We start from the raw sequence: 72,089 nt of genomic DNA, 5'->3' as shown, positions 1-72,089 counted from the left end.
AAGCATTTGCCGTGAAGAATATAAAAGACCAAAGTCTTCATTGCACCTTCCAGCTTTGCATGTGGAGAATGTCCTTTGATGGGCCAGAGAGTTCGCCTTATAATGTGATAGATAGTGCGTGGCAGATACTCAAGGTCTTCAACAAAGAACTCCTTAGGATATGCAGCATCTGGAGGCAAAGGCTTCATCATGCTAAGCATCTGACTCATGTTTGGTTCAGGCTTCTGAAAGATGCTCTCCATAGCTGCACTATGAAGCCGACAACCAGGTTTATAAAGATCTCCAGGAGTGGGCAGACCAGTGAGCTCAATGATATCAAAGGCTTTGGCTTCATGATGAACATTGCCGGTCATCCACTCAAGGACCCAAGTCTTTGGATCTCTGTTGTAGCCACGAATGTGAAGAGTGGCATAGAATTGGAGTAGCAATTCTTCGTTCCAGTGCTCTTTGTCGATGACGAACGGCAACAATCCAGACTCTTTGAAGCAATCCAGAGCTTCTTCCAAGCAAGGCAGACCAGTTATGGCTTCAGTGTCAAGACACATATGAGGGAAAATGCGACCTTGATTGTACAGAATGCATGAGTAATAACTTCGCTGCGGATAGCTCCAGAACCGATCAGAAGATATTCTTTCCCTTGAGTAGAGGTTCTTGGCGCTATTAAAGAAGGTGTTGTCTGCTTTGAAGCCGTTGACATTAAAAGATCCGGGTGCCGATGCAGGACCTGGAAACCTGGGCAACCTTGGCATTGGCTTATGTACCTAAGGCATGTGCTCAACGTGATAGTCAAACTGAGGACCAGCAACAGGTGCAGGAACAGGAGCAGTGGCAACAGAGGCGATAGGCTGCACAACAGAGGCTTCAGGAGCAGTTGCATCATTGGCTTCATTGACGTCTGACACATTGGTTGGTGCAGGCTCCACATTTGCTTCAGCCATGACTACGTCATTGGCTTCATTTGTGTTGGGGGTGGCAGCCTCAAGATTCTCAACCTCCACTTGATGAGCTGGAGGGTCGGGCACAGACACGTTCTCCTCGAGAACAGCTTCTTCAGTAATGGGGGGAGTAGGGACACGTTCTTCTTCTTGTGTGTCGTCGGCTGATGCAGCCGGAATGTCTTCAGCAGCTTTAGCCTCAGACTCGGAGACATTTACAGTAGGAGTGGCATCTGGAAACACTTGACGTGCAACAGATTGGTGGGGCACTTCTCCTTCTGGAACGCTCGAAAGAGGGACTTGAGACCTTGGTCCTTTGCGAAGCCTGCGTAACGCTGGCGACGCCTTTGGAGATGGAGTTGGCTGGGCCTCAAAGTCATCATCTTCTTCTTGCCGGGGTGGTGAGACTTGTTGTTGGGGAGTACTCGGGGTGTCTTGTTATTGTGGGTGATCAGCCCATGATGCATCCTGAGCAATTGGCGTCAGAGGACGACCAATGCTGATGAGTTCGCTGTGCGTAAGCACAGGCGATGATACCAGTTGGTGCTCGATCTGAGGAAGAACTACATCATCTTCCACATTGTCATGGTGACCAATGTCTTCAGCAGCGGTGGGATCAACTGCTGGAGTGTCTTCAGCATCATGAGCCTCTGTGGAAGCATGCTCATGGACAATCAGTTGGCGCTCTTGATGTTCAGATGCAGGGCGAACCATTGAGATAGGTTCAACAACTAAGGGCTCTGTGGGAGCAGCCCGATCCTTCTTGGTTTTGCGCTTCTTCTTGGAGGGAGCAGCATCAGAGGCTTTAGGATGTTTCCTCTTTCTCGCTTCAGCCTCAGCATTCCTCGTCTTCTTCAGTTCTGAAGCAGTTGACCTGACCTTTGGCTTCGAGCCAGTCATGCTGGCTGGGAAGACAATGGGATGTGCTTCCTGCCTTGGTGCTTCGGGTTCGGCCACAGCTGGCTTCTTCTTCTTCTTTGCAGCCATCCTGGGATCGATGCCAGGACGACCAAGAGCCTTGCGCTTATCAGCCTCATTGTAGGCTTGCACATACTTGTTAGCCAGGCTCTTCATGCGCTCACAAGAACCTTGAGCTTCTTCACGCTTCTTGAGAAAGGCTTCTTTGACCTTGTGCAGCATGATCTTGAAGTTTTTGACCTCTTGCACGCTGAGCTCTGCCATGTGCTTCTTGAACTGAGCTTTCTCATAGTCAATTTTGTGCTTCAGCTCAACCATGCACTGAGCTAGAGCTAGCTCAGAAGCAATGGCACCAGAGAAGGCGACGTTGAGGCCAATTGGAAGTTGCAGATCCTCAAAGCTGAGATTGGGGGTTTCAAACCACTCATCAATGAAGTTGTGGATAATTGCCACGTCAAAGAGAGGCAAATCATTGAAGATTACTGCTTCTTCTTTGCTCTTGATCAGTTGCTCAAGAGCGTCGTCTGCAAGATCTTCATCGTTGGACAGATCAATGGCGTCATTGCGCAGAATAGCAGCAACAGTCAGTTCTTGGTTGGTGTGTTGCAAAGGCATCTTTACTCTCGAGGGCTTGGAGATGCATGACAAATCTTCAGACTGCACACTGTCTTCAGGAGGTGCAGTAGCCAGTGGCTTCGCCCGTGAGATTTTTGGTGCTGAGGCAGGCTTTGAAGCTTTAGGCTTCTTTAGTTTCTTTGGCTTCGATGGTGCAGGCGCTTCATCAGATTCAGCGTCATCTGCAGGCTCATCCACGGTTGTCCCTTGAACCATGATATGAGTGATGAGACCTTCCAGGTTGTAGAAGGGCCCAACAAGATTGGGTTCAGCTTCGCGGGTGCCATCGGCACGGGGAGCAGAAGGACCAGGGTTGAAGTCTAGTCCCAATGACTTCTTGTTTTTCTTAGACGAATTCTTGGCAAACTGGAAGTTGCGTTTGAACAGATTGTCGTCACAACACCATAGCAATGACGACCGCAGGCTGTGGTCCACGGACCATGCAGGGATAGAAGCCTTGTTCAATGGCTTCATCTCTGGACCTGGGTTGAAGATTTCTGTATAGGATGTCTCCCCATGGTCGCTTGATGGCATTTTTCTCAGCATATTCCTGGGTCACAAACCGGTACTTGAACCATTGTTCTGCCAATATCTTCGAATCCATTGGATTCGGGTCTTGCGCTGATTGTAATCCTCTTCAGGATCTGTCTTGTAAAGCTCTGAGAGGTCATCAGGAAAATCTCTTGACGTTCCCCCACGACACTGTCTGCCACCCTTCCTTACTGATTTCTCTGCAGCCATGAACTTCAAACTGAATGGCTTCAACACGTTCAAAGGCTTCAAAGGCTTTCGCTTGCTGGACAAACAGGAACTGGCTTCGGGAGAATTTATATGATGCTGTAAGAATTCTGCAAATGAATGCAGGCTATGAGAACCAAGGGATTCTCCCACGGACATGTACCTGTGACAGCATTAAGGTGCGAGGGAAGGGGAAGGGGTCATATGCATTCTCAGAAGATTTTGAAGATAAATCAGTTTAGAGGACATTGACCTCATAGTGCGAAGACATTCACTCATAGATAGAGAGTTGGTTCCAGATTTGTACGAATCCACGAATAAGTACAAGTGAGGAATCTAACTACTTTGTGAAGCATAAGTGAACATACTACGCATATTATGAGATGCAGTATGAAATAGATCCAACTTGTGTTAACAGAAACTGCTTGTGGTAGAAAGTGATGAATCTATAGGATCAAAGGGGCCGTAAAAAGGAAGTTTATTTACCACACGAAGAGCTGCTAGACGGAGAGGGAGATGAGGCCGAGCAGTTCGATCGTCCGTGCCCTAACTTGGCGATGGAGGACACCTACGGCGACGGCGGAGAAGACGATGTCCGCGGCTGGCGTGAAGACGGCGTCGGAGAGGTCGCGGCAGCTAAGTGCTTCGTCGCCGGCGTTGTCGAGGGCTAGCGGTGGCGCTAGGGTTTGTGCGAGAGTGGAAGAAAGGATAATGACTGTGGTGAAGCATGTATTTATAGGTACAGGGACGGCACAGTGTTATTACACAGGTGCCCCTGGCGATTCACATCTGAAGGACACGTGGCCATCATGCAACATATCGGAGGTTGTTCCACGTTCCCACGCACGCCTGGATTGTCGGGTGGTCGTTCCCACTTCTCTGGGTTTCAGGTGAAGGAATTAGCATTGAAAGCGGACTTAATGTTTGTCTCTGTATCTTCTGCTGACAAGGACGCAGAGAAGACATTCGACAGTTTCAAGAGAATGCATATGATTTGGAGAGATAGAGTTTGAGATAGAAAGCATAGAGAGGTTAGGGTCCGATCACATTCACTTAGTTCAAAAGATTCAACAAGAAGACATAGCTATAAGTGAATGTTGTAGAGGACAGAACACTAGTATATATATATATGTGAGAAAGACAATCAAACCAACATAGTGAAGATAATCATGAAGACAAGTTGAGAATGAAGACAAACAAAATGTGAAGACATAGCAAATGTAACGCATGGGTGAAACACTTCAAACAGAAGAATTTGGTGGTGGCGTTACCCACCGTATAGGAAGTATTAGACCCAGACACGGCGCACAATTATCGTGGCGCTCTGAAGTCAAATTCCACATTAATGTATTCACACTTAGAATGTATGTCTTCATTGATTGAAGATATACTTTACTTCGTGTGTTGCACATCTAAGTCATCAATGTGCATAAGTGTTAGGATGTGTGCCTGATCACAGAACATTTGAGGATTCCAAGATATTTAGCTCACACCGTAACTTGCAAAATCTCTTCTCATCCAAGGGCTTGGTGAAGATATCTTCCAATTGCTCTTCAGTGTTGACATGTATGATATCAATATCTTCCTTCACAACATGATCTCTGAGAAAGTGATGATGAATTTCAATGTGCTTTGTCTTCGAGTGCTAAACTGAGTTGTTGGCAATCTTGATGGCGCTTTGATTGTCGCAGTAGAGTGGCACTTGCTTCAGATGAATGCCATAGTCTTTGAGTGTTTGCTTCATCCATAGAAGCTGAGCGCAGCAAGATCCAGCAGCAATGTATTCAGATTCAGTAGTGGAGAGAGATACACAGTTCTGCTTCTTTGAAGACCAACATACAAGTGATCGTCCCAGAAAATGACATGTGCCTGATGTAGACTTGCGATCCACCTTGTCACCAGCATAATCAGCATCCGAGAATCCAACCAGATCAAACTCTGAGCCCTTTGGATACCATAATCCTAGTGTTGGGGTGTAAGCCAAATATCGAAGAATTCGCTTCACAGCTAAGTGATGTGATTCCTTTGGTGCCGCTTGGAATCAAGCACACATGCAAACACTAAGCATAATATCTGGCCTAGATGCACATAGATAAAGTAAAGAACCAATCATGGAGCGGTATACCTTTTGATCGAACTCTTTACCATTGTTGTCGGGACCCAGATGATGTTTGGCTGGCATTGGCGTCGTGAAGCCTTTGCAGTCTTGCATACCAAATTTCTTCAGGCAATCTTTGAGGTACTTCTCTTGATATATAAAGATGTCGTTGCGTTGCTGACGTATTTGAAGACCAAGGAAGAACTTCAGCTTACCCATGATGGACATCTGATATTGCTCTTGCATCATATATCCAAACTCTTCACTGTATTTCTGATTGGTGCAGCCGAAGATAATGTCATCCACATATATTTGGCACACAAACAGTTCACCATCATATGTCTTCATGAAGAGAGTGGGGTCGAGGGAACCAGATTTGAAGCCTTTGCTCTTCAAGAAGTCTTTGAGTGTGTCATACCAAGCCCGAGGGGCTTGTTTGAGGCCATACAGTGCCTTGTTGAGCTTGTACACCATGTCAGGATGTTTTGAATCTTCAAAGCCAGGCGGTTGTGCAACATACACTTCTTCTTCAATCTTGCCATTGAGAAAAGTGCTCTTCACATCCACTTGATATAGAATTATGTTGTGATGATTTGCATAGGCCAGCAGTATGTGTATGGCTTCAAGTCTAGCCACAGGAGCAAATGTTTTATCGAAGTCAATCCCTTCAACTTGAGTGTACCCTTGAGCAACGAGACGAGCTTTGTTTCTAACAACTTGACCATGTTCATCTTGCTTGTTGCGATATATCCATTTGGTGCCTATTATATTGTGCTTGCAAGGATCAGGACACTTAACCAGTTCCCATACATTATTTAGCTCAAACTGTTGAAGCTCTTCTTGCATAGCTTGAATCCATTCAGGTTCCATGAAGGCTTCTTCAACTTTCTTGGGTTCAGATATTGAGACGAATGCAAAGTGCCCACAGAAATTTGCTAGCTGTGTTGCCCTTGAACGAGTGAGTGGACCTGGTGCATTGATGCTATCAATTATTCTCTCAATCTGTACTTCATTTGCAACACGAGGATGTACAGGACGAAGATTTTGCTCTTGCTGATCATTGTCATTGTTAGAAGGATTGTCTTCAGGCTGAGCATTGTCTTTAGTTTGATCAGGTGTGGAGATGATAAGTTCCTCTTCAGGCTAAGATTCAGATGGTATGATTTCTCCAGTTCCCATAAGTTTGATTGATTCACTAGATGGAACTTCATCTAGCACATTTGGCAGGTGCTCTCTTTGTGAGCCGTTAGTCTCATCGAACCGCAAATCCACTGTTTCAACCACTTTATAGTGAAAAAGGTTGAAGACTCTGTAGGAGTGCGAATCCTTTCCATATCCAAGCATAAAGCCTTCATGTGCTTTCGGTGCAAATTTTGAAGTGTGATGTGGATCCTTGATCCAGCACCTGGCGCCAAATACTCTGAAGTAACTGACATTTGGCTTCTTGCCAGTAAGGAGCTCATAGGATGTCTTGTTCAGAAGCTTGTGAAGATAAACACGGTTGATGATATGGCATGCAGTATCAATGGCTTCCGGCCAGAATTTTCTTGGAGTCTTGTATTCATCAAGCATCGTCCGGGCCATTTCAATAAGTGTTCTGTTCTTGCGTTCGACGACGCCATTCTGCGGTGGCATGTACGGAGCTGAGAATTCATGTGTGATGCCTAAGGTATCAAGATATGTATCTAGGCCAGTGTTCTTGAATTCAGTGCCATTGTCACTTCTGATGTGCTTTATCTTGGCGCCATAGTTGTTCGTTGCTCGATTGGCGAAGCGTCTGAAGACATCCTGCACTTCAGTCTTGTAGAGGATTATATGCACCCAAGTATATCTTGAATAATCATCAACAATGACAAAGCCATAGAGACAAGCAGTAGTAGTAAGAGTTGAGTAATGAGTGGGACCGAAAAGATCCATGTGGAGCAGTTCGAAGGGTTGAGTCGTTGTCATGATTGTCTTCGAGGGATGCTTGGCCCTCGTCATCTTTCCTGCTTCACAGGCACTGCATAAGTGATCCTTCTTGAACTTGATGCCCTCGATGCCTATGACATGCTTCTTCCTTGCAAGGGTGTGGAGGTTCCTCATGCCAGCATGCCCTAGCCTCCGATGCTAGAGCCAGCATTCAGAAGCTTTTGTTAGAAGACATACGGCAAGTTCTGGTCCTGCTGAGAAATCTACCACGTACAAATCATCTTTCCGATACCCTTCAAACACTAGAGACTTGTCAGATTCCATTAGAACAAGGCAACGATATTTTCCAAATATCACAATCATGTTTAAATCGCAAAGCATTGAGACAGACATTAAGTTGAAACCAAGGGATTCAACAAGCATGACTTTATCCATGTGTTGATCCTTTGAGATTGCAACTCTACCTAGACCCAATACCTTGCTTTTACCAGTGTCAGCAAATGTGATGTGACTTTTGTCAGATGGACGTAAGGTTGAGTCCATGAGAAGGCTTCGCTTGCCAGTCATGTGATTTGTACACCCACTATCAATAATCCATTCTGAAGCTGCTGGTGTCGTACCCTACAGTGCAGTTAGGGGGATAGGCTTCATGAAGAGAATTGTGAAGCAAAAACATTTGACGAACCAGTGGATTATTAAAGCTTAGATCGAGATTAGGACTGATAGGGCAAGTAGCAAGCGACTCAGGAACAGAGTACATAATAAGACCATTTGGGCATTTGATCTTGCGCCCTACAAGATGTGTAAGGTCCCCAGCAATAGCGTCAGACGATTTTGGTTTTCGTCTGGAGATCTTTCCCTACAAAAGAGAGTTAAGCTTTCTTAGCCACCCACATATTCAAGGGTGGCTTCAAAGCAATGAGTCTAAGTGCAGCATCTGAGAACTTTGGCTTTGGAGCCCTAGCAAAAAGTCTTGCAGGTGGACAATAGTACTCATAAGAATAAGCAGAATAGTTCTTGGTCTTATGAACATGGCGGTTTGATGAACCGCGCTCATATTCATAGGCCTGAGTATGGCTTCCCTGCAAAACATTTCCATTAGTGCGACTTAGGTGAGTCTTTTGTCTATATGAAGCCTTTGGGCTGTATGAAGCCTGTGGTCTGGGATTTGTCTTCTTCACTTGTGGTGTCATGACGACATTCACAGGAAGATTCTCCAAACACCTTTTCGGCACCCAGACCTTCTTCATAGGGGGCCCATTCCTGCAGTTAGTACCAATATACCTGGCAAACACTTCACCATTCTGATTCTTAAACAGTTTATAGTTTGCATCAAAGGATTCATCAATAACAATGGGATTAGCACAAGTGAATCCAGATAGGGTGCATGGATCCGCTGAAGGTTCCTTTGCAGCAACCCATGTGGTTTTGGGGTACTGCTCAGGTTTCCAGTAAGAACCATCAGCATTCATTTTCCTTTCAAACCCAACACCCTCTTTCCTAGGGTTTCGGTTCAGGATCTGCCTTTTGAGAACATCACATAGTGTCTGATGCCCTTTGAGACTTTTGAACATCCCTGTTTCAAGCAATGTCTTCAACCTAGCATTCTCATCAGCAATAGCAGTGGCATCCTCAGCAGAGGGGTTAGTTACCACATCAACAGTTGAAGATATTGCAACAGTAGCAGCAGTAGAACATTCAGCAACAGAAGTAGTGTTATCACGCTCAAGGCATTAAAGACATGGTGGTTCAAATCCTTCCTGAGCGGGACTGATCTGTTCAGCGCGAAGTGACTCGTTTTCCTTTTGAAGATATTCATGAGCCGCTCTCAATTTCTCGAGTTCTTGCTTCCTTTGAAGATAATCATAGGAAAGCTTTTCATAAGTTGTTGAGAGCGTTTCATGACGACTTTCAAGTTCCTCATACTTAACATGAAGATTTTTTATGTCTTCAATTAGGAACTGAGATCGAGTCATTTCAGCGTCCAACAGGTCATCGCTTTTGTCTAACAGTTTTTGAATATGTTCCATAGCTTTCTGTTGTTTAGTGGCAAGGGAAGCAAGTTTTGCATAGCTGGGTCCAAATTCATCACCAGATTCATCATCACTGGACTCAGATAGATAGCATTCAGTTACCTTAGCATCTTTTGCCATAAGGCATGATGCAGAAGATGATGATTCTGGTTCGAATGTCATCGCTTTGAGAGATTCCTTAAAGTCCTCAAACCAAGGATCATGACGAGTTCGATGACCTTCATAGACCTCAGAGAGACGGTCCCAGATAAGCTTCGCATGATCGAGATGCATGATATTCCTGAACTGATTTTGAGACAGACAGGAGCAGATGACGTCCTTCGTCGTGAGGTTGAGAAGAGTGTACTTGCGAATGTCATCAGCTTCTGCCATCTTGCACAGATCGGTCAGACCAATCTCAGTGACGGTCCATAGCTCGTTGTTCATCGCCATGAGGCGCTTCTTCATCATGGCCTTCCACTTGGGATACTCATGACCGTCAAAGATGGGGCATGACACAGTCTTCATTCCTGTGGTCGACATAACTAAAACTCCAGGCGGTTAAACCAAAATCACACAGAACAAGGGAGCACCTCGCTCTGATACCAATTGAAAGTGCGTTATATCGACTAGAGGGGGGTGAATAGGCGATTTTTATGAAAGTATTCAAAACATGGAAGTTTCGAAGACAAACGATAGAAATAAACCTATTACCATGCAGCGGAAGGTAGACTACACTAGGCAAACCATAGTCAAGTATTCAATGGAGTGAAAGCACAATGACTAATAGCAGCTAGGCAGTAAAGATCAGGTAGGAAGATATTGTGAAGCCAATCAGAACAAGCAGTCACTCAGTGAAGACAAAAGATAAAGCAATCATACAATGACTTCACAAGGACCAACTGTAAATAAAGAGATGGGAAGGATAGAACCAGTGAGCTTGGTGAAGACAAAGATTTGGTAGACCAGTTCCAACTGTTGTGACAGTTGTACGTCTGGTTAGGGAGGCTAGGTATTTAAACTGAGGACACACAGTCCCGGACACCCGGTCCTGAACACGCAGCTCAGGACACCCAGTCCTCACCGTATTCCCCTTGAGCTAAGGTCACACAGACCTCGCCCAATCACTCTGGTAAGTCTTCAAGGTAGACTTCCAAACCTTCACAGACTTCATTCACCGGCGATCCACAATGACTCTTGGATGCTCAGAACGCGACGCCTAACCGGCTGGAGGATTCACAGTCCTCAAGTGTAATAAGTCTTCAGATCACACAGAAAGACTTCAGTGATGCCTAACACTCTTTGGCTCTGGGTGGTTAGGGCTTTATCCTCGCAAGGAATTCTCCCTCAAAGGCTTCGAGGTGGGTTGCTCTCAAACGACAAAAGTCGTGCTTTAACTCTGAGCAGACAACCGTTTATGGTTGTAGGGGTGGACTATTTATAGCCACTAGGCAACCCGACCTGATTTGTCTGAAATGACCCTGGGTCACTAAGGAACTGACACGTGTTCCAATGGTCAGATTTCAAACACACATGGCAACTTTACTTGGGCTACAAGCAAGGCTGACTTATCCAACTCTGGACAAGATTTGCTCTCATAGTCTTCACTCGAAGACATAGGATTTTGGTTAAGCATCACTTCAGTCATTCTGACTGGTTCTCTTGGACCCCACTTAACAGTACGGTGGTTCCTATGACTCAACAAAGAAAAACACAGAACGATGAAACTTCTAAGTCTTTGCGCTCCATAGTCTTCACGCGATGTCTTCTCTTGTCATAGTCTTCAATGTTAATGTCTTCACATACCACCTTTGACTTCAATGTCTTCATACATTTTTAGGGGTCATCTCTGGTAGGAAAACCAAAGCAATGAGGGACTTCTACCTGTGTTATCCTGCAATTCTCACAAACACATTAGTCCCTCGACTAGGTTTGTCTTCAATACTCCAAAACCAACTAGGGGTGGCACTAGATGCACTTACAAACACGATGTTGGAGTAATGCTTGACGTAGGTTGTTCTAGGATCACTTCTTGATCATAGTTGTTCGACCGTGCTTTTGCCTTCTCTTCTCGCTCTCTTTTGCGATTATGTTAGCCACCATATATGCTAGTTGCTTGCTGCAGCTCCACCTCATACCTTTGCCTTACCTATAAGCTTAAATAGTCTTGATCGCGAGGGTGTGAGATTGCTGAGTCCCCGTGACTCACAGTTTACTTCCAAACCAGATGCAGGGACCGATGATACCGCATCAGACGATGCGCTTGAGCTTAAGTGGGAGTTTGATGAAGACTCTCGTCGTTACTATGTGTCTTTCCCAGATGATCAGTAGTGGTGCCCAGTTGGGGCGATCGGGGACTTTGTCGCATTTGGGGGTTGATCTTTGTTTTGGTACCGTAGTCAGACCCTGAGTGTATTGGATGAATGTAATGTTATTCATGTATTCCTAGAGAAGGAGTTTCTCTCGAAAGAAGTGAGTGGGAGGAAAGTAGAACTTGATGAGGTAACTGTACATGCTCCCTTATTGGAAAGTAGTTCATCACAGAAATCTATTCCTGTGACTACTACACCAATTAGTGAGGAAGCTAATGATGATGATCATGTAACTTCAGATGAAGTTACTACCGAACCTCATAGGTAAACCAGAGTGAAATCCACACCAGAGTGGTACGGTAATCCTGTTTTGGAGGTCATGTTACTTAACCATGACGAGCCTACGAACTATGAGGAAGCGATGATGAGCCCAGATTCCACGAAATGGCTTGAGGACATGAAATCTGAGATGAGATCCATGTATGAGAACAAAGTATGGACTTTGATTGAATTGCCCATTGATCGGCGAGCCATTGAGATTAAATGGATCTTTAAGAGGAAGACGGACGCTGATAGTAGTGTTACTATCTACAAAGCTAGAATTGTCGCAAAATGTTTTCGACGAGTTCAAGGTGTTGACTACGATGAGAGTTTCTCACTCGTATCTATTCTTAAGTCTATCCGAATCATGTTAGTAATTGCCACATTTTATGAAATCTGGCAAATGGATAAACAAAACTACATTCCTTAATGGATTTATTAAAGAAGAGTTGTATATGATGCAACAAGAAAGTTTTGTCAATCCTAAAGGTGCTAACAAAATATGCAAGCTCCAGCGATCCATCTATGGACTGGTGCAAGCATCTTGGAGTTGGAATATACACTTTGATAAGTTGATCAAAGCATATAGTTTTATACAGACTTGCAGCCTGTATTTACAAGAAAGTGAGTGGGAGCACTACATCATTTTTGATAAGTATATGTGAATGACATATTGTTGATCGGAGATAATGTAGAATTATTCTACAAAGCATAAAGGAGTGTTTGAAAGGAGTTTTTCAAAGAAAGACCTTGGTGAAACTGCTTACATATTGAGCATCAAGATCTATAGAGATAGATCAAGACGCTCGATAAGTTTTTCAATGAGTACATAGCTTGACAAGATTTTGAAGTAGTTCAAAATGGGACAGTCAAAGAAAGAGTTCTTTCCTGTGTTAAAAGGTGTGAAACTGAGTAAGACTCAAAGCCCGACCACGGTAGAAGATAGAAAGATAATGGAAGTCATTCCCTATGCCTTGGCCATAGGTTCTATAAAATATGCCATGCTGTGTACCAGATCTATTGTATACCCTACACTGTTTTTGGCAAGGGAGTACAATAGTGATCTAGGAGTAGATCACTGGACAACGGTCAAAATTATCCTTAGTGGAATAAGGATATGTTTCTCGATTATGGAGGTGACAAAAAGGTTTGTCGTAAAGGGTTACGTCGATGCAAATTTTGACACTAATCCAGATGACTCTAAATCTCAATCTGGATACACATTGAAAGTGGGAGCAATTAGCTAGAGTAGCTCCGTGTAGAGCATTGTTGACATAGAAATTTGCAAAATACTTACAGATCTGAATGTGGCAGACCCGTTGACTAAACTTCTCTCACAAGCAAAACATGATCACACCTTAGTACTCTTTGGGTGTTAATCACATAGCGATGTGAACTAGATTGTTGACTATAGTAAACCCTTTGGGTGTTGGTCACATGACGATGTGAACTATGAGTGTTAATCACATGGTGATGTGAACTATTGGTGTTAAATCACATGGAGATGTGAACTAGATTATTGACTCTAGTGCAAGTGGGAGACTGAAGGAAATATGCCCTAGAGGCAATAATAAAGTTATTATTTATTTCCTTATATCATGATAAATGTTAATTATTCATGCTAGAATTGTATTAATCAGAAACATGATACATCTGTGAATACATAGACAAACAGAGTGTCACTAGTATGCCTCTACTTGACTAGCTCGTTGATCAAAGATGGTTATGTTTCCTAGCCATAGACAAAGAGTTGTCATTTGATTAACGGGATCACATCATTAGGAGAATGATGTGATTGACTTGACCCATTCCGTTAGCTTAGCACTTGGTCGTTTAGTTTGTTTCTATTGCTTTCTTCATGACTTATACATGTTCCTATGACTATGAGATTATGCAACTCCCGTTTACCGGAGGAACACTTTGTGTGCTACCAAATGTCACAACGTAACTGGGTGATTATAAAGGTGCTCTACAGGTGTCTCCGAAGGTACATGTTGGGTTGGCATATTTTGAGATTAGGATTTGTCACTCCGATTGTCGGAGAGGTATCTCTGGGCCCTCTCGGTAATGCACATCACTCAAGCCTTGCAAGCATTGCAACTAATGAGTTAGTTGCGGGATGATGTATTACAGAACGAGTAAATAGACTTGCCGGTAACGAGACTGAACTAGGTATTGAGATACCGACGATCGAATCTCGGGCAAGTAACATACCGATGACAAAGGGAACAACGTATGTTGTTATGCGATCTGACCGATAAAGATCTTCGTAGAATAGGTGGAGCCAATATGAGCATCCAGGTTCCGCTATTGGTTATTGACCGGAGACATGTCTCGGTCATGTCTACATAGTTCTCGAACCCGTAGGGTCCGCACGCTTAACGTTTCGATGCCGGTTATATTTTGAGTTTATGAGTTTTGATGTACCGAAGGTTGTTCGGAGTCCCGGATGTGATCACGAACATGACGAGGAATCTCGAAATGGTCGAGACATGAAGATTGATATATTGGACGACTATATTCAGACACCGGAATTCCGGGGGTTATCGGATATATACCGGAGTACCGGGGGGTTACCAGAACCCCCCGGGGGTTATTGGGCCTCATGGGCCCAAAGTAGTGGAAGAGGAGAGGCAGCAGGAGGTGGCGCGCAGCCCCCCTTGCCCCAATCCGAATTGGGAAAGGGAAGGGGGCACGGCCCCCCTTCTCCTTCCTTCTCTCCACCTCCTCCTTCCCCCTTCTCCTAGTTGGAATAGGAAAGGGGGGCAAAACCTACTTGGAGTAGGATTGCCCCCCCTTGGGCGCGCCTCCTCCTCTTGGCCGGCCCCCTCCTCCTCCACTCCTTTATATACGTGGCCAGGGGGCACCCCATAGACACAACAATTGATCTCTTGATCTCTTAGCCGTGTGCGGTGCCCCCCTCCACCATAGTCCACCTCGATAATACTGTAGCGGTGCTTAGGCGAAGCCCTGCGTTGGTAGAACATCAACATCGTCACCATGCCGTCGTGCTGACGAAACTCTCCCTCAACACTCGGCTGGATCAGAGTTCGAGGGACGTCATCGGGCTAAACGTGTGCTGAACTCGGAGGTGCCATGCGTTCGGTACTTGATCGGTCGGATCGTGAAGATGTACGACTACATCAACCGCGTTGTGCTAACGCTTCCGCTTTCGGTCTACGAGGGTACATGGACACACTCTCCCCTCTCATTGCTATGCATCACCATGATCTTGCGTGTGCATAGGAATTTTTTCGAAATTACTATGTTCCCCAACAAAATAAGCCGCAGTAATACTACCTTCAAGGGAGTAATACCAGGCCAAGAGGCCCGCTGTACAGGCTCTCTATTGCTAGAGGTTGTATTCGGTTCTCCCGATAACTTCCAAAGCGAAAGGTTAACTTTCTACATTGCTCCATTCTAAAGTGGCTATCAAGCACAACTCGGAAGAACGGCTTTCGCTCGTTTTAATGCAATACCGCATTACGCTTCCCTCAAGCTTAAGATGCCTGGTCCACGTGGCACCATCACAGTTAGCGGAAATACTGAGCATTTTCTACGCGCGGAAGAGTGTGTGGCGGCTTTAACAGCCAAGCACTAGACGGCCTCACCAACCAGAAAAATGACAGGTCGTCAAGACCATGGGCACGGTTAGACGAGTCCGGTGCACCATTACATATAAATGAGATTGGTTTGATTATCAAACCCTCCTAGACGGTACCAGGGGCTTCCCGTGTGTAACCAGGGCTAGTCCAGCTCAACTCGACTTATCTTGAGTTTTAATAGTTTATTGATAATAACCAATTTTTTGGCACGACAACTTTCACCTAAGTTCTTCTCTTTTACAGATGACAATCGTGCTACACCCGTCCAGGACACGGCACAATGGAGACACAGGCGCAGATGTGCAGCAGGGACCCGCTCAAAGGTTTCTTTTCAGATTAAGACCCTGCGTAGACCTTTTTTACTGTCTCTTGTTGTTCACATCCTCCAGATACTCAACACAACCGAGAGGGATGTTGACGTTATTGGCATGTGGCCACGTCAGGATATTGCACGTACCTGGACACTCGGGGTTTATTATTAAGGGCATCGTTCAGGCCATCATATGTTATAAAGACCGAATACCTTAGGGAGTGTTCGGCGTCGCGAGTTTGGCCTTATATGCATCAGCTCCGAATCATGTCTTTGGTCAAATGTTGGGTTTGCCTGGCTCCCATGTTTTGGTACCTTACGTTCCGCTATATCTGCTAAGGTAGCACTGGGAGAACTACTGTGATTGTGCCCTGGTTCATCCGGATGAGCACCTCAGTAGAGAAAGCCGAAAACTGACTGTCATGATAAAGCGCGAGACTGGTCAACCACTCGATGACTCAATGGAATCTTTGGGATTCCTCTGCATTAACGAAGGGCCATTTCCCGGTCATGTACGTACGTGCCCCGTATTCGGACGAGCGCAGAAGTACCAGGGGTTATATAGTAGCCCCACCATCAAACTCCTATGGCTAAGTGAAAGTGTTAAAGCAATATAGTCTGATTGCCTCGTTCACTGCGCTAGCACCTCCTTAATGGACCAAGACATTGGATCAAGTGTGAATACGTGTTTTTTGCGAACACCCCGCATTATATGCGTGGGGGCAGAAGCCGGCGACTGTAAACTTTCAGGTTATATACATATATACATAAACGGCCGCAAAGGAGGCATCATAATACTTTCAGGCAAAAGTATAAACATAGCCTTGATAACTCAATAAAACATTGTTTCTACAATGGGAGTACATGTCACTAGAACATAATATTCTTCGAGCATTGAGCCTCTATCGAACAAGCGCCTTCAAGAACTTCTTCAAAGTAGTGCTCGACAGCCACTCGGCCCACGGCTGAACCCTGTGTTGCAACAGTGGTGGCCTCCATCTCCGCCCAGTATGTCTTGACATGGGAAAAGGCCATCCATGCACCCTCTATGCACGCCGGCCTCTTCATACCATCGATGTGCGGCACAACACCAAGGAATTGTTGCACTAAACTAAATTAACTATTCGGCCTTGGCCCTCCCGGCCACAGATGATCCACAACAGACCTCATGGCAAGTCTGGACAACCTATGGAGCTCGGCCCACTCAGCCATTCGCTCATACAACAGCAGCGGACGCACTGGAGCATGGAACTGTGACCAGAACAGCTTTTCCACTTCGCGCTCTTTTTGATCCTTGAAGTACTCGGCCACATCAGCAGCACTTGCCTCCAAATCCACGTAGGCGCCCGCAGAACTCCATAGTTGATCAAGAGGAGCATACTTTGAATCTCTGAACTTAGCCCGCAACAAGAAGGGCTTCCCAGCCACGATATCCGCAGCTTGATGCAGCTCCTCCTTCGCCGCTCTGATTTTGGAGCGGGCTTCCTTGGCTGCTACCATGGCCTTCTCTAGGTTCGTCGCCCTCGCTCGGTTTTCTTTTTCAAGAAGCTTGTAACGGTTAGCGGCATCTTTTAACTCAACGGCCATCTTGGTTATTCTTTCCTTGCTCTGGCCGTGCGCCGCCTGTTCGGCCCTCAGCTCTTCGACCGCCTTTAGAGCGGCCGCATCGCTATTCCTTGCTTGTCCCTTGGCTCGGGCAAGCTCTGCCCGAAGGGTCTCCACGGTGGCAGCTCCATCTGCAATCACAATATATTAAAGATACTGGCATCATGCTCCTCTCACTATATGTTGATCACCGGAGAAATCACTTACCCTATGCCTCGTCAAGCCGCTTGTTGACAAGCACGATGTCGGCATCTGCCGCATCAAGTTGCCGCTTTAGCTCGGCAAACCCATCAGTCCGGCTAGCCACCGGAGCTTCAACCACCTGCACATAAAGGCAGTCTGGTTATTACCTGGGACTATGATCCTCTGTTTGCCGCCGTTTTCGATGACAACCAGAGTCTCAGGGGCTACTATCTGCATAGGGCACACCTAACGTGTGCGGTACTGTCAAAAACATACACTATTTCATGTACCTCAAAGCCTTTCAGCAGACTCATAAAAGCTTCATGCAATCCGCTTTCAGCGGATGAGATTCTTTCAATTACCGTACCCATTAGCGTACGATGCGCTACTGAGATGGCCGCTTGCTCCAGAAGATCCTTCAGTGCGTCCGACCACACACTGTACGGTTCCAGACTTTTTCTGTTGCTCTCTTTAGGAGCCAAATACTAAGGACTTCAAGTAGCCAAAGGATTACCCACTGGCCTTGGTGGATCAGGAGAGACCCTCCGCAATGACACTTCAAGGTCGCCTGCCTCATGAGGTGGGGTGGCAGGGGGAGGATTTTCGCTCTCCATCATCTCCGGAAGAAGATCCCCTGAAGACGAACTCTGTTGAGAAGGGCTACGATCCGAACTACAAGATATAAGCTTCGGTTATTGTCTTCGGAAGTAAGGAAGGACACTTTCACTATTAAAGTACTTTTTGATTACTTACAGCTCGATAGAGGGCTGATCCCGTTGCGGGCATTGTGCGGCAAGAATACCCGCCGAACCAGGACCCTCTGGCGAGGATTTCTTCCCCCGTTTGGAAGCCTTTGTTTCCGGATCTTCGGAGGTGGTCCTCTTCCTTCCTCAGGGAGAGGGAATGTCAGATTCTTCTCCCTAGTTATCCTCCTTCGCGGAGGTGCTAATTCCCCCGCTTGCAGCCTCTTTATTCCCCCCTTCATCTTCCTTTGAGGGCACCTGATAAGGCGCCGGCTCGAGCATTCTGTCCAGTACTGGATTGGCCAAGCCTTCGGGAAGGGGGGTCGAACACCTGATCATCTTTGCCTTTGTTATCCAGTCCTGGTCAAAGAGCGACTTTTCAGAATGATGTCATGATAAATAAAATTACAGTGTGTTCGGCCATGGGATTACTTACTTGGGTATCAGGGCGGTTGCATCTCAGACCCGCATCCTTGGTGGTATCCGGACACTCTATTTGGGGTCTGAAGAACAATTTGTACATCTCCTTGAGCGTCATGTCGAGGAAGTGCTGGATAGTTCGCGGTCCTTCCGGGTTGAATTCCCGCATACGGAGGGGTTGACATTTGCAAGGCTGGACTCGACGATCTGGCATAACTTGCATTACCATAACCAGGCTGAAATCTCTCTCAAAGAGATCTCGGATGCGGCTCTGCAATGTCGGCACATCATTTGCTGGACCCCAGCTCAGCCCCCTGTTGATCCATGACGTTAGTTGTGGTGGGGGCCTGGGCGAAAGGCAGGGGCGGCTACCCACTTGGTACTTCGGGGAGCTGTGATGTAAAACCACTCCCGCTGCCACAAGCTGGACGCCTCTGGGAAGGAACCCTCTGGCCATGGAGCATCAGCGCTTTTGCTTATCATGGCACCTCCGCACTCTGTGTGTCGCCCCTCGATCATCTTTGGCTTCACATTGAAGGTCTTGAGCCACAGGCCGAAGTGAGGGGTAATGCGGAGGAAGGCCTCACATACGACGATGAACGACGAGATGTGAAGGAGGGAATCCGGGGCCAGATCATGGAAATCTAGCCCATAATAGAACATGAGCCCCCTAACAAAGGGATCCAAAGCGAGGCCTAGTCCTTGGAGGACGTGAGAGATGAACACAATGCTCTCGTTGGGTTCGGGAATGGGGATGACCTGCCCTCGGGCGGGCAGCCTATGCGAAATTTCAGCAGTCAGATATCTGGCCTCTCTCAGCTTCTTGATGTCCTCCTCTATGACATAGGAAGGCATCCACCGACCTTGGAGGTTGGATCCGGACATGGCTGAAGGTCCGAAGCGCCTAACCTGAGCCTGGGGTGTTGGAGCTCGAGGCGGGGGAAGGATTCGATTGAGCACGAGAGGAAAAAAGGACAGGTCTTGGCCTCTTTATAAAGAGGGTGAATATCAAGCGTCCTCCTCGCGGCCGTTTTGGACTCGCCTAAAATCGAGGAGTCATGCCAACGGGCACGAGTGGGTTACCCACGTCCGTATTGATGAGAATCCCGTAATAAGGGGGACACGATCTCTGCTTCGACAAGACGTGTCAAGAAAACAGCCTCGTAATATGTGCAGTGCTGGTTGGGAAAAACGGTTCGGATAAGGACCGGGTCATGACACGACGTCGTGCTGTCAAAACACGTCAGTAGATTAGATTTGTGGAAATATTATTCTCTCTACGGTGGTATGTGGAAATTGTTTTGCAGAGCCGGACACTATCCTTGGGTCCAAAACCTTCTGGGGGGTATTCATAGGAGGAACCCGCCTTGCAATGCCGAAGACAATACTGCGCGCCGGACTCATCGTCATTGAAGCCTGGTTCAGGGGCTACTGAGGGAGTCCTAGATTAGGGGGTCTCCCGACAGCCGGACTATATCCTTTGGCCGGACTGTTGGACTATGAAGATACAAGATTGAAGACTTCATCTCGTGTCCGGATGGGACTCTCCTTGGCGTGGAAGGCAAGCTAGGCAATACGGATATGTAGATCTCCTCCTTTGTAACCGACTCTATGTAAACCTATCCCCCTTCGGTGTCTATATAAACCGGAGGGTTTAGTCCGTAGGACAACATACAATCATACCATAGGCTAGCTTCTAGGGTTTAGCCTCTACGATCTCGTGGTAGATCAACTCTTGTAATACTCATATCATCAAGAACAATCAAGCAGGACGTAGGGTATTACCTCCATCAAGAGGGCCCAAACCTGGGTAAACATCGTGTCCCCTGCCTCCTGTTACCATCCGCCTTAGACGCACAGTTCGGGACCCCCTGCCTGAGATCCGCCGGTTTTGACACCGACAACAACTAGAACCGCATACTTAATAAAACACGCCCTTCCAAGTGCCAGATACAACCGGTGATCGCTCTCTCACAGGGCGACGAGGGGAGGATCACCGGGTAGGATTATGATATGCGATGATACTTGTTTAACTTACCATCTACTCTCTTCTGCTGCTGCAAGATGGAGGTTGCCGGAAGCGTAGTCTTTGATAGGACTAGCTATCCCCCTCTTATTCCGGCATTTTGCAGTTCAGTCCACATATGCTACCCTTTTCCATTTGATACCAATGCATACATATGTAGTGTAGCTCCTTGCTTGTGAGTACTTGGATGAGTACTCACGGTTGCTTTGCTCCCCCTTTCCCCCCCTTTTCTTTTCTTCTCGGATGTCGCAACCAGATGATGGAGCCCAGGAGCCAGAGGATCCCGAGGATGATTCTACATGGAGTTCGGCTTCGAGGAGTAGTTAGGAGGTCCCAGGCAGGAGACCTTGCCTTTTCGATCGTTGCTACTTTTGTGCTAGCCTTCTTAAGGCAAACTTGTTTAACCTTATGCCTGTACTCAGATATTTTTTTTGCTTCCGCTGACTTGTGTTTTTCGAGCTTATGTATTCGAGCCCTCGAGGCCCCTGGCTTGTAATATAAAGCTTGTATTATTTTAATTTGTGTCTCGAGTTGTGTTGTGATATCTTCCCGTGAGTTCTTGATCCTGATCGTACACATTTGCGTGTATGATTAGTGTACGGTCAAATCGAGGGCGTCACAAGTTGGTATCAGAGCCGACTGCCTGTAGGAATCCCCCTTCCACACTCCTTGGCCGAAGTTGAGTCTAGACATTGCAAAACTTTTACTAACCTGGCTGTGTGTCTTACAGGCCCACGTCGCCATTTGGGCGGTATTAGGATCTTTTTATTCCTCGTCTATACTCTAGGATTCTGATCTCTCTTCTATTCGGGTTAAATGATTTTAATAAATCTAACTCTAGGTTCTCGTAATTACTTTCTCCCAGAGAGCCCCTCCCCCCAGATGGTTGCTTGTTGCGCCGAAGGATTCCGAAGATACTCTCTGATATTATCCCGAGAACTTGTGCTCATTGCGTTTGCAATTCCCTTCCATCGTCAACCCTATAGATAACTACATGCACTTGTCATTTTTACATTAGTCCCCAATTGCTCTTGTTATTGCGAGATACCTCAAAATACTCGTTGTGGTTCCGAGAATTCTTGTGCCTACTACTTGGCAGTTCCATGTCACTTGAATACACCTACAAATTAATCCTCACACACACCAAGGATTTTTTTTCTCCCCAGTTGTTCATGTGTTTCACCAAAGTCTTCGAAATACTAATTGATCTTTCGAAAATCCTCAACCGTCAGTTGTTCTTGAGATTCTTGCTTGCTTGCATTATGGTTAATCCCATAAGTATACTAATCTTAGTGGCACCCTTGGTCACTATCATTTTTGAGTCAATTGATTCAATAAGTTGCAAATGTTCACAATCATCACTCGAATCCTAGGATTATCCTTCCGGCTTGGACGTCATTTTAAACATGAGCTGGATCTCGCCCAATCAAATTGCCATCGATTGTACCCCTAAGCCTACTCAACTTATCCATCCTTAGTCAGAGCGTTTGCTTCTGAGCCCTTGATTTAAAAATCACAATTCCTTTGCATTTGAGCTCTGAATTACTCAGTTGTTTCTATAATACAATGCCTTTGCATGGTTTATTCCTCTGGTTGTGTGCCGATGCTCACATCAGCTCCGCTATGGACCGTCAGATCCTTTGTTGAATTATCATCCGATAGTGTCCTTCGTATACAAAAACCTCGAGAAGTTCTTTCCCTGATACATAATGCCTTCGGTAAATTGTATCCTCTGCTTTGTCGAACATGCTCTGCTTTCGAGCTTGTATTAATTACTCTAAAGTTTGTGGTAAATGTTCCTAAGATGCCCTGATGGTTGAACCTATGCCTTCCCTAATCCGCGTGAACCCGAAATATTTCACGGGTCGTACTTATCTAGTATTGCACCAGGTAAAAACTTTCAACAACTAATGTCATTTTCGAAATACGAGAGGTGAATGAAAGCTTATGCATTGAACAAGTGGGAGTCGACCTTGAACCCTGTGTTCATGCCCATGGACACGATGTATACCTTATCATGGAAGCTTCTCGTAATAATAACTATTTCCTTGAAATAATATCCCTTGGTATAGGAGAATTTAACATTTGCAATCGTGTTTCCAACCATATGTTCTTCTCTGATCCCATTTCATGGGCAAGTTTAAGCACTTGTCTTCTGTGGATCAATACACCAGTTCAACCTTTACTTTGATCTACCGTCTAGTATTACACCCTGGTATCTCGAGAATATCATGGAACTGCATAACTTTTTATGGGATCTTCATCAGCTATTATTTCTCACTGAATCCAATTTTTCCTGCGTTCTGGGTTGTCGTCAACCGAGAACACCGAATAGTGAATTGAGTCTGCACTCCAATTCAATAACTCTTAAGTAATTTTCGTTGCTTACGAGTTTAATAACCCTTCAAGTCATTCCTAACCTGATCGGCTATATCATTATCATGCTGATTTTATCTGTGCTACCTGGTTCTTAATCCCGGAGCACAACTTTTAACGATGAGCTAAGCTTACGTCGATCTTCCCTGTCTTATCGTTTCACCTCGAACAGAAAGCCTGATTCTGAGTGGCGTCATATCCGTGGATCCAATAATCTTTCGCTGCATCAATCCTTTTGTTGGATGCAGTCGCTGTTTGATTACTACTTCGTGGAGCCTCTCGACAAAAATTTTCGCGATCTTCGTCAACATTTTGACTCCTTCCAGTATATTAACCGAGTTCATGATGATAAGTGCCATCTTTGTCCCTTAGTAATTTGAGTTACCACCGACAACATCCTTACCTTCGTATCATGACAAACTTGTTCATGATACGGATGCAACTTGCTATCCAACTTATGTTATGTTCTACCTTGGAGTATTACCATCCTTTATGTCAAGGATGTTGTTAGAATTTCACCACCTCTTAAGAATTCTTGATACAGGTGATACTTCTTGCCATATCCGTTCATTCCTTGGTCCCCGTGTTGTTTCTAACCGGAAAACCGACAATTGAACTATGATGTGCGACTTCAAAACTTCTAGCAGCCTTATTGCTTTGAAGTTAATGGTCAATAGTTTAATATTGGACTATTGGTTATTGAATCACCATTCTAACATTGATCTACCTGAGCCAATATTTTGGGTGCACCTTTCAACCAATGTTTAAATGTGTATGTTCTCCTCAAGCACATATCATTACATCATTTGATCTGGCAAGTGTTATCCCCTTCACATAATTGTGGAAATCCATCCGTTTGGAAATCTCGATGAATTGTTGTTGAGTCCATCAGCCACCTCCTCATACTCTCCTTGGTTTAATAATGAACTCTTATGTCAGAACTCGCTCCCATAGTTCATTTCTCGAGAATCTTACATTGTCATCTCGTCAATTTGTGTTGCACCTTTTCTTCTCAGACATCCTAAGTCTGAGGCATCCTACCACCAATCGGATCTGAACCTCGGTCAGATATGATGGTTGGAACATATTCCCAAGAGTTATAACATTGGTCTTTAACCCAATAAGGTGATGCCATCCTAACACACCTGCCCGGAGGGCCTATTGTTATAGGTCCCTTTTTGGCAAGGTTAACCATTCTCCAATAAGGAGATTGTAAGGCTTATTCTATAAGTTGTTCCTGATGAATCCTTTGTGTATCCAAAGTCTGACCTTTGCTTGAAGACCATGCGAATGCTATCTCGAAGCATGTCTGTGGTACTCCGATTTTCAATAAGAGCATTTGAAGCACAATGCTAAATTTTCTGTGTCCATTATCCAAACACCGTTGTATGGGTAATGTCATAAAATTCCTCTCCCCTTACCTAAATGGTTTTCTACTTTCTATCCTATCATGGATATCATGCTCTGCTTATCCTTGGGAAGGATATACCCATAAAATATGTGTTTAAACACATTTTCCTTTCCATTGTTCTGTTAATCTGATAGACACCTTTTCCTTTCCATTGATTTGTTTAACCTTTCTTGTGATCAATATGATCTAAGAAATAATAATTCCCTGCTTATGTAAACACCTCGGTGTACAATTCTGTCAGTAAGACCCTATTACTTTTGTTGATAACATTCTGGTAGCCACCGATGGACGAGAACTTTGCCTATTGGTCTGCCTCGTTCAACGAGCAGGAAAAATGGTTCTCTTCGTCCCTCGCCCTTGGTACCGATGTTGTTGCTGACATAACTGATAGGCGATACTCTAACCTGCCTTGCTATCTTGACCATGCAAATTGATTAGCGCCTTCCTGCTATTAACCCACATGGTGGGCCCATAACCCACAGTTCCACAGGATTGAAACCTGACTCTCCTGTACACCCCTATTTCTAAAGTCATTTCTCACGCGTGGCTTTGTATGTAATTCCCGAGCCACCTTCCGAGGGATCATCAATTCTGGTACTAGACACAATACTTATTTCTGCTGCTCTGAACCCCTTTCATGCCCTATTTCAGGTGTCGAACGATCGCTTGCCCGCTCGAAACTGCTCATGGTACCTCCTTACTTTGCTCATGATATCTTCTTATGTTCCAATTCGAGAGTTACTTTCCACCATCTTCCTCGATGTTATCTACCGGATAGTCAACCTTGCAAATGTCTGTTATCCCGGAATACCCACCCTTTATTCTTTCGTAACTACGATGGAGTTCTTGAAGAAAGGATGCCGACTTCACCATGATGACCTGAAGCAGAGAAATGAAGACGTCAATGTAGAGGATCAACTACTTCTGGAAGAGCAACCAACACCGAGAAGACCCGTTAGAATTTCGTAACCAAATCCCTTCCCCCCTTACTCCCGCTCCTAAATCTCGGGACGAGATTTCTTGTAGTGGAGGAGAACTGTGACACCCGGATAATTAAGCTACAGTAACCCTCTACTAATGATGCCACGTCACCACGATTACCGTTGTCAAGTCCCATGTTGATTCAAATCAATTCAAAATTCAAATTCAAACTCAAGTCAAACCATAAATGTTTTCAAATGTCGAAACTAAAATGTTAAAAATGTAGCAAATAAATCATATATGATTATGGTGGATAAAACACTTTTTTATAAAATATTTAGATGCAATAAATTAAGTAAACAGGGGCTAAACAATTATTTAAATGCTTTTAAAATAATAAACAATTACAAACCATTTTATTTTAAGTGCTAAATTGTTTGTGGCAGAGGCACATTTTGTAACACTAATTTAGGTGCCACTTTGTATTTTATTAAAACTAAAATAACTAGATACTAAAGTGAAACAGAAAAGAAATAAAATAAATAAAGCAAAAAGTAAAAGAAACACTAAAAGAAAGGAAAGAAAACCCCCCTTGTTTCCCTGGGCCTTAACCCACCCAGCGAGGCCTAGCCCACTCCCCTGCTTTTCCCCTTCCCGTGTTCACCCACGTCGCCCTGGATGCGAGAGGCACGTCCATGGCGCGGCGACCACACGCGTCGGCCATCCGCCGGCCTCCTCGCGCGGATAAGCCCTCTCGAGCGAACCCTAGACATCTCCATCCCCCCTTGCGCCCCCTTTTTCCCGACCCCACCCCCCCCCCTCCCCACCTCACCGCGCGGTCGTCGCCTTGTCATCGTCGTCCCCATGGTCAACTACATCCCCGCACCGCGCCACCACATCCCGGAGCTCCCCCGGCCCCGTCTTCATCTAGTGTGAGGAGAAGGTCGGGCTGAAGGGCCTGGCCTCGCCAGGATCAACCCCGACTTCACCTGCTGCCATCGCCGCCGTTTTCGTCGATTAGCTTCACTCAGGCCTTCCCCAGCTTCACCGACTCACCTGCGAGCACCGCGGTGAGCATTACCCCGTTCCCGTAGTTCGTTTTGCCCCGCTGCGTGCCTGTCTACCGCTGCTGCTTCTTACTGATGTCGCCTGTGTCCCGCGTGCCCCCCATTCGCCACTGCCGTGTTCCCGCCGTGCCCCCCCCTAGCTACTGCCTGAAGCTGTACCTCCTTACTTTGCTCATGATATCTTCTTATGTTCCAATTCGAGAGTTACTTTCCACCATCTTCCTCGATGTTATCTACCGGATAGTCAACCTTGCAAATGTCTGTTATCCCGGAATACCCACCCTTTATTCTTTCGTAACTACGATGGAGTTCTTGAAGAAAGGATGCCGACTTCACCATGATGACCTGAAGCAGAGAAATGAAGACGTCAATGTAGAGGATCAACTACTTCCGGAAGAGCAACCAACACCGAGAAGACCCGTTAGAATTTCGTAACCAAATCCCTTCCCCCCTTACTCCCGCTCCTAAATCTCGGGACGAGATTTCTTGTAGTGGAGGAGAATTATGACACCCGGATAATTAAGCTACAGTAACCCTCTACTAATGATGCCACGTCACCACGATTACCGTTGTCAAGTCCCATGTTGATTCAAATCAATTCAAAATTCAAATTCAAACTCAAATCAAACCATAAATGTTTTCAAATGTCGAAACTAAAATGTTAAAAATGTAGCAAATAAATCATATATGATTATGGTGGAGAAAACACTTTTTTATAAAATATTTAGATGCAATAAATTAAGTAAACAGGGGCTAAACAATTATTTAAATGCTTTTAAAATAATAAACAATTACAAACCATTTTATTTTAAGTGCTAAATTGTTCGTGGCAGAGGCACATTTTGTAACACTAATTTAGGTGCCACTTTGTATTTTATTGAAACTAAAATAACTAGATACTAAAGTGAAACAGAAAAGAAATAAAATAAATAAAGCAAAAAGTAAAAGAAACACTAAAAGAAAGGAAAGAAAACCCCCCTTGTTTCCCTGGGCCTTAACCCACCCAGCGAGGCCTAGCCCACTCCCCTGCTTTTCCCCTTCCCGTGTTCACCCACGTCGCCCTGGATGCGAGAGGCACGTCCATGGCGCGGCGACCACACGCGTCGGCCATCCGCCGGCCTCCTCGCGCGGATAAGCCCTCTCGAGCGAACCCTAGACATCTCCATCCCCCCTTGCGCCCCCTTTTTCCCGACCCCACCCCACCTCACCGCGCGGTCGTCGCCTTGTCATCGTCGTCCCCATGGTCAACTACATCCCCGCACCGCGCCACCACATCCCGGAGCTCCCCCGACCCCGTCTTCATCTAGTGTGAGGAGAAGGTCGGGCTGAAGGGCCTGGCCTCGCCAGGATCAACCCCGACTTCACCTGCTGCCATCGCCGCCGTTTTCGTCTATCAGCTTCACTCAGGCCTTCCCCAGCTTCACCGACTCACCTGCGAGCACCGCGGTGAGCATTACCCCGTTCCCGTAGTTCGTTTTGCCCCGCTGCGTGCCTGTCTACCGCTGCTGCTTCTTACTGATGTCGCCTGTGTCCCGCGTGCCCCCCCTAGCTACTGCCTGAAGCTGTAGCCCACCCCCCCCCCCCCCCCCCCCCCCCCCCCCCCCCCCGCGGCCCCATGGCTGGCGCCCGCCTTCGTTGCCGCCTGTAGGGGCGCCGCTCCTTGTCGCCGTCCTGCGCCCGCGAGCACGAGCCCGCTGCCGCTTCCTCGCCGACCCCGCCCGTCGAGTGTTGCGCCTGCCGTTGCGCATCGCACCGCTGCCCTGTCCACCACGCCTCGCGTCCGCTCCGGCCAGCCGCCGCTAGCCACGCTTGCCCGCCCGCCGCTTCTGCTACGCCGTTGCCGCGCCCCGGGCACCCCCCGACCGCTCGTTCGCTGCTCGCGGCCACCCCCACGCTCGCTCTTCCCGCGCCTCGTCGATGCTCGCCGACACCGCCTCGGTCGGAGCCCCGCCCGCCGCGTCTCCCCTGGCCGCTCGCCCAACTCGTCGGCTACCGGCCGCACCCGCCGTGTCGCTCATGCGTCACCCCCGCTTGCGGCTCCCCCTGGCGGCGCCCCGCGAGTGTGCCTCCCGCGGCCGGGCCACGCCCTCCCGCGCAGCTGCCGCCACTCGCGCCGCCCGCTTGCCTAGCCGGCCGGCCGTGCATGCCCTTGGTGGCCGCCGTCGCTCCCTGGTGCGTGCTCGCGCGCGAGCCCAGCCACTGGGGCCGGCCCTAATTCCCCCTGTTAAGCTAACCCCCCACTAAACTAACCCTGGACCAGTTAGACACTAACAGTGTGGGCCCAAGGCCTTTAACTTAAGTTAAAACAAAATTTTAATAAAAATGGTCCCCTAAGACCCTTACAGGTGGGCCCTGTTGCCCCCTTTGACTGGTCAACATGGACCAGTCAACTGCTGACTGTGTAGTTGACTGACCCCACCAGTCAGCCCCCTCGTGCACACTAGGTGCAGTGCACCGGATGCACATAGAAGTTTCTGTTTTTAATTTTCGAATTAAAATAAACCCAATGAATTTCAGAAAATGTTTAAAACTTTGGAAATTCATATAAAATAATCCGTAACTCGGATGAAAAAACTTTGTACATGAAAGTTGCTCAGAACGACGAGATGAATTCGAATACGCAGCCCTGTTTTACCACCACACATCCGTAGCATAGCAAACACGCAACTTTCCCCCTCCGATTCATCTGTCTGAAAACGCGAAACACCGGGGATATTTTCCTGGTTGTTTTCCCCCTTCGCCGGTATCACTTATCCCCGCGTTAGGTCACCTCTAGCACCGCATATTGCCATGTTATGCTTTGTGTTACATTTGATTGCTCTGTTACTTATTGTTTTCCCCTTCGTTACTCCTTTCCGGTAGACTTCGAGACCGTTGCCAATGTCCGTGTGTTCGACTACATCGAAGATGACCCCTCCTTGCCAGAGCAACCAGGCAATCCCCCCCCCCCTTTGATCACCAAATATCGCCTACTCTTCTCTCTACTGCTTGCATTAGAGTAGTGTAGCATGTTACTACTTTCCGTTAATCCTATCCTGATGCATAGCCTGTCATTGTTGCTCTAGGTATTGATACCTTACCTGCAATCCTAAATGCTTAGTATAGGATGTTAGTTTACCATCAGTGGCCCTACATTCTTGTCCGTCTGCCATGCTATACTATCGGGCCTTGATCACTCGGGAGGTGATCATGGGTATATACTTATATACATATTATATGATACTTGTGGTGACTAAAGTCAGATCGGCTCATAGACTACCCACGAGTGATTCACGGATTGGGTCCGAAAGGACGTTTGTCCTGACGGGCCTCTGAGTGAACCTTTGTGGCGGAGCGATAGGGTAGGTTGAGACCACCTAGGAGAGAAGTGGGCCTGGCCCTGGTTGGCATCCGTGGTTATTTCAAAATAACACGCTTAACGAGATCTGAGTATTTGATCTGAGTCTGGCCATTGGCCTATACGCACTAACCAACTATGCGGGAACAGTTATGGGCACTCGACGTCGTGGTATCAGCCGAAGCCTTCGTGACGTCAGCGACTGAGCGGCGCGCGCTGGGTTGGACTGGAACGCCTGCTCTTGTATAAGGGAGGCTAGGTCTGCTCGTCGGCCGCGTACGCAGCATACAGGTGTGCAATGGGTGATGGGCCCAGACCCCTGTGCCATTGGATTTAGACCGGCATGCTGACCTCTCTGCTGTACCTAGGTAGGGCTGCAACGTGTTGATCTTCCGAGGCCGGGCATGACCCAGGAAAGTGTGTCCGGACAAAGGGGATCGAGCGTGTTGGGAAATGTGGTGCACCCCTGCAGGGAAGTTGATCTATTCGAATAGTCGTGTCCCTCGGTAAAAGGACGACCCGGAGTTGTACCTTGACCTTATGACAACTAGAATCGGATACTTAATAAAACACGCCCTTCCAAGTGCCAGATACAACCGGTGATCGCTCTCTCACAGGGCGACGAGGGGAGGATCCGGGTAGGATTATGCTATGCGATGATACTTGGTTAACTTACCATCTACTCTCTTCTTCTGCTGCAAGATGGAGGTCGCCGGAAGCGTAGTCTTCGATAGGACTAGCTATCCCCCTCTTATTCCGGCATTCTGCAGTTCAGTCCACATATGCTACCCTTTTCCATTTGATACTGTGACGCCCCCGATTCAATCGTACACTAATCATGCACGCAAATGTGTACGATCAAGATTAGGGACTCACGGGAAGATATCACAACACAACTCTAAACCATAAATAAGTCATACAAGCATCATAATACAAGCCAGGGGCCTCGAGGGCTCGAATACAAGTGCTCGATCATAGACGAGTCAGCGGAAGTAACAATATCTGAGTACAGACATAAGTTAAACAAGTTTGCCTTAAGAAGGCTAGCACAAACTGGGATACAGATCGAAAGAGGTGTAGGCCTCCTGCCTGGGATCTTCCTAACTACTCCTGGTCGTCGTCAGCGGGCTGCACGTAGTAGTAGGCACCTCCGGGGTAGTAGGAGTCGTCGTCGACGGTGGCGTCTGGATCCTGGGCTCCAACATCTGGTTGCGACAACCAGGTAGAAGGGATAGGGGGAAAAGAAGGAGAAAGCAACCGTGAGTACTCATCCAAAGTACTCACAAGTAAGGAGCTACACTACATATGCATGGGTATATGTGTACAGGGCCATATCAGTGGACTAAACTGCAGAATGCCAGAATAAGAGGGGGATAGCTAATCCTATCGAAGACTACGCTTCTGACAGCCTCCATCTTGCAGCATGTAGAAGAGAGTAGACTGAAGTCCTCCAAGTAGCATCGCATAGCATAAACCTACCCGGCGATCCCCTCCTCGTCGCCCTGTTAGAGAGCGATCACCGGGTTGTATCTGGCACTTTGAAGGGTGTGTTTTATTAAGTATCCAGTTCTAGTTGTCATAAGGTCAAGGTACAACTCCAAGTCGTCCTGTTACCGAAGATCACGGCTATTCGAAAAGATTAACTTCCCTGCCGGGGTGCACCACATAACCCCACACGCTCGATCCCATTTGGGAGGACACACTTTCCTGGGTCATGCCCAGCCCCGGAAGATCAACACGTCGCAGCCCTACCTAGGCACAACAGAGAGGTCAGCACGCCAGTCTAAATCCTATGGCGTAGGGGCCTGGGCCCATCGCCCATTGCACACCTGCACGTTGCGAGGGCGGCCGGAAGCAGAACTAGCCCCCTTAATACAAGAGCAGACTTACGTTCCAATCCGGTGCGCGCCACTCAGTCGCTGACGTCACGAAGACTTCGGCTGATACAACGACGTCGAGTGCCCATAACTGTCCCCGCGTAGATGGTTAGTGCGTATAGGCCAGTGGCCAGACTCATATCAAATACCAAGATCTCGTTAAACGTGTTAAGTATCCGCGAACGCCGACCAGGGCCAGGCCCACCTCTCTCCTAGGTGGTCTCAACCTACCCTGTCACTCCGTCACAAAGTAACAGTCGGGGGGCCGTCGGGAACCCAGGCCCACCTCTACCGGGATGGAGCCACCTGCCCCTTCAACCCCCATCTCCGAACAATATCATAAGTAATGTAACAGTATAAGTATATATCAATGCCCGTGACCACCTCCCGAAGTGATCACGACCCAGTAGTACAGCATGGCAGACGGACAAGAGTGTAGGGCCACTGATGGAACACTAGCATCCTATACTAAGCATTTAGGATTGCAGGTAAAGGTAACAACAGTAGTAGCAAGGACAGGCTATGCATCAGGATAGGATAACGGAAAGCAGTAACATGCTACACTACTCTAATGCAAGTAGTAGAGAGAAGAATAGGCAATATCTGGTGATCAAAGGGGGGCTTGCCTGATTGTTCTGGCAAGAGAGGGGGGTCGACAACTCCGTAGTCGTACTGGATAGCAGCGGCGTCGGTCTCGGTGTCTAGCGAAAGAAGAGGGGGAAGAAATAATGAATACAATGCAAACAGATGGATAACGATGCATGACAAAGCAAAGAGTGTTGCTAGGCGTGCCCTAACGCGGTATGAGGTGATACCGGTGAAGGGGGGGAAACATCCGGGAAAGTATTCCCGGTGTTTCGCGTTTTCGGGCAGAGGAGCCGAAGGGGGAAAGTTGTGAGTTCGATAGGTTAGGGATGTGTGGCGAATGAACGGGTTGCGTATCCGGGTTCGTCTCATCGTTTTGAGCAACTTTCATGTAGAAAGTATTTTCATCTGAGCTACGGTTTATTTTCTATTAATTTTAAAAGATTTAAATCATTCTTAGGATTTATTTAATTATTTTAATGCAACATAATCCAGAACAGTGTTTGCTGACGTCAGCATGACGTCAGCAGTCAACAGTGGTTGACTGGGCCAAACTGACGTGTGGGCCCGGTGGGACCCACCTGTCATACACTGTTAAGTTAATTAGGGTTAGGTTAAACTAATTATTGCTTAGTTAGACTAACAGGTTAATTAGATTAATTAAGTAGGATTGATTAACTTAATTAATTCCTTAATCAATCAATTAATTAATTAATTTTAATTATTTATTTATTTATCTTTTTTAAATCTTTTTTAACTTCTTTTTTTAATAACGTTTTCGTTCTAAGGCTGGGCCCCACATGTCATAGGCCCCAAGGGGGGCTAGCAGGCAAAAGGGCAGCGGGCGGAGCCCCGTTAGCACGTGGGCGCTGGCGGGTGCCACACCCGAATGGGCAAAATCGGGGCAGACCACCCAGGCGGCGCTGCAGGGCAGTGGCCGGCCGGCGGGGAGCAGCAGGGCGCCACCAGTGGCGCGCGGGCCGGCAGAGACTGCCCCAGAAGCGACGAGCAAAGGGGGCGGCGCAGCGGCGCAAGTGCACCTGCAAGCATCAGAAGGGGGCGCGGGCGGCTAGCGGTGCTCGGGCGGGCGCGGCCACGGGAGGAGAAGAGGGCGGCCGACGGGCGAGGCCACCGTGGGTGGCGGCACGAGCAGAACCCGGATGCGGCGCCGGGCGCGTGCAGCCGCGTGCATGAGCGGGGAGGCGCGGTCGGGCCGGCGAGGCAAAGGCAGGCGGGGGCGTGACGAGCGAGGCCGTGGCGAGGTCAGGCGGGAGAGCGGGCGACGCGGACATGGTCGGGCGGAGGCCGGCGCAGGGCGCGGTAGCAGTGGGCACGACGGGGGAGGCCAGGCAGGGCTTGGCCGACGCGGGCGCACGGCCAGGCGGCGCGCGGGCGATGGCCACGACAGGGCATGGGAGTAGAGGCGGGGGGCTTGCAGCTGCGCTAGTAGCAGTAGCCGCATGGGGGCGCGGTGGCGCGACGAGAGCAGCGGCGGACGGCCGCGGTGCACGCGCGGGTGCGGTCTAGGGCGGAGTGGGTGGTGGTGAGCGCACGTGCGGGCGCGAGGAAGAGATGAGGGGCGCTCCCGAGGGGAAGGTAGGGCACGGGGCAGCGGGGCACGGGGAGGTTGACGGGGATGATGCGCGCAGCTCCGGCGACGGAGCTCGGCAGCGGGGCGCGGTTGGGGAGGAGGCGATGGCGGCGGGGTGTCGAACGACATGGTCGGGGGCGGCGAGCGTTGGGCGCCCCCGATCCAGATCCGGGGGGATCGGGGGAGTGGCGGAGAATGGGGGAAGTGGGGGGGAACGGTTTAGGGTTTCGGTCAGGGGTGGGGGGTATGTAGGCGCGGCTGGGCCAGCCTGGTTGGCCCAGAGGCCAGCTGGGCCGAGGCCTAGCGGGGGGTCCCTTTTGCTTCGCTTTGTTTTTTTGTTTGAACCATTACTATTTTCTTTTAGTCTCATTTTAATTTTAGATTTTTACAATATAATGCCACCCCTAAATTATTACTTATAATTAGGCTTCTGCCACACTTAATTTTGCACTTTAATTTAATAGTTTAGTAATTGCTTAGTAACTTAAGCATTGAATAATTGTTTTTATTCACTGTTTTAATTATAATAGGGCATTAAAACATTATACAAAAATGTTGGTTCACCACCATATTTAATTATGGAATATGTGCCACACTTAGAACATTTTAGTTTGGTAGGTTTGCGAACTTTTATCGTTTGACTTTAATTCAAATTTAAACTTGAATCAGTTTCGAACTAACGCGAGATTATCAACAGTAATCATGGTGACTCAGCATCGTTAACGTGGGATTACTGTAGCATAACTATCTGGGCGTCAAAATTCTCCTCCACTACAAGAAATTTCGTTCCGAGATTTAAGAGGTGGAATACAGGGGAAACGTTTGGTTACGAAATCCTAACGAATCTTCTCGGTCTTGGTTTCTCTTCTCGAAGTGGTCGATCCATAGCGCTGATGTCTTCATTTCTCTGCTTCAGGTCATCATGATGAAGTTGTCGTCCCTCCTTCAAGATCTTCACCGTACTTACGAAAGGGTAAGAAGGGAAAACTTGATATGGATGGATTCTAACAAGATCGAGCAGCAGACGGTTAACTCAGTGAAGAAGCATAAGTATCTCTCGATTTGAAACTTAAGAAGATATCGAGAGCCAGGTAAGAAGGTACCATGAGAAGCTTCAAACGGATAGGCAATCGTTCGATGCCTAACTAGAAGGTGAGAGGGTTTCAGGGCAACGAGAATAGGTATTGCGTCTCATACCAGAATAGATCATTAGACAGGTGGTCCGTGAATTACATACGAGGCCACGCGCGAGGAATAACCTTGGTAACAGGGTGTATAGGAGAGTCAGGTTTTGATCCTGGGACCTGTGGGTTATGGGCCCACCATGTGGGTTTAAAAGTAGGAGGAGCGGTGACATCTTGCACGGTCATGATAGCAAGGCATGTCAAAAGGGTAGCCTGTCAATTGTGTCGGCAACAACGTCAGTACCAAGGGCGAGGGGCGAAGAGAACTATCTTCCTGCTTGTTGAACGAGGCGGACCAATAGGCAAAGTTCTCGTCCATCGGTGGTTACCATAATTTCAACAACAATAGTACAGGGTCTTACTGACAGAGTTGTACACTGAGGTGCTTATAAAAGCAGTGATGTATTACTGCTTAGATCATATAAACCCCAAGAAGGTTAAACAGAACCATGGAAAGGAAAATATGATTATCAGATTAAACAGAACAATGGAAAGGAAAATGTGTTTAAACACATATTTCAAGGGTATATCCTTCCCAAGAACAAGCAGAGTATGATATCCAAGACCGGATAGAAGGTAGAAAAGCACTTAAGTAAGGGGGAGGAAGCTCATGATATTACCCATACAACGGTGTTTGGATAATTGAGCAGGAAACATTTAGTATTAGCTTCAATGTTCTTGTTAAAATCGGAATACCATAGACATGCTTCGAGATAGCATTGACATGGTCAACAGGTGAAGGTTAGACTCTGGAGACACAAAGGATCCATCAGGAATAACTTGAAGAATAGGTCTTACAATTGCCTCATGGAAGAAGGGATAACCTAGCTGAAAAGGAATCTATAACAACAAGTCCTCCGGCCACGTGTGATAGGCATGACCCCACCTTACTGATATATAAGGATCAATGTAATAGCTCTTGGAAATATGTTCCAACCATCATATCTGACCGAGATTCAGATCTGATTGGTGCCAGGATGCCTTAGACTCAGGATGCCTGAGAAGAAAAGGTGCAACACAATTGACGAGACGACAATGTAAGATTCTCGGGAAATGTACTATGGAAGCAAGTTCCAAAACAAGAGTTCGTTATTAAAACCAAGGGGAGGATGAAGAGGTGGCTGATGAACTCAACGACAATTCATTGAGATTTTCAAAAGATGGATTTCCACACTTATGTGAACAAGGAGTCAACATTTGATACCAATGCATACATATGTAGTGTAGCTCCTTGCTTGCGAGTACTTGGATGAGTACTCACGATTGCTTTGCTCCCCCTTTTCCCCTTTTTCCTTTCTTCTCGGATGTCGCAACCAGATGATGGAGCCCAGGAGCCAGAGGATCCCGAGGATGATTCTATATGGAGTTCGGCTTCGAGGAGTAGTTAGGAGGTCCCAGGCAGGAGGCCTTGCCTTTTCGATCGTTGCTACTTTTGTGCTAGCCTTCTTAAGGCAAACTTGTTTAACCTTATGTCTATACTCAGATATATTTTTTGCTTACGCTGACTTGTGTTTTTCGAGCTTATGTATTCGAGCCCTCGAGGCCCCTGGCTTGTAATATAAAGCTTGTATTATTTTAATTTGTGTCTAGAGTTGTGTTGTGATATCTTCCCGTGAGTCCTTGATCCTGATCGTACACATTTGCGTGTATGATTAGTATACGGTCAAATCGAGGGCGTCACACCATCCCACGAGAAAAGGGCGGTAATAGGGATGCCCAGTCCCAAACTGCAACAGAAAAATCTTACAAATAATCAAACAAAACTCCCAATGGAGTCAAAACCTTTACTTTTATCGCTTGGGAACCGCCACTAGCGTGCTTAGCATGGAAGATATTGATAACCGATGGTCGTGAAGTAAACAAGAAGGGTGCATGTCTCAAAATATCATTTACCTCTGTTTTAAAACTTGAGCTCTGGCACCTCTGGAAATCACTGCTTCCCTCTGCGAAGGGACTATCTATTTACTTTTATGTTGTGTCATCACCTTCTAAAATAAGCACCACAACTTGAGAGCAGCGATGTCATGTTGATGCATTGTGCGTAGCTAATGTTGGGTGCATCATGACTGGATCTTTTCTACCATGAATTACAATGTTTAGTCATTGCTTGAACTTTGGAGGTGCTCTGCATTTATGTTTTGCAGTCTCAGAAAGGGCTAGCGAGATACCACTATTGTCATATTATATCATGGTTGTTTTGACAACATGTTGCTGTTTGAGATACCTTGTTATTGCTCGCTAGCTGATTATGTTATTGATATGAGTTAATATAATATTTAATAGTTATTGTCGGCATGGTTACTTATAATGTTGGTTGAAAACCTGGGTGCTGTTTAAGCTTATTTATGCAAACAAGAGAAAAAGAGTTCGTAAAAGTTTTTCTTTTTCACTTTCAGTTTATCAACTGAATTGCTTGAGGACAAGCAAAGGTTTAAGCTTGAGGGAGTTGATACGTCTCCACCGTATCTACTTTTCCTAACACTTTTCTGCTTGTTTTGGACTCTAATTTGCATGATTTGAGTGAAACTAACCTCGGACTCACGCTGTTTTCAGCAGAACTACCATGGTGTTGTTTTTGTGCAGAAATAAAAGTTCACAGAATGGAACGAAACTTTGCGAGGATTTTTATATCAATAAAGAGAATTTCTAGAGCCAAGATCCACCGAAGGGGGGGCACCTGGGTGGGCACAACCCACCAGGGCGCCCCCTCCTAGTGTGCCTAGGTGGGTTGTCCCCACCTGGTGGCCCCACAGACCCAAAAACCTGTGACACCCCCGATTTAATCGTACACTAATCATACATGCAAACGTGTACGTTCAAGATCAGGGACTCACGGGAAGATATCACAACACAACTCTACAAATAAAATAAGTCATACAAGCATCATATTACAAGCCAGGGGCCTCGAGGGCTCGAATACAAGAGCTCGATCATAGACAAGTCAGCGGAAGCAACAATATCTGAGTACAGACATAAGTTAAACAAGTATGCCTTAAGAAGGCTAGCACAAACTGGGATACAGATCGAAAGAGGCGCAGGCCTCCTGGATCCACCTAAACTACTCCTGGTCGTCGTCAGCGGGCTGCACGTAGTAGTAGGCACCTCCCGAGTAGTAGTAGTCGTCATCAACGGTGGCGTCTGGCTCCTGGACTCCAACGTCTGGTTGCAGCAATCGGATATAGGAAGGGGAAAAGGGGGAGAAAAGCAACCGTGAGTACTCGTCCAAAGTACTCGCAAGCAAGGAGCTACACTACATATGCATGCATTGGTATCGAATGGAAAAGGCTATCATATGTGGACTGAACTGCAGAATGCCGGAATAAGAGGGGCATAGCTAGTCCTATCGAAGACTACACTTCTGGCCACCTCCATCTTGCAGAATGTAGAAGAGAGTAGATGGTAAGTTCACCAAGTAGCATCGTATAGCATAAACCTAACCGATGATCCTCCCCTCGTCGCCCTGTGAGAGAGCGACCACCGGTTGTATCTGGCACTTGGAAGGGTGCATTTTATTAAGTATCCGGTTCTTGGAAAATGTTCAACCATCATATCTGACCGAGTTTTAGATCTGGTTGGTGTCAAGATAACTCAGACACGGAATTCCTGAGAGAAAAAGGTGTAATACAAATTGACGAGATGACATTGTAAAATTCTCGAGAAATGAACTATGGAAGCAGGTCCCGAAACCAGAGTTCAGCATTAAACAAGGAGAGGATGAGGAGGTGGCTGATGGACTCAGCGGCATATCATCGAGATTTCCAAAAAGATGGATTACCACAATTATGTGAACAAGGAGATAATATTTTCAGATCAAATGATATAATGAAGTATGCTCGAGGAAAACATACACAATTAAACATTGGTTGAAGGTGCGCCCAGAATATGGGTTGGGTTGCACGACCAATGTCAGAATGGTGATTCAATAATCAATAGTCAAAGAATGAATGGCCGACCATTAACTTCAAAGCAATAGGATTGCTAGAAGGGTCAAAGAATGAATCCAAATAGCATCGTTCACTTGTTGGTATTCCGGTTATAATCAACATGGGGACCAAGAAGGAATGATGATGGTGAGAAGTATCACCTGTATTAAGAGTTCTCAAGAGGTGGTGAAATTTCCCACGACATCTTGTCATAAAAGGTGATAATAATCCAAGGTAAAGAAGAACAAATGCTGGATAGCAAGGAACTCAAGGTATAACACAAAACACAATCAAGTTTGTGTTGGACGGAAGCCAATAAAGTGGCCGATGATAATCATCGAGGGCAAGGATGGTATTTCTCATCATGAATTCGATTGATATCCTGGAAGAGCTCATAAGGTTGATGATCATGATAACGACACATTTGTCGAGAGATTTCATGAAGATGTAATCAACCAGCGACGATATCAAGTCAAAGGAATGATGAAGCAAAAGGTTATTGGAACCATGGGTACGACACAACTCGAAATCAAGCTTGTTGTTCAAGGCAAAATGATATGATGAGGAAAATCGACATAAGCTTAGCTCATCGTCAAAAATTGTGCTCCGGGAAGAAGGACCAGGTAGCACAATAATGATATAGCCAAACAGGCAAGGAATGACTTGAAGGATTATTAAACTCGTAAGCAATGAAAATTATTTAATAGTTATTGAATCGGAGTGCGGAATCGATTCACTATCAGTTTCCCTGAGTGTCTAACAACTCAGAACCCGGGAAAAATTGGAATCGATGAGAAATAACAGTTGATGAAGAACCCATAACAAGTTATGCAGTTCCATGACATTATCAAGATATCATAGTGTAATACTCGACGGTACATCAAAGTAAAGGTTGGACAGGTGCAATGATCTGCACAAGACAAGTACTTCAACTTGTCCGATAAAAGGTATTAATGAGAAAATATGGCCGGAACCATGATTGCAAAGGACCAATTCACAGATATCAAATGATATTAAATCAAGGAAATAGTTATTATTACAAGAGGCTTCCATGATAGAATCTACATCGTGTCCATGGGCATGAACACAAAGGTTCAAGGTCGACTCCCACTTCCTCAATGCATAACCTTCCATTCACCTCTCGCTTTTCAAAAAGGACATTAGTTGTTGATAGTTTTACCTGGTGCAATACCAGATAAGTATGACATGTGAAATTTTTCAGGATCACACAGATTAAGGAAGGCCTAGGTTCAACCCATCGGGGCTTCGTGGAAACATATATCACAAACTTCAGGGGTAAATAACTCAAGCTCGAAAGTAGAGCATGGTTGGACAAATCGGAGAATAGGACTTACCAACAACATTATATATCAGGGAAAGAACTTCTTGAGGTTTTTGTATACAAAGGACACTGTAGATGATAATTCAACAAAGGAGCTGACATTCCATAACAGAGCTGATGTGAGCATCGGGACACAACAGAGGAAGAAAACAATGCAAGGACATTGGATTATAGAAACAACTGAATAATTCAAAACTCAAATGCACATGAATTATCATTTCCAAATCAAGGGATCAGAAGCCAACGGTCTGATTAAGAATGGATAAGTTGAATAGACTTGGGGGTACAATCGACGGCAATTTGATTGGTCGATAACCAGCTCATGTTCAAATTGACACTGAGTCGGAAGGATGAATTCTAGGATTCGACTGAGGAATGCGAGCATTCACATCTTATTGAATCAATGAACTCAAAAGGATAGTGGCAAAGGATGCCAATAAGATTACACCACTTATGGGATTAACCAAAATGCAAGCAAGCAAGAATTTCAAGAGAAATAAGTTGTTGATGATTTTCGAAAGATCGAATAGTATTTTGAAGACCTTTGTGAATTACTAGAATCAATTGGGGATGAGCAGATACTCGATAAGTGCGAGAAACTATTTGTAGGGGTATTCAGGGGGCATAGAACTGCAAGGTAGTAGGCACAAGTATTCCCGAGGTATCTTGTAATAACAGGATCAATTGTGAATAAAAGTAAGAACGACAGGTGTAAGTATTTATCCATAGGGATATTTCGGTGGTAGGGAATTTAAAAAGCAACGGGGAAAAGTCTCGAGAAAACATGGAGATTATCTTCGGGATCTTCTGATGCAGCAGGCGACCATCAGTAATAAGGGGCTCTCCAGATGGAAGTGATCACGAGATCCTAATGTTAGAGTTAGTAAAATTCGTTTAACCCGAGTACAAAAGAGTTCAGAGTCCCGGAGTAAAGGTCGAGGAGTAAAAGATCCTAATACCACCCAAATGGCGACGTGGGCACGTAAGACACACAGCCATGTTAGTAAAAGTTTTTGTAATGTCTAGACTCGACTTTGGCCAAGGAGTGTGGAAGGGGGATTCCTACAGGCAGTCGGCTCTGATATCAACTTGTGACGCCCCCGATTTAATCGTACACTAATCATACACGCAAACGTGTATGATCAAGATCAGGCACTCATGGGAAGATATCACAACACAACTCTATAAATAAAATAAGTCATACAAGCATCATATTACAAGCCAGGGGCCTTGAGGGCTCGAATACAAGAGCTCGATCATATACAAGTCAGCGGAAGCAACAATATCTGAGTACAGACATAAGTTAAACAAGTCTGCCTTAAGAAGGCTAGCACAAACTGGGATACAGATCGAAAGAGGCGCAGGCCTCCTGCCTGGGATCCACCTAAACTACTCCTGGTCGTCGTCAGCGGGCTGCATGTAGTAGTAGGCACCTCCCGAGTAGTAGTAGTCGTCATCAACGATGGCGTCTGGCTCCTGGACTCCAACGTCTGGTTGCAGCAATCGGATATAGGAAGGGGAAAAGGGGGAGAAAAGCAACCGTGAGTACTCATCCAAAGTACTCGCAAGCAAGGAGCTACACTACATATGTATGCATTGGTATCGAATGGAAAAGGCTATCATATGTGGACTGAACTGCAGAATGCCGGAATAAGAGGGGGATAGCTAGTCCTATCGAAGACTACGCTTCTGGCCACCTCCATCTTGCAGAATGTAGAAGAGAGTAGATGGTAAGTTCACCAAGTAGCATCGTATAGCATAAACCTAACCGATGATCCTCCCCTCGTCGCCATGTGAGAGAGTGATGACCAGTTGTATCTGGCACTTGGAAGGGTGCATTTTATTAAGTATCCGGTTCTAGTTGTCATAAGGTCAAGGTACAACTCCAAGTCATCCTGTTACCGAAGATCACGGCTATTCGAATAGATTAACTTCCCTGCAGGGGTGCACCACATAACCCAACACGCTCCATCCTATTTGGCCGGACACACTTTCCTGGGTCATGCCCGGCCTCGGAAGATCAACACGTCGCAGCCCTACCTAGGCACAACAGAGAGGTCAGCACGCCGGTCTAAATCCTATGGCGCAGGGGTCTGGGCCCATCGCCCATTGCACACCTGCACGTTGCGTACGCGGTCGGTGAGCAGACCTAGCCTCCCTTATACAAGAGTAGGCGTTCCAGTCCAACCCGGCACGCGCTGCTCCGTCGCTGACGTCACGAAGGCTTCGGCTGATACCACGATGTCGAGTGCCCATAACTGTCCTCGTGTAGATGGTTAGTGCGTATAGGCCAGTAGCCAGACTCAGATCAAATACCAAGATCTCGTTAAACGTGTTATTTTGAAATAACCGCGAACGCCGACCAGGGCCAGGCCCACCTCTCTCCTAGGTGGTCTCAACCTGCCCTGTCGCTTCGCCACAAAGATCCACTCAGAGGGCCGTCGGGACAAACGTCCTTTCGGACCCAATCCGTGAATCACTCGCGGGTACTCCTACAAGCCGACCCGTCTTTAGTCACCACAAGCATCATATATTATGTATATGTATATACCCGTGATCAACTCCCGAGTGATCACGGCCCGGTAGTATAGCATGGCAGACGGACAATAATGTATGGCCACTGATGATAAACTAGCATCCTATACTGAGCATTAGGATTGCAGGTAAAGGTAACAGCAGTAGTAGCAAGGACAGGCTATGCATCAGGATAGGTTTAACGGAAAGCAGTAACATGCTACACTACTCTAATGCAAGCAGTATAGAGGAGAGTAGGCGATATCTGGTGATCAGGGGGGCTTGCCTGGTTGCTCTAGCAAGAGAGAGGGGTCGTCAACTCCGTAGTCGTAGTGGGTAGCAGCGGCGTCAGTCTCGGTGTCTAGCGAGAGAAGAGGGGGAAGAAACAATAAATATAATGCAAACAAATGCATGGCGATGCATGACATGACAAGTATCGGTGCTAGGGGTGCCCTAACGCGGCAAGAGATGATACCGGGGAAGGGGGGAAACATCCGGGAAAGTATTCCCGGTGTTTCGCGTTTTCGGACAGATGAACCGGAGGGGGAAAGTTGCGTGTTCGCTATGCTAGGGATGCGTGGCGGACGAACGGGCTGCGTATCTGGATTCGTCTCGTCGTTCTGAGCAACTTTCATGTTGAAATTTTTTTCATCCAAGTTACGGATTAATTTCTACGATTTTTCAAAGATTTTAAACAATATTCTGTAATTAATATTTATTTGAAAATAATGATTAAAACGCTATGGGCACCCAGCACAGGGTACACAAAAGTGCATCCAGTGGCTGACAGGTGGGCCAAGGGATCCCAGTTGACCAATCAACATTTGACTGGTCAACAGGGTGTGGGGCCCCTTGTCATACTCACATGTAACTAATTAGGGATTAGTTATGCTAACTAAGTAATTAGCTTAATAAACCATTTTAATTAAGTTAATTAATTAACTAATTAATTATATTTTTATAATTATTATTTTTACATTATTTTTTTAGAAAAGGGGACCGGTGGGTCCCATATGCCAGTGGCACAAGGGCACGGGCCGGGGCGAGTTAACGGGCGGCAGGGGCGACAGTGGTCGCGGCGGAACGGGGCGCGGGCTGCGGGGTTGGCGGCGGTCGAGCGCGAGACGACGGTGGTGGCGGGGCCGCGAGGCAAGGCGAGGCTGCAGGCGGCGGCGAGCGGCGGCGGCGCCCTGCGGGGCTGCGGACGTGGCGATGCAGGGGGCATGGGCGGCGAGTGGGCGCGGGGGGAGCAGAGCTCCAATGCGGCTGCGGGAGGGTGAGGGCGACGACCGCGGCGAGCAGCAGGGCAGCAGGGGCAATGCACGCGGGCGGGAGCGACAACAGGCTAGCGTGCGTGCACTGGAGGCAGAGGGCGCGGCGTGGTGCGGGTGAGCATGAGCGGGAGCAGAGCTCCGGTTCAGGGCGACTGAGGCGAACAGGCGTGGCTACGGCGATGCATGCGTAAGGAAAATAGGGGGAAGACCGGCAGCTCACTTGGAAGGCACACGACGGCCCGGCGAAAGGTTAGTAGCGCAGGGTGGCCGGATTTGAGGAAGAACGTCGGCGACCGAAGGATGAAGACGCGCTCGATCTGCTCAGTGAAGTCCTTCCCGGCTCGAGCTCAGCGTTGTATTCGAACGGGGGAAAGCGAGGCGCGAAGGAGTCTGTTGAGGGGGAAGATGGGGACGGCGGCGGAAACGGGCGACGGTGGCGGTGAGGCGACTCCGGCGAGGACGAACGGCGTCGGCGTCGGGCGCCCGGGGTGCGGGCGGGCGTCGGGCTCGAGGAGAGAAGGGGGATCAGGGGAAAAGGTTAGGGTTTGGGGGTGGCCGTGGATAAGTAGGCCGCGAGCGCCGGCGGATGGCCGCCACGGCGTCGACCGGTGCCGTGGCGGGCATCGGCCACAGCCACGGCGACAAGGAACAGGGGAGCAGGGGTGAGTTCAGCCTGGTAGCGTAGCTGGGCCAAGGCCCAGTTGGCCCAGAGGGTTTCCCCACTTTTCTGCTTTCTACATTTCTTTCTTTTGTTTCCTTTTTCTTTTTCTTATCTACTTTTCTGTTTTAAATCATTTTAAATTATTTAGGCCTTTTATAAAAATGTGTTTACTACACCATATTTATCTATGCAATATTTAGTACAAACTGAACATTTTTATTTTAATGTCTGAAAACTTATATTATTTACCAAACTTTGAATTTGAATTTTGGACCGGTTTTGATCTAACGATAGATTAGCAGCAGTAACCGTGGTGACGTTGCACCATTAGCGTGGGATCACTGTAGCTTAATTATCCAGGCGTCACAAAATCTACGCTATAAAATCCTATTTTTCCAGAATCGGGGAGAAAGAATTATCACGATCCACGAGACGAAGCCGCCGTCACCTCCTGTTCTTCATCGGGAGGCCAGATCTGGAGTCCGTTTGGGGCTCCAGAGAGGGGGATCTTCGTTCTTCGTTATCACCAACCCTTGTCCATCGCCAATTCCATGAAGCTCCCCACAGGGAGTGAGTAATTCCTTCATAGGCTCGCTGGTCGGTGAGGAGTTGGATGAGATTCATCATGTAATCTAGTTAGTATTGTTAGGGCTTGATCCCTAGTATCCACCATGTTCTGAGATTGATGTTGCTATGACTTTGCCATGCTTAATGCTTGTCACTTTGGGCCCGGGTGCCATGATTTCAGATCTCAACCATTTATGTTATCACCATTATATCCATGTTCTAAATCCGATCTTGCAAGTTATAGTCACCTACTACGTGTTATGATCCGCAACCCCGGAGTAACAATAGTCGGGACCACTCCTGGTGATGACCGTAGTTTGAGGAGTTCATGTATTCACCATGTGTTAATGCTTTGTTCTGGTTCTCTATTAAAAGGGGGCCTTAATATCCCTTAGTTTCCATTTGGACCCCGCTGCCACGGGAGGGTAGGACAAAAGATGTCATGCAAGTTTTTTCCATAAGCACGTATGACTATTTACGAAATACATGCCTATATTATATTTATGAACTGGAGCTAGTGCCATATCGCCCTAGGTTATGACTGTCACATGATGAATATCATCCAACAAATTACCGATCCAATGCCTACGAATTTATCTTATAGTGTTCTTGCTAAGTTACTATTGCTATGGTTATTGCTGCACTTGCTACAAAACTATTGCTATCACTATTACCATTAACATTGTTGTTGTCACTACTATCAAAACTATCATATTACTTTGCTACTGATCACGTTGCTGCAGATAATTAATCTCCAGGTGTGGTTGAATTGACAACTCAGCTACTAATACATGCAAATATTCTTTGGCTCCCCTTGTGTCGAATCTATAAATTTGGGTTGAATATTCTACCCTCGAAAACTATTGCGATCCCCTATACTTGTGGGTTATCAGTACAAAGCCTTGGCAAATGCTACAGCTGAAGTAATATGGATACAGACGTTGCTCTATGAGCTTGGAATTAAGGCTCCACAGGCTGCAAGACTATGGTGTGACAATATTGGTGCAACCTATCTCTCAGTCAATCCTGTTTTCCATTTACGGACAAAAGACATTGAGGTTGATTTTCATTTTGTCAGAGAAAGAGTAGCTTGGAAGTCACTTGAGATTCAGTTTATTCCTACAGGAGATCAACTTGCGGATGAATTTACGAAACTTCTTGCCATGAGAAGGTTGGATGAGTTTAAGTACAATCTCAACCTTGGCAAAGTTTTTTGAGGTTTAGATTAAGGGGGAGTGTTAGAATAAACCTTATAGGGTTAGGAGCCTGTTTAAACTTGTAACCTTTCTCTATTTGTTCTTCTCTCGCATCCCTCTCGTTTTTCTCTTTGTAAGGATCTTTGATCGATCTTTCCTGCAACTTGTACGCCAAGGCTTTTGCCCAATATATACAATGCGGCCCGAGACAAAGGGTTTAACGCTTTCCATATTGTTTCACACAGTGTGCACATGTAGCATGAGATTGCATGGATGTTGTACGTGCTATGGAGAAAGGGAGCAGAGGCGGGAATTCCATGATCACTAGGGAGGTTGCGAGTTTGAGTGTTGTACTAGGAGATTTTAAGTTTAAATTTCGGAGGAGAGTAGACAATGTCGATGCTCATAACATTGCTAAGAACTCTTTACATTTTCTGCAAGGCTGTCATGTATGCCTTTTGGAGCCCCCGGGCTATGTGAATGTTCCCATTTGATGAATAAATATGGCCATTTGATTGTGGAGATAAAAGTTCTTTTGAGAGATAGGGTAGTTACTCCTGTAAAAATCTCTCGTGAACAAAACAGGGTTGCAGATTGTTTAGCGAATTTTGGGCGTAGCGCGAATAGCACTGCGTGTTGGCTTAACCAACCGGCCCCTTGTATTGCTGAACTAGTCGCTGCCGATTGTAATCCTGTGAATCTGGAACAAATACCCTACTTTTCATCGCAAAAAAAAGGCTCGAGTGTTTTTCGCTAAAAAAAAGGTGATTCTAAAGAAAAGAATTTTAGGTTTTGCTCGAAGAAAAATATATAAAAAATTTAGGATGAAGGGAGTACTACTAGTAGTTCGAAGGATGACGAGCAAAAACATAGCAAACAGAGGGCTCATCCGCTCCGAGACGCATCACTCTGTGCATTTAAAAACCGAACCGAAAAACCATACCGAAAATAAACCGAACCGAACCAATTTTATGGTTTTTATGGTTTCTAGTTTTGGTATGGTATGAACTTTTCATACCAATTTAAACTTGGTTTTTATGGTATATACCGAAAAACCGAACGGTTAACCGAATAAACCGAAGTAAAAAATAAATTTATATTTCTTGAGATGAACAACCATACAAGTTGTCATTTTTCTTGTACATGAGTCAAATGCACTACTAAGCACGTAATTTTTTCTTGTAACATAGTCATTTTTCTATTTTTAAAATGCTAAGCACGTCCATAACCATCAACAGATGAATCAATGCATGCATATATACTTATATATATAGTCATATACTATTTGTGTAGAATAGTATGTGTTTTGAGTCATAAATTTGCTAATTATTATTACGTCATTTCCAAATTCGCGTTAACTTTGGTTTTTATGGTATATACCGAAACCATACCGAAATAATTTGGTATATACCAAAACCGAATCGTATTTTAATTTCATACCATATTTACCGAAATATTAATATCATATAAACTGAAAAACCATATAAATCGGACCATGTAAACTGAATAAACCGAACGCACAGGGTGAGAGACGCCGATTTGAAGCTGGAACTACACTCTGCTCCCCGCACTTTATTCATACGCACACTGTTATATCACAATATACAAAAACCACGACTCCACGGAGCGCGCCGCCAGTTGGGCGGCCTGGCTACCCCGGCCTCCCACCTCTCACGCGCACGAGATATGCGCCGCCTCCTCGCCGCCGACGCGCTGCAAGGCCGGGTTCGGCGCCGGAATGCACTGCGAAGCCGCGGCCGCCGTCGGAGCAGGGGTTGCTTGCGCTACTTGTGCGACTGGCATGGGCACCTGCTGTTGCTTGACGGAGGCGGCCCTCTTGCAGGCGGCCATTGCGAAGGTCTGGTCGGCGAGCGGGACGATCGGGAGGTTGTCGCAGTTGCAGATCTCGATCATGAAACCGTCGGGGCCGTGGAAGAAGATCTGGTCCACGTAGATGCCGCCCTCCTCCACGCACCGCTGGATGTACGGGATGCCCAGCTCCTTGAGCCGCCGCTCCACCGCCACCATGCTCTCGCACTGCAAACAAACACGCATTTTGCTCGGCCATTAGTCCCAGAATGTTTTTGTTAGAGCAACTTTAACGGAACGACCCGTTTCGTTCGCGACCGTCTGTTTAGGTCGACGCGAACAGAAAAGGCGGCCTAAATAGACGCGCGTCTGTTTTTCGTCCGCGGACGACTCATTCCCAGTCCATTTTTAAGCCTGATTTGCGTCGGCACGGACACGCGACGGACACGCGCTTGCTCGCCTACTCCTGTCCTGGGCCCGCTCATCGGTGGCACATTGGCCTTCCCTCTCCCCAGCCAACAAGCAACCCTCGCTTCTGTCTCCTCCCGCGACGGCGCCGTCCATTTTGCCGGCGACTCTTTCAGCTACCGCCGCCTCCACATCCGCCAGTAACGCCGCCCCTGCCCCCAGTCGCCCGCCGCCGTCGTTTTATCGCCGGGGAGCAAGCTGGTTCCCCGCCGCTGTTTCCCCCAGGTCCAGCCGCCCGGCGACTAAGGAGACGCCTCAATTGATCTCAGAAGTGGACTTCCACATTCTTGAGCTAGCGAGACATCGTGACTCAGCATGCAACTCGTTTCTATGTGGTGAGCGGTGACTAGACCTGGTATCCATCGTGCATGCCAGAGAACCAGTGCAACACGACGGAACAAGAAACCAACGCGTGAAATTAAAGATCTATGCGCCGCGCACACCAGCCCGACCCGTCCTTGTCGGCCACCGATGTAGTAAAATGAGCTGTCACCCATGCCATGATTGATCCAAAGAACCGATCGATGGCACATAACGGCACTGTTACCGCCGAACAACATGCGGGCCGTCGCCGGCGACAAGACGCCGACGTCCCTTTCGTCACACCCTAATACCCTGAGAGAGAGGGAGGGAGGGAGAGCTGTCTTGCTGATGGGACCAAGCTGTGGAGTATCATCCATGTGGCTTTGTTTGTGGGAAAAGCAACCCCCTGCTCTGTTGGTGATGGAGATGACCGAACTGCTTTTGGCCACGGGGGACATGCAATGCATACGTGCGTTCTAGAGAGTTCCACAAGCAACCCTCTTGAGGCTATAGGTTTTTTGGTGGTTCTGAATCTAGACCACATACGCATGCTGCAACATCTTGGAACACCAAACTTTGTACTTTCACTGAACTTTAATCATTTACGTTTTAATCATTTTCACTGAACTTTGATAATAGATCTGTATCACTTTCGCAACAAAAAAATAATTTTGCCCAACCTCAAAAATAGAGAGAGAATAATTTTGCCTAACTCAAATTGCACCTATCGTTCGAGAAATGTTGGGCAGCCTTTCCTGGGTAGGCATACACAGCCTTTCCACGGAACACGGATCCGAGGAACTTTGTGTTGCAACGTGGCCAACCAGTTCACGGTTCCTATACGCAGCATGGGTACCACCGAACGATTGAATGCCCACTTTCTACGCCCATTTCTTCATGCCTATCTAGCTTTGTCACCGTGGACAGCGACCCGGTAAGTGCATGTATGTACCGTGGGATAATAAAACCGCACTGTATGAACATGTCACGTGCAAGTACTGGACGCACAGTCACACCCACTTTGACGTGCACGTGAACACAATTTGCCGGCTGTGTAAGTGTAACACATGCATCCTGCCATGTTTGTTGTCTGCCTCTGCCCCAGGGTCTGGCGCCCTTCGTTACAAGACATACTGTATCTCGTCTAATCATTGGCTTGTTTTAATTTTGAGGTCTGGCTAAGGGTCGCGACGAGCAAGTTCCTTCCGCATAACGTTGTATCACGTGTGCTGAAAGCAACCCTCGCATGTGCCAACAAGGGTTGGATAAAACGTGACGGGCATAGAAAAGGAGCAGCTAACGACGACGGAGAACCTAACCTATCTCGCCTACGCACCAAGCAAGTTAATTCCTTCCTCTCAATACAAAGAGGACCGTTACAAATTTGTTCAATGGGAGAAGACGGCCCCGTCGATCACGAGACACCTGTGATGACTTCGTCAACCTTAAAATGTTGTACCGGTCCCGTGTCTACTTATAAGGGTAGGGATGCTGGTGTGTGCGCGTTTGTAGAGAGAGTGTATGTGAGCCTTATGTTCAAGAAAAAGAAGGAAGGCAACCGTTATCATCTTTCAGTCCTGGACGATGTATCCTAGCCATCTCAGCCATAGCAGCAGTGTTCGCAACCAAATCGAAATTAACTACGCACAACGTACCTGGAAGGAGATGTGGTTATCCTTGGGGTTGATCTCCTTCTTCGCCGGTAAGCTCTCGGGATGCTCTGACTGCAGCAGGTGGATGCCGATCCTGTAGTTGAACAACCTTCACTCACAACAACATCAAGAAAACCACCGTCAGAGATTCAGAGCAGTGCAATTAACACCGATGCTCCTACGTATTGAGCTGAGGATCCGGTTTGATTACCATGCGCCGTCACATTGATGAAAGTGAAAGCTTGGTTATCTTTTAACTTTCATATGAAAGAAACATTTTAAACATCCTATGTTTTATGATTGGAAATACATAGAAAATATTTTGAAATGTTTCTCTATGAAAAATTGCAAATTTGTTAAATACCTTTGATAAAGGGAATCATACTCAGTGAGGAATTATATTTGAACTAATGAGAAAAGTGAAATAATAAATGATATTAGAACTCGTATGTATCTTCATTATGTTATCATAACTTAGCTTTCGGAATTTATGCTTCATTCAAGCAGTGGAAGAAAAGACGAGCATCTAAGGGAATCTCACACATCATATAAGATTGTGGAAAGTGCATCACAACCTGTCACTTGTTTTGAAATTTATATTAAAGTTAAACACACTGAGGAAGCTATTATTGTATCTACGAGATGAGAAATAAGTCCAGGTACGCATATCCTTTTTTTTGTGAAGTACTAATATGGTGCAGGTTCACTGACCGAAGTCAGGAATTTCTTTCAAAACATGGTTGCTTATGGAGTTTCATTTACTGATTGGATTTGATATTTATGTGGTTTTGGAAATTTTATTCTACATGGTTATCATATATTTGACTCAATGTGGAATTAATCATATTATTGATATATGTGATGGAAAACAATTGATGCGGAATTTCACTTGAGGAACAAAATAATCGAGGTGCCTATAAAGGCGGAGTTACACTCGAGGAAATAATACTCGAGGCGCCGAGGAGATCTATGCTGGAATAATTAGGCGAAAACTAAATGTCTCTAGTGATCTTAAGAGTCACAGCAAGGAAACATACCGAGGGAAGGTATCATTATATATTTCTTTGGATTTTCAACATAGTGTTACCTGGTTGCTGACCCTTGACTAAGCCTATTAGTCATGAGGTATTTGGTAAGCATGTTAAGACTATGGGGTTACGAATATTTGAACGATCGTTTTGGACAAGTGGGAGATGTTGGAATTATGTGTCCTGCAACTATACTCAAATGACTTGAAATTGTTAATATTTGGAATACCTCATTATGGAATTATACATGTTTTTATACATGGAATTGCTTTACATGTTTATCATGGAATTGTTACTTGCTGGAATGTACTTAAGTTATATGCTTAAGGAAGCTGGTCGATTATCAGTGGAGTACAATATAGTAGTTATATTGGAAAGACTATCCGGATACATTGATGATTGGAAGAAGCTAGATCGTATAGTTAGATTACAGCCCTAATGTTGATCTACATAATTGGATGAATTTACACTCTATTATGGTGCGTTGCTCACAAGCGCGTGCTCCAGGGACATAACGGGTAGAATCCGTTAACAGACAAATATGATCGTGGTTGGTAATTTGATCTGAACTCTATCCCGGAAACTAGTGGAAAAAAAATTAGGAATCTTATATCTGTATAAGAGGTGGACTCTTTGGAAAAACAATATAAGAAGGTCCCTACCCCTAGCCTCAGATATGCGATTTGTGAGCGGCACCACGGATAAGCGCAGAGAAATAAAGAGTAGACTAAAACCCTAAATTTCTTACATTGGTATGTTGAGCAAGGTTTAGGTCACGCCGCCGCCGTGATCCTAGCCGATCCACCAGGACCGAACTCTGCCACCGGATCAAACTCTGCTCCTCCAGATCGCTCGGGATCCTCCTCATCGCACGACTCTAGGGCTGACGCCGATCGGGCGCTGCTAGCCAGCTTGCGCTCGCGCCATGCTGATTACACCAAGTTGTTGGAGGCTTCGTATGATCCAGAATAGTCAAAGCAAAGTTCGCGTCGTCTGCTAGTGCGTGGCTCAATCATGCACCCAACCCATATACGAGGCACACCATGCAAGATTCTCCCCGTGTAGGAAATTAACTCTCTTTGTGAATCGTAAGATTTTTTTCTTGATTGGGTTCTCGGAGCCGCCGCTCCAAGTCCACTCCGTCGACTCCGCGTCGTTCTGCGCCGAGTCGAGCTGGACTACCGCCGGTGACCTCCGCATCGACGAGTTCGCCACCAGGTCGCCACTAGACCTTCGCGTCGTTGGGTTCGCTGCTCCATGTCAGTGTCGCTCAGATGCGCCCGACGCGACCCGACTGCATCACTGGCTTGAGGTCCTAGCCAGGAAATTCCGCTGTGTTCGGCGGCCTGTTGACAACCGAAGACGTGGACAAGCTTGCCATCCTACCGCTTCCTGTACGTGACTATGTGTCGCCTGGATGGTTTCGTTGCATCCCATCGGACAAACGACGACCGGTTGACTTTTGCCATACCCGACACTGCATGCTGCTTCTTCTCTGAACGGCCACTTCGCAAGGATAGCTGAAGGAAAAGAGAAACTACTTTTGCTTCTACTGCTTCAATACGAAGGCGTGTAGTACTTTGGTATATGCAGGAAGGCAAATAACACGAAAGTGGAACGAACTTTTGCAAGCAACGGCCAGCTTGCTGGAAGGACTACACGCACCAAACACATCCATGGTTTTAATCATTTTATTTGATCACTGATTAATTTTTTTCTCAGATCTATTGCATGCAATTCATGACAAGGAGATGATATTTACTCCTCAGAAGAATACTAGTCCGTACAAAAAAGAAATCCAAGGACCTTAGATCATGAGTGCCCGGATGGGCTGGCAATTACTTCAGTGAAAAGATAGCATGGAAATTATGCACATCTAGAAAAGATCTTATTACTCAGCATCACTTGTTTGTGGAGGAAGTTGGGAGTCAGTCCATGGACAAGGAAATTTCTCTTCAATTGTTGGTATGCCTGATGATAATATTTGCACTATATTTATTTATTCAGGGATATTTTTTCATGTAGCTGGATTGTGGTTATGTCTCATATTGTTGGAATGCAATAGCAATTTTGTTCACATGGTAACAGTTCCAAAGGAAATTATATATATATATATATATATATATTTCTATGCTTTGTCATTGCTGCTAAATCTTATACACTTTGGAATTGGAAATTTTGCCATGAAACTCCCTTGTGGAGAAAAGGTATTATTGCTATTGGACACTCTGTGAAACTTCAGTAAGAACGAATTTGCTTTATTGTTATATCTTGAAATCTATTGATTATGACACACTGTTTGGAAAAGGAAGAATGGAAATATTGCTCAATAGTTAAATTAGTGCAGTATGGATTTTCACACAATGATCTATCTTTCTTGATGTCCATTGGAAGTTTGCAAACCATAATGTTTATATTTTGCGAAGATAACTCCATATGGAGGAATATCGACAATGGGAACACATGCTTGGAATCTTATTATCTACATCATCGTCACATATCTTGGAACTGGATCAAGAGGCTTATTGATTCTGGAATTTTGAACTCTAGTGAGAGGACTATGGTACATGTGAAGCATATTTTTTTAATACACCTTGTTTATTAAGGTGGAAGGAGATGAAAGGGCTTCACATTTGTTTTTTTATACTTATGATATTTCTTTGGACATCCCCACTAGAGGTCAGGTTATTTATTTCATCCCACTCTTCGATGATTACACTTTTATATGGTTATGTTTATCATTTATTATACAAGTCAGAAGGTTTTATTGTGTTGGTCACATGTTATACTGAAGTGGAAAATCAGTTGATTAAATAATATCATAGTTTTAACAACTGATTGATGGGGGAAGTACACTTCAGGAATATATTGTTTGTATGTAGAGAGCATGGAACTATTCACCATTATAATATACCATACACTCCACAATTGAATGGAGGATTTTGAATGTCTTGTATACTCCCTTGTTTCTTTGGAAGCATTGCATACTGTCATTTGTTGATATCATTCTCCATCTACTACAATCAGTTGACTGGAAGGAAATCTTCTATTTTGGCATGAAATTCTCAGTTATTACAAAGCGCACACCAGGATTTTTTTTCATGGTTATTCTAGTGGATCAAAGGGTGTTTCCTTTGTTATCCGGAAAAGGAAAACTGGTGGAAAGTAGGAACACAATTATTTGTATGATCAAGGGTGGAATTATTGACAATCATACTGGAATATAATGTTGACCCCAAAGAAACTACAAGTGACACTCCAAACATGACATGCTTAGGATAAGTGGGAGGAATTAGCTCGGAATATCATGTTTGGATAATAGTTGTATGTTGTTGGGGCATGCCACTCTAAATTTTAGAGGAATCGCTAAATCCCTTGAAGTTTTTTTTCAATGTTAACTATGGGTGGAAGAATTGAGGGAAGGAATAAACTCAAATGAGGAAGAGCATAGTTTGGGAACTTAATATCATACCAAATAACTGCAAGCCTATTGTCTGGAAGTGATTTTTTTAAAGGATATTTGGCTCGCTGGAATATTATAATGTCACTCTTGTTATTCAATTATTCACACAAAGGGAAATATGCCTTGTGGAAACTCTCTCTCCTGGAATTTTGGGAAAGAGGAACTAAAGACATGGTTTGCTAATTGAGTATATTAACGTATGGTCTTATAACAAGCTTCACATCAATGGAATAGCAGGTCATATGGTTTTCTAAATGAAGCAAGACGGTCATCTACAAATGTAAGTGTAAAGTATTTTGCATTATTATTGTATATGTTAATATTGTTTTGTTGTTTGCAATGATATAGTCACATTGATGGAAGTGAAAGCTTGGTCATCTTTTAACTTTCATATGAAAGGAACATTTTAAACATCCTATGTTTTACGATTGGAAATACATAGAAAATATTTTGAAATGTTTCTCTATGGAAAATTGCAAATCTGTTAAATACCTTTGATAAAGGGAATCATACTCAGTGAGGAATTATATTTGAACTACTGAGAAAAGTGGAATAATAAATGATATTGGAACTCGTATGTATCTTCATTATGTTATCATAACTTAGCTTTCGGAATTTATGCTTCATTCAAGCAGTGGAAGGAAAAACGAGCATCTAAGGGAATCTCACACATCATATAAGATTGTGGAAAGTGCATCACAACCTGTCACTTGTTTTGAAATTTATATTAAAGTTAAACACACTGAGGAAGCTATTATTGTATCTACGAGATGAGAAATAAGTCCAGGTACGCATATCCTTTTTTGTGAAGTACTAATATGGTGCAGGTTCACTGACCGAAGTCAGGAATTTCTTTCAAAACATGGTTGCTTATGGAGTTTCATTTACTGATTGGATTTGATATTTATGTGGTTTTGGAAATTTTATTCTACATGGTTATCATATATTTGACTCAATGTGGAATTAATCATATTATCTATACCACTATATAGTGTGAGAATAACTAGAAATGTAGGCCGTCCGATCTCCATATCCAATGGCCAGGATGTGGCAAATCCCTACAACATGAGCCGTCGATTTCGTGATCCAACGGTTGGAAGATGCACCTGTACCTGCTCTTCTTCTCAACGGCCTTGCTGGTTGCCTCCCTGCTTACTGTCCCACCTTGTTAAAGCGTCTAACCCAATGTTGACGTGATTTCTTTGCAGAAGAACTCGCAGGTCCACAACATCAGCCAAAACCATGGTGGCCCAGATGTGGACTGAGAAGTTGTGCACTACAGTAGCAACGACCGCCTGGGACCTCGGTAATTAAGCCACAGTACATTGAGCGACGAGATACCATGAACGATGGCACTAATAGTAGCAGAGGATGTTGTAGAGAAGATATGAGGAAGTTCTGCAGCGGGTCTGAGAAACATAAAAGGAGGCGGGGAGGAGCAGGGACTAGGGAGAGAAGGAAGAGAAGGGAGAGTTCTAGAGACGAGTAGATCCTTTTTTGAGAATTCCAGAGAAGAGTAGATTGTCGTGTGCACTGTGCAGCCTGCAGGGCAGTCTCAGAAAGCAGATTGTGAATTTGCTAATGGGGTGCTCCGACGAGTCAAGTGGGCCATATTGGATTTTTTTCTTCCCAGTCATATGACGTTGATAGGCCTAATGAAGACTCACGGTTGGCTAACGTGACATAGTAAAGCAGGCATCAGCACGCACAATATTGTACTTCTAATTAATTGCTACATCGACTAACAAAAATTTAGTTGCTACGTTGATCTATAAAAATTAGCTGCTACATATGTATCATGCATTTTTTTAGTTGGAGCGTATTTTGTATATACTATATGATGAAATGCCAATATGAATAGTTAATGTGCATGCCATCAACGTGCGAAGCACATGCCACTTACTAGTTGATATATGTGATGGAAAACAATTGATGCGAAATTTCACTTGAGGAACAAAATAATCGAGGTGCCTATAAAGGCGGAATTACACTCGAGGAAATAATACTCGAGGCGCCGAGGACAGCTATGCTGGAATAATTAGGCGAAAACTAAAGGTCTCTAGTGATCTTAAGAGTCACAGCAAGGAAACATACTGAGGGAAGGTATCACTATATATTTCTTTGGATTTTCAACATAGTGTTACCCTGATTGCTGACCCTTGACTAAGCCTATTAGTCATGAGGTATTTGGTAAGCATGTTAAGACTATGGGGTTACGAATATTTGAACGATCGTTTTGGACAAGTGGGAGATGTTGGAATTATGTGTCCTGCAACTATACTCAAATGACTTGAAATTGTTAATATTTGGAATACCTCATTATGGAATTATACATGTTTTTATACATGGAATTGCTTTACATGTTTAACATGGAATTGTTACTTGCTGGAATGTACTTAAGTTATATGCTTAAGGAAGCTGGTCGATTATCAGTAGAATACAATATAGTAGTTATATTGGGAAGACTACCCGGGTACACTGATGATTGGAAGGAGCTAGATCGTATAGTTAGATTACAGCCCTAATGTTGATCTACATAATTAGAGGAATTTACACTCTATTATGGCGCGTTGCTCACAAGCGCGTGCTTCAGAGACATAACGGGTAGAATCCGTTAATAGACAAATATGATCGTGGTTGGTAATTTGATCTGGACTCTATCTCGGAAACTAGTGGAAAAAATAGGAATCTTATATCTATATAAGAGGTGGACTCTTTGGAAAAACAATATAAGAAAGTCCCTACCCCTAGCCTCAGATATACGATCTGTGAGCGGCACTACGGATAAGCGCAGAGGAATAGTAATAGACTAAAACCCTAAGGCTTCTTTTGGTTCATAGGATAGGATTATCATAGGAATAGGAATCTTGTAGGAAATGAGATGACATGTATCTCAAATCCTATGAGTAGGAATAGGAAACAAGATGTCATTTGGTTGACATCAAAGGAATTTTTTCATTGAGTCTAGGCTCTTTTTTATTTTCCTATGAAATGTGAAGGATAGGAACCAATCCTATGTAGGAATAGGAATCCATTCCTATGAACCAAAGGACTCTAAAGGAAAAAATCTTATAAGAATCCTATCCTCTAGAATTCCTATGAGGCCTAAATTTCTTACAGTGTCGTCGGTGGCCGGAGAATTTGTCGCTAAGTATATGCACCTCTGACGATGGATCGAGGCACACCAATCAATCCATCAAGCAAGAGAGAAAAGCAAACTCGAACTGCTCTACCACTCCACTCTCGTTAGCAATGGGCAATGGTTGCTGCTTCAGGCACGAATGAAAGATGCGGAGGGTGAATTGGAGTTGTGCTCCTTTATATAGCTGCGCGGGAGCAGACACCGCTGACACGTGGCTCCACGTCATCCTCATCTAGACTGTTCGTGTTCGTCTCATCCTCCGAGGACGTCCATTCTGGCCCAAATCTTCGGCTCACAGACGACAATAAAACACTTTTTGGTTATGCGAAGGTTCCTCGCAGCTTTCATTAAGGGAATCTACCATGCGTATTTAAAAAAGTCTAAACTAATAAAAGGAAACAGACAATATACTTGCACGCTACTTACACACCACCACAAATGTCCTTATATGCTACCATCAAAGTTGAAAAAGATTAACAGAATTTGCCACAGATGCAAAAGACAATGGCACCTAAATCTTTTCTCCGCATAAAGAGAATGAAAGCTGAAAAAAGGAAATATTATTTGTGCTTACGCCTAGAGGCTCCAAAATTCCAGAGTTTGACTGTTTGTTGATGATTCCCTAATACTTATGAAGGCTGATTTAATTATTGTAACCTCGTTGAGAGAAGTGTAAGATGAATATTGTACAAATTCAGGCTAGTTGGTAAGCAAAGATATATGTAGGCCTTGTTTTGTTTCGGATTATGGGACATGATTCAGCTTTGCTAGTGAAGCTGAACCAGAGAATTCAGCTTTGCTAGTAAAGCTGAATCTGGATTTGGGCTATTTTGAGTGCAATTTTTTGAAGCATCTCAAAGTGTACTTCGGTGCGAATCAGCTTTGGCACTGAAGCGAATCCACATGTGATTAAAATCCAAGTGAAGCTGAAACAAACACGGCTGTAGTATCATTTTTACTCCAAACGTAATTGTTGATGTTAAAGCCCAAATCTATTGAGAACTAAATATTATGACTGAAGCTATCTCTAATAAATACCTTGGTCCCCAATCATGATGGAACTGGATAGGAGTGATAGTTGTACTCATCTTACGAAAAGGATTGTTCAAATATGGAAGGGGTGAAAGTAGAAGCGTTGGTCTATGGGTGCAAAAAATATATTCTAGAAGGCAATTATCCAATCTATCATTGTTTTTTGACTATATATATAAGAAGTATTGGTAATACTCGCTATTACCCGATATTCACTGAAACCCTTCCGGTGACCCCGAAACGCTTTCGGATCCTCTCGAAACTATTCCAAATATTCATGAATTAACTCCACAAATATATTCTCATGACTCCCGACCTACTAACACTCAGCAGATCATGATTGCCTTAAGCTTGTGACCATGTAGGTTCGGTAACTCGTAGACATGAATGAAATCATTCGTTCAATGACCAGCAGCGGGACCGTGGATGTCTGCATCGGTCCCTATGAGTACACGAATGATATTCGAGTGAACCTTAGGTTATCATGTGATGGTCCCTTTGCTTCACGATACTACACAAAACCCGAGATGCATCGTATCCTCCTGAGTCATCACTATGCTCACTATACCGAAATCGTCGTTACCGGTTTTGTTCTTCTTTCTCGTTATTGTGTTCCAGCATCCCCATGACGAAGTCACGTGTGCCTGGCCAGACGATGATCGATGCCGTCACAAAGAACACATTATTTATCTATGTATTCACACATGTATCTGAGTTTCCGATCAATACAATTCTAGCATGGATAATAGACGTTTATCATGAACAGGGAAATATGATAATAACCAATTTATTATTGCCTCTTAGGCATATTTCCAACATCTCCCCCATGGCCATTCCCATCTCTTCCCCGCAATCTCGAAACCCCCAAGAGCACCATGATGCCGGTGTCGTCTTCATGGAAAGTGGCCACCACTCGCCAAACCAACGCGCCACAGAGCTCCACCTGGTCTCCCTCGACAGCCCAGACAAAGGAATAGGCTCCAGCTACCCCAAGCCGGGCGAATCGGGTCGTGTTCCTCGACTACGGCCACCAGAAGCCATCGACAAAATCGACGCATGTTGTGCTTCCTAGATCTCATCGTCTGCACCAGAAGAACCGCAGTGAGCTCATGATCATTCCCCGTCTCCTTTTTTTGCTCGATATCGCACCATAGTTACTGCTCCCGCAAGCTTCCGCGCCGCCAGCCGCCGTTGAGTGAACCCATGAATTTGTTGGATGGGGACGGCGGCGAGGAGGACGGGAGGCAAGGCAAGGCGAGGGCGGCGGCATAGCGAGTCTATTAGGTATGCACGACAGAGGTACATGGCGACAGGGCTGTCGAGCAAGGGCATGGCGTGACAGAGCGAAGACGGCGTCGTCGATGGACCCACTGGTCAAATAACTCTTTGACTATATATAATACACATTTATAGTTTCAAATGGAATTTTAATATTTTTTGACTACATGGTCAATATTTGTTATATAGACAATTTACAAATGCAAGTTAAAAAAATTTCGAACACTTGTTTAACATTTCTTTGAATTCTTGGATTAACATTTTTTAAGATATAATTCACAATTATAGTTTCAAATGGAATTTTAATATTTTTGACTAGATGGTCAATATTTTTTATATACACAATTTACAATAACATTTTTCAAACACTTGTTTAACATTTCTTTAAATTCTTGGATTAACATTTTTTAAGTAAGTGGTCAATATTTTTCTGTACACATTTCACGTTCTATATTTTTTGTATACACTTTTTATTTACATGCTAATTTTTTCTGTACATATTTAGTATTTTTAAATACTCCATTAACAATTTTCTAAGTGTTTTATGTAAAGTGTTCCTTTTGTAATATGGAATATCTGAAAATATAAATGAAGTAATAGAAAACAAAAAAGCAGAAAACATAAAAAGGATGGAAATATGGCGTCTAGCTTCTGGTCAGAGGCGCAATGGGCTGGCCCCATCTAGAGCTCGCCTTCATCAAGCTCGTCTCGATTTAGACAAGACATATCAATACCCTGTTCCTAAATACTTCATCCATAAACAAATATAAAAATGTTTAAAGCACTACTTTAGTAATCTAAATGCTTTTATATTAATTTACAAAGGAAGTATAAGTCTTTTCTAAGGGCTTTACTACACTTACCAAAGGTTTTTTGAAGAGTTACGTACAGGACGATGTGGCTTTGTTTAGTTAGATAACAGGCCTCCCCACCCTGAAAATTAGGGAAGGATTGGTTAAGATTAGGGAAAACGTAAGATTAGTAGTATTTTTCGAAGGTGTGGCATTTTTGTTTTTTTAGTGAACCAATTTGTAGTTGGATGGTTAGAGGGACTATGGTATCTCTAGCCTATCAGGGTTCAAATCCTGGTGCTCGCATTTATTTTTGAATTTATTTCAGGATTTTTGGCGATTCAGTGGAAGGAGACGTTTCCGTCGACGATGAGGCGCCTACGGTGACTTCGTAAATCACAAGATGATATGTCGGCTCAGTCTTTCAGAGGTACTCATATGGATAGGATATGCGTGTTGGTGTGCATGTGTGTGTTTATAAGGATAAGTGTATGCGTATGTATATGAGTACTTGTGTCTATATTAATAATTAAAAAAATAGATTTTAATATAAACCATATACGAAGCAAAATAAACGAATCTAACTTTAGACTACGTTTATATACATATATACGTAGTTCATATTAAAATTTCTAAAAGAACTTGCATTTAGAAACGGGGGAGTAAAATCTAAGAGGAGAACTTTAGGAGGGAGTAGTGCCTATTACGAATATTTAACTAAAAACTACCATATTTTAGGGAAACGTGACAGAAAATTACTATTTTACGATTTTATGCGGAAAACTATCACTTTTGTTTTAATTCATGGCAAAAAATTATCAAGTGTTGAAACTGATCGCTTGTCCGCGCTAAGCACCAAACTGACTAGCCGGTCCCACGTTTCAGGTGCTACGGTGGCCAACCGACGCCCGCTAAGCACCAAACTGACTAGCCGGTCCCACGTTTCAGATGCTACGGTGGCCAACCGACGCCACGTTTCAGATGCTACGGTGGCCAACCGACGCCCGCTAAGCACCAAACTGACTAGCCGGTCCCACGTTTCAGGTGCTACGGTGGCCAACCGACGCCCGCCGTGTGTTAAAGGCTCGTCCATAGTCGGACACGGCGATTATCGGTTTGCGTTCAATGCACCAAAACGTGGGACCTTTGATGCAGATTCCAACGTGGGACCTTTGATGCAGATTCTCTGACGACGCCGTTTCCGACCGCGGACGCGCGGCAGGCATCGGTTGGCCACCGTGGCGCCTGAAACGTGGAACCGGCTGATTAGTTTGGTGCTTAGCGCTGGTGAAGCGATCGGTTTCGAGACTTGGTAGTATTTTGTCACGGATTAGGACAAAAGTGGTAGTTTCCGCACAAAATCGTAAAGTGATAGTTTTCTATCATATTTTTATGAAATGTGGTAGTTTTTGTTTAAATACTCGCCTACTACAGTAGTTCGAAGGACGGGGAGGAAAAACAGAGCAAACAGAGGGCTCATCCGCTCCGAGACGCAGATTTGAAGCTGAAACTACACTCTGCTCCCCTCGCTTTATTCATACGCACACTGTCATATCACAATGTACAAAAACCACAACTCCACGGAGCGCGCCACCCACCGGTTGGGCGGCCTGGCTACCCCGGCCCCCCACCCCTCACGCGCACGAGATATGCGCCGCCTCCTCGCCGCCGACGCGCTGCAAGGCCGGGTTCGGCGCCGGAACGCACTGCGAAGCCGCGGCCGCCGCCGGAGCAGGGGTTGCTTGCGCTACTTGTGCGACTGGCATGGGCAGCTGCTGTTGCTTGACGGAGGCGACCCTCTTGCAGGCGGCCATGGCGAAGTTCTGGCCGGCGAGCGGGACGACCGGGAGCTTGTCGCAGTTGCAGATCTCGATCATGAAGCCGTCGGGGTCATGGAAGAAGATCTGGTCCACGTAGATGCCGCCCTCCTCCACGCACCGCTGGATGTACGGGATGCCCAGCTCCTTGAGCCGCCGCTCCACCGCCACCATGCTCTCGCACTGCACACAAAACACAACAATTTTGCGCCTTCATTAGTCTCAGAAGCTTTTCTTATACTGTATTTGATAAACGAAAATTGATCTCAGCTAGTGAGACATTCTGACTCAGCATCCAACTTCAGTTTCTGTGTGGTGAGTGGTGACTTGACCTGGTATCCATCGTGCATCTACGACGGAACAAGGAACCAACGCGCGAAATGGAAGACTTATGCGCCGTGCACGTACGTGTGCACATCAGCCCGACCCGTCGTTGTCGGCCATCGATCGCACATAACGGCACTGTTACTCGCGGAACACATGCGGGCCGTCGCCGGCGACAGGACGCCGACGTCGCTTTCGTCACACCCTAATACTCCTTTTGAGAGAGAGAGAGAGAGAGAGAGAGAGAGAGAGAGAGAGCTGTTCGCAACCAAATCGAAATTAACTACCACAACGTACCTGGAAGGAGATGTGGTTATCCTTGGGGTTGATCTCCTTCTTCGCCGGTAAGCTCTCTGGATGCTCCGACTGCAGCAGGTGGATGCCGATCCCGTAGTTGAACAGCCTTCACTCGCAGCAACAAGAAAAGCATTATCAGAGATTCAGAGCAGTGCAATTAACACTGACGCTCCTACGTATTGAGCTGGTCCGGTATGATTACCATGCGCCGTCGAAGTCGAAGGAGCCGGGGCGGCGGATGGGGGTGAACCCGAGGACGTTCATGTAGAAGTCGAGCGACTCCTCCACCGACCTGCACACTATGCTGATGTGGTTCAGGGACGCCAGCGGCAGCACGCCGCCGCTCACCATAGCCGCCGTCGTGTTCACCATCCTCACGGATCACTTGCGGTCGTCGTCGCCGGTGGCCGGCCCGAGAATTCCTCGCTAACTATATGCACCGCCGACGAACGATGGATCGAGGCACCGATCAATCAAGCAAGAGAGAAAAGCAAACTCGAACTGCTCTACCACTCCACTCTGGTTAGCAATGGGCAATGGCTGCTGCTTCAGACACGAATGAAAGATGCGGAGGGTGAGCTGGAGTTGTGCTCCTTTATATAGCTGCGCGGGAGGAGATACTGCTGACACGTGGCTCCACGTCATCCTCATCTAGACCGTTCGTGTTCGTCTCATCCTCCCAGGACGTCCATTCTGGCTTCAGCGTCTCATGCCTAAGTTTTTGGCTCAGAGACGACATTTAAACACTTTTTTGGTTATGGGAAGGTTGCTCGCAGCTTCCATTAAAGGAATCTATCATACATATTTTAAAAATTCTAGAACTGATGAAGAGAAGCAGACAGTATACTTACACGCTACTTCACACACCATCACAAACGACCATCAAAGTTGAAAAAGAATAACAAACACTAGAATTTGCCAAAGATATAAAGGACAATGGCACCTAAATCTTTTCTCCACGTAAAGAAAACGAAAGCTGGAAAAAGAAACATTGTTGATAATTCCCTAATACTTATGAAGGCTGATTTGATTACTGCAACCTTGTTCAAACAAGTGCTAGATGAATATTGTACAAATTCGGGCTAGTTGGTAAGCAAAGATAAATACAATTTATATTTTAGTCCAAACATAAATGTTGATTTAAAAGCCCAAATCGAGCTGAATATTATGACCGAATCTATCTCAGATAAATACCTTGGTCCCTAACCATGATGTAACTAGATAGGAGTGATAGTATTACCCATCTTCTGAAAAATGATAGTTCAAATATTATGGAGGGCAGTTATCCAATATATCCCTGTTTTTTAACATGGCTATTTTAAAGCTCCGCAAGAAACTCTTTGAAGAAATTAATGATGCAATGTCTACTTTCTGGTGGGTTGATACGGAGGATCAGAAAAGGATACACTAGCGCGCATGGTGGAGGATGTGTATTCCAAAAAAAGGGAGGTATAGGCTTTCGAGATTTGTATTATTTTAATCTCGCCATGTTGTCAAAGCAAACTTGGAGGGTGCTAACCAGTCCTGATTCCCTCTGTGCCTAAGTGTTGAGAGTTAAATACTTCCTTGATGATAGCCTGTTAAGTGATGGATCAAAAAAGGCTTTTCATATACTTGGCGAAGTATTGTTCCTAGTTTGCAAACTTTCAGGCGTGGTCATACTTGGAGAGTGGGGTCGAATCAAACGATAAAGATTTGGGAAGATCATTGGATCCTAAATAATAATACAAGGAAGATTCATGCTTTGAAGGGGCATGTTATCTTGTGTACGGTTGAGGAATTAATCAACCCAGACTCTGGTCTCTTTGGGATGAAAAACTTACCAGGGAGATATTTTTACCAATTGACGTGGAGAGAGTTCTTATGATCCCCTTGAGTGCTCACTTAACAGAGGATTTTGTTGCGTGGCACAAAACCAAGTTGAGGCACTTTTCGGTACGACTTGCATACTATACGGAGTGGGATCACCACTTTGGGTCTCAGACCAGGAGAGATGACAGGCAAGGTGTTTGAAGAACTAAGTATGGAAGGAGATGGGGCTAGATGAAGTTATTGAATAGGCACTTGTCATTTTGATTGTTTTGGTTTTGTTCTGCCGGTGGGCATTTTATGTAATCCGAATCAGAGCTCCCCAGTTCCCGGAATGCTTGGCATGCAAGAGTCTATCGTTCTAGCTTGTTGGTTTGTGTGGTGGCAACAGTGGGAATTTGTGAAGGGCGAGCCAAGGGCGACACCACCCCAGACAACATTTGGGACTCATGCCCTGACCGCAAACTATGATTCAGTGATGCACAACAACCACCCTCAGGAAGTTGGTTGGTCAAAGTTGAGCCGGGGCTGTTATAAGGTTAACACTGATGCATCCATCCATGAGGACGATACCAGAGCTATCGGTGATGTCTTAGGAACAGTTTGGGAGAAGTTGTTGTGATGTGGCTTGTTCTTGAAATCATTTGCTTGATGGCATTACTTTGGAGGTATTCTAAAGAAATTGAGCTATTAGATTATGTAGGATGCTCACGCGTGAGTATGGATTCCCTGGGATGCTCGTGAGTGACTATGAATTCCTTGGGATGCTAATGAGTTAGTATAGAACCCGACTCCTTGGAACTTATGAAAGTGTGCAATGGTGGGAATTTATGTCTTCAACCCCTACTTAGTAATTTTTGTATACTGTTTTGCTCTAGCCTGCTCTAGGGATGGAGTTTCATTTTAGCATTGTCTTAGGAATGCGGCCCATAAGCTAGCAAATACTCATATTATTCAAATTTTGTAGTTTCTTGGTAGGATGATTGTCGGTGTCAAAACCGGCAGATCTCGGATGGGGGGTCCCGAACTGCGCGTCTAAGGATCGAGGGTAACAGGAGGCACGGGATGATACGTCTCCATCGTATCTACTTTTCCAAACACTTTTGCCCTTATTTTGGACTCTAACTTGCATGATTTGAATGGAACTAACCCGGGTTGACGCTGTTTTCAGCAGAATTGCCATGGTGTTATTTTTGTGCAGAAATAAAAGTTCTCGGAATGACCTGAAAATTAACGGAGAATTATTTTGGAATATATAAAAAATACTGGAAGAAAGATCCACGTCAGGGGGGGCCACACCCTGTCCACGAGGGTGGGGGCGCGCCCTACCCCCCTAGGCACACCCCCTGCCTCGTGAGCCCCCTGATGCTCCACCGACCTCAACCCTGACTCCATATATTCACTTTCGGCGAGAAAAAAATCAAGGAGAAGGATTCATCGCATTTTACGATACGGAGCCGCCGCCAAGCCCTAAACTCTCTCGGGAGGGCTGATCTGGAGTCCGTTCGGGGCTCCGGAGAGGGGAATCCGTCGCCATCATCATCATCAACCTTCCTCCATCACCAATTTCATGATGCTCTCTGCCGTGTGTGAGTAATTCCATCGTAGGCTTGCTGGACGGTGATGGATTGGATGAGATTTATCATGTAATTGAGTTAGTTTTGTTAGGGTTTGATCCCTAGTATCCAATATGTTCTGAGAATGATGTTGCTATGACTTTGCTATGCTTAATGGTTGTCACTAGGGCCCGAGTGTCATGATTTCAGATCTGAACCTATTATGCTTTCACCAATATATGAGAGTTATTGATCCTATCTTGCAAATCTATAGTCACCTATTATGTGTTATGATCCGTTAACCCCGAAGTGACAATAATCGGGATACTTACCGGTGATGACCGTAGTTTGAGGAGTTCATGTATTCACTATGTGTTAATTCTTTGGTCCGGCACTCTATTAAAAGGAGGCCTTAATATCCCTTAGTTTCCAATAGGACCCCGCTGCCATGGGAGGGTAGGACAAAAGATGTCATGCAAGTTCTTTTCCATAAGCACGTATGACTATATTCGGAATACATGCCTACATTATATTGATGAACTAGAGCTAGTTCTGTGTCACCCTAGGTTATGACTGTTACATGATCGATCGCATCCGGCATAATTCTCTATCACCGATCCAATGCCTACGAGCTTTTCCTATATTGATCTTCGCTTATTTACTTTTCCGCTGCTACTGTTACCATCACTATAAAACCCCAAAATATTACTTTTGCTACCGTTACCTTTTGCTATCGTTACCACTAATATCCTATTACTTTGCTACTAAATACCTTGCTGCAGATATTAAGTTTCCAGGTGTGGTTGAATTGACAACTCAACTGCTAATACTTGAGAATATTCTTTGGCTCCCCTTGTGTCTAATCAATAAATTTGGGTTGAATACTCTATCCTCAAAAACTGTTGCGATCCCCTATACTTGTGGATTATCAAGACTATTTTCTGGCGCCGTTGCCGGGGAGCATAGCTCTATTCTTTGAGTCACTTGGGATTTATATCTGCTTATCATTATGAAGAACTTGAAAGATCAAAGAACCAAGATTTTTCCCTCAACTACGAGGGGAGGTAAGGAACTGCCATCTAGCTCTGCACTTGATTCACCTTCTGTTTTGAGTAAGCTTGCGACATCTACACCTGCTATTCATTCTGATATGTCGCACATTATTGATGATGCCACTTCTGCTTTGCATGATACTTATGATGAAACTACTTCCATGCTTGATACTACTATGCCACTTGGTGAATTTCTTGATGAACAACTTGCTAGGGCTAGAGAGAATGGAATTATTGAAACTGATAATATTGATGAAAGTGATGATGAAGATTCTCCCCTAGATATGAATTGCATGTTGTTCCTGAGGGTTATGTTATGGATGAAGAAACTGCTAGAGACTTTCTTGCCTGCAATGATAGACGTGATCTTAAGAAATTATTAGCTAAGCTAAAAGAAAAATCTCTGAATGCTAGAATGAAATATGATCCTGCTTATGCTACTTCACCTATCTTTGTTACTGATAAGGATTATGATTTTTCTGTCGATCCTGAGTTAATTACTTTGGTTGAATTTGATCCTTTCTATGGTTATGAATCTGAAACTGTTGTGGCACATCTTACTAAATTAAATGATATAGCTACCCTATTCACTAATGATGAGAAACATCGCTATTACTTTATCCTTAAGTTGTTTCCGTTCTCATTAAAGGGTGATGCTAGAACATGGTTTAATTCTCTTGATCCTGGTTGTGTGCGTAGTCCCCGGGATATGATTTATTACTTCTCTGCTAAAATATTTCCCCGCTCATAAGAAACAAGCTGCTTTAAGGGAAATATATAATTTTGTGCAAATTGAAGAAGAGAGTCTCCCACAAGCTTGGGGGAGGCTTAACCAATTACTTAATGCTTTGCCTGATCATCCTTTCAAGAAAAATGAAATACTTGATATCTTTTATAATGGACTAACCGATGCTTCCAGAGATTACCTGGATAGTTGTGCTGGTTGTGTTTTCAGGGAAAGAACTGCTGATCAAGCTGAAATTCTATTGAATAATATGTTGACTAATGAAAATAATTGGACACTTCCTGAACCAACTCCTAAGCCAACTCCGAAGAAGAGGGGTATTCTATTTCTCAGTCCTGAAGATATGCAAGAGGCAAAGAAATCTATGAAAGAAAAGGGTATTAAAGCTGAAGATGTTAAGAATTTACCTCCCGTTGAAGAAATACATGGTCTTAATTCATCACCTATTGAAGAAACACATGGTCTCGATAACCCGAAATAGCTAGTAAAGGTAAATTCTCTCTATAGATATATGATAAAGCTGAAATCCCTCCTGCTAAGTTTGCTAGCCAATGTTTGGATGAATTTGATAGCTTTATGGTTAAGCAAGAAGATTTTAATGCTTATGTTGGTAGACAATTGAAACATAATGCTTATATGATTGAACATTTGAGTGATTATATGACTAATGTTAAAGGTGAACTTAAACTTATTAGTAAACATGCTTCTATGGTTACCACTCATGTAGAACAAGTACTTAAAGCTCAGAATGATTTGCTCAATGATTTGAATAGTAAAAATAATGACTTTGCTATTAGAGTTGCAACTAGAGGAGGTAAAGTGACTCAGGAACCTTTGTATCCTGAGGGTCATCCTAAGAGAATTGAGCAAGATTCTCAGATAATTAATATTGATGCACCTAGTCCTTCTAAAAGGAAGAAAAAGAAAAATGATAGGACTTTGCATGCTTCTAGTGAACCTGTTATTGACACACATGAGAATCCTAATAATATTTCTGTCTCCGATGTTGAAACACAATCTGGTAATGAACATGAACCTAGTGATAATGTTAATGATGATGTTCATGTTGATGCTCAACCTAGCAATGATAATGATGTAGAGGTTGAACCTGCTGTTGATCTTGATAACCCACAATCAAAGAATCAATGTTATGATAAGAGACTTTGGTGCTAGGAAGCACGGTAAAGAAAGAGAACCATGGGTTCAGAAACCCATGCCTTTTCCTCCTAAACCATCCAAGAAAAAGGATGATGAGGATTTTGAGCGCTTTGGTGAAATGATTAGACCTATCTTTTTGCGTATGCGTTTGACTGATATGCTTAAAATGAATCCTTATGCTAAATATATGAAGGAAATCGTTAATAATAAAAGAAAGATACCGAAAGCTGAAATTTCCACCATGCTTGCTAATTATACTTTTAAGGGTGGAATACCAAAGAAACTTGGAGATCCAAGAGTACCAACCATACCATGCTCCATTAAAAGAAACTATGTTAAAACTGCTTTATGTGATCTTGGAGCCGGTGTTAGTGTTATGCCTCTCTCTTTATACCATAGACTTGATTTGAATAAGTTGACACCTACTGAAATATCTTTGCAAATGGCTGACAAATCAACTGCTATACCTGTCGGTATTTGTGAGGATGTGCCTGTTGTGGTTGCAAACATTACTATTTTAACAGACTTTGTTATTCTTGATATTCCCGAGGACGATAATATGTCTATTATTCTTGGAAGACCCTTTTTGAATACTTCAAGGGCTGTTATTGATTGCACCAAAGGCAATGTCACTTTTGATGTTAATGGTAATGAGCATACGGTACAGTTTCCGAGGAAACAACCTCAAGTCCACAGTATCAATTCTATTGGAAAAATTTCAACAATTACTATTGGAGGTTTTGAATTTCCTCTTCCTACTGTCAAGAAGAAATATGATATTCTTATTGTTGGGGATGTGCATATCCCCGTTAAGGTAACCTAGTGTTATTTGTAAATTCTTCGGTTTCATGTTATTCGAAATGAGTTTGTTAACAAGACCTGGTCAACCTTGTTAGTGGATTCCTTTTGATGAGCATGAGATGGATGAATTTAGAAAACACAACTCTCTGTACCCTCCTTTTACTTTCTGTTATTCATATTAAATAAAGCAAAAAATAGTGATTTCTGTCTGTTTTCTGAATTATCCATGCAATAAAAAAATACCCCGAAAATAAAAGTTCTCCAAATGCCCTGAAATTTAAATATAATTTTTTCTAGAATATTTGAGAATATCTGGCACTAAGAACACAGCAGGGGGAGCAAGCACATGGCCACGAGGGTCCAGGGCGCGCCCCTGCCTCGTGGGCCCATGGTGGCTCCCCTCCACTTATTCCAGCTACCACACACTCCTTCCTCCCAAAAAAACCATCATCTAGCTCAAGCACGAGTTCTAGCTCATCTTGCTGCCATTTTCGATCTCCTTTCATAAAGCTCCATTCACAAAACTGCTTTGGGGAATGTTCTTTGGTATGTAACTCCTCCAATGGTACAATTAGTTTTTGTTCTAGTGCTTTATTCATTGCAAATCTTTGCTGCTTAGGTGACCTTGTTCTTGAGCTTGCATGTCAAATTTATATGGTCAAAAGTAGTTTTAATGCATGATATTGCCTCTAGGCACTTGGAGGAGTAGTTGCTATCAATATTGTTGAGTTTGGTTCACTTTTATTTTGAGTTACTAAAAATTTCTGAAATTTTTCAGAGGAAGAAATATGTTTAGGAAAATGTACCAAGGTGGTTCTTCAAGGAAGCAAGGACCCAGACCCGCAATACGCGATCCGGACGAGGAACCACCAAGAGAAGCTCAAGTGTGGCCTTGTGAATGGCCGTCAGAGGATTTCATGGTCCGAGCAGGAATTAAGGAGGAATTTGATGCATATGTGCGCAATGCCGATCTTGAGAGCTTCGAG

General features: G+C 45.1%; 1 protein-coding gene and 1 pseudogene across 3 annotated transcripts; both read right to left on the bottom strand.

Moving 5' to 3' along the window:
- Positions 1-48,045: 48,045 nt before the first annotated feature.
- Positions 48,046-58,587, bottom strand: LOC125532786 (glyoxylase I 4 pseudogene; annotated as a pseudogene). 2 transcript variants are annotated; one of them, XR_015599342.1, is made up of 3 exons: positions 58,420-58,587; positions 50,814-50,919; positions 48,046-48,615 (listed from the first exon to the last, which is right to left on the bottom strand). The product of XR_015599342.1 is annotated as a glyoxylase I 4 pseudogene, transcript variant X1 (transcript). The 2 variants fall into 2 exon arrangements; XR_015599343.1 differs by having other exon boundaries at positions 58,463-58,581.
- A 4,454-nt stretch (positions 58,588-63,041) lies between these two features.
- On the bottom strand, positions 63,042-64,563 carry LOC125551391 (glyoxylase I 4). The gene is made up of 3 exons (XM_048714608.2): positions 64,185-64,563; positions 63,983-64,088; positions 63,042-63,544 (listed from the first exon to the last, which is right to left on the bottom strand). Exons 1-3 carry the CDS (start codon positions 64,352-64,354, stop codon positions 63,179-63,181), a joined length of 642 nt encoding a protein of 213 aa, XP_048570565.1. The 5' UTR covers positions 64,355-64,563; the 3' UTR covers positions 63,042-63,178.
- Between the last annotated feature and the right edge of the window lie 7,526 nt (positions 64,564-72,089).

This window comes from Triticum urartu, chromosome 1A (assembly GCF_056163025.1).
Source record: "Triticum urartu cultivar PI428250 chromosome 1A, HENAU_Tu73, whole genome shotgun sequence".
Taxonomy (NCBI): Eukaryota; Viridiplantae; Streptophyta; class Magnoliopsida; order Poales; family Poaceae; genus Triticum; species Triticum urartu.
This window is presented reverse-complemented; position numbering and strand designations above follow the sequence as displayed.

Bases quoted from the DNA above. Each gene is read 5' to 3' on its own strand.
- LOC125551391 (XM_048714608.2), bottom strand. From the start codon at position 64,354: ATGGTGAACACGACGGCGGCTATGGTGAGCGGCGGCGTGCTGCCGCTG. The intron at 64,089-64,184 runs GTAATCATACCG...CTGCGAGTGAAG, and splicing joins TTCGACTTCGACGGCGCATG to GCTGTTCAACTACGGGATCG. The intron at 63,545-63,982 runs GTACGTTGTGGT...TTTTGTGTGCAG, and splicing joins ATAACCACATCTCCTTCCAG to TGCGAGAGCATGGTGGCGGT.